A 60,948-nucleotide genomic window follows, 5' to 3' on the forward strand; every position below is an offset into this window, starting at 1 on the left:
CTCGTCGAGTCGTACTGCCTAGAGTTAAAAAATACCGATTATTACATGTATCACTGATGAACTCGGAACCCTCATTTTTGATGTCTAATAATTCCTTTTCCAGATGTTCAACATAACATGTTACACAATTGGAAATGGCCTTGGGTCTGGGTGTGACACAGTCTTTGCACAGGTAAGATAAAATGAATACAAACCAGGTTAGTAGCAATTTGGTCCTCAAGGGGACATCGCGCGCAGTGGCCGAAAGAGGACATTGGATTCTGCAGCTATGATCCTTGGCTATGATCGGATATTTAAGGTCTAAATATACATATCTAAAATCCTTCTGCCGTCGTAAAATGGAACGGTAAACGTTTGAATACCAGCTTGATTCGATCGAGCCATCTGTTGTACAAGAATCAAGCATCTCGTATTTCGCATTTGCTTCGCCCAGACAATTATCTGGCTAAGGCAACACGCTACATGTAGGTAACACTGTTAGTTTAGATTTAGGACATATTTTGATTGGTCTGCAACATACGTAGGACCGTAATCGTCGTAATCGTCGACCCGCCGCCATCTAAAGCGCCTCGAAAACGAGTGATTTTAATCGCTCATTCGCGGTGGTGCCAGCGGTCATCGTCGGTTACACAGTGTCACGCCTAAAGTCCAAGCCTAACGGTAGATTGTTGCATATATATATCTGAGGTAAACACTGTCAATGCCAGATCATAAGTATTTCTTTTTATTTACAGTCGTATGGCAGCACAAATAAAAAGATGGTCGGGATATACGTGCAGCGAAGTAAGTATTTACCGAGCTACGGCATTGGTCCATTGCATGTGTTGTTGTTGCCCAAGTCAGTCGCTATCAGTCCTCAACCTCCTCCTCGGGGCAATACCAAAGATATAATACTATTTGAGTTACTGTAAGGAGCGTCGATCTCACTGAACAACAGCGAGAAGGGTAGCGAGTACCGCCCCGCCCCCCCCCCCCCCCGTGCGGAGACTAATCAGTCCTTGTTACTATTGAGAGGATTTTTAGTGTATCTCATACAAAGGTGTGTCTATGCTCTGTTTTTTTCCTGCCAAATATTGAGGCGAATTTTCATGGCGATAGTTTATAATTCGGTTCGTACCAATATGATAACAAAAACGGATCTCTTTCGAACCCCTAAAATGGATATGATAACACGAAGAGATATCTTTCGGGACCCTCGTACGGAAATAACACAAACAGATCTCTTTGGAGACCCTCGTACGGATATAATAACAGAAACCGATCTCTTTCGGAACCCTCGTACGGATATAATAACAGAAACCAATCTATTTCGGAACCCTCGTACGGATATAATAACAGAAACAGATCTCTTTGGGGACCCTCGTACGGATATGATAACACAAACATATCTCTTTGGAGACCCTCGTACGGATATGATAACAGAAACCAATCTATTTCGGAACCCTCGTACGGATATAATAACACGAACAGATCTCTTTGGGGACCCTCGTACGGATATAATAACAGAAACCGATCTCTTTCGGAACCCTCGTACGGATATAATAACAGAAACAGATCCCTTTGGGGACCCTCGTACGGATATGATAACAGAAACCAATCTATTTCGGAACCCTCGTACGGATATAATAACACAAACAGATCTCTTTGGTGACCCTCGTACGGATATAATAACAGAAACCGATCTCTTTCGGAACCCTCGTACGGATATAATAACAGAAACCAATCTATTTCGGAACCCTCGTACGGATATAATAACACAAACAGATCTCTTTGGGGACCCTCTTACGGATATAATAACAGAAACCGATCTCTTTCGGAACCCTCGTACGGATATAATAACACAAACAGATCTCTTTGGGGACCCTCTTACGGATATAATAACAGAAACCAATCTATTTCGGAACCCTCGTACGGATATAATAACACAAACAGATCTCTTTGGGGACCCTCTTACGGATATAATAACAGAAACCGATCTCTTTCGGAACCCTCGTACGGATATAATAACAGAAACCGATCTCTTTCGGAACCCTAGCTCGTACGGATATAATAACAGAAACCGATCTCTTTCGGAACCCTCGTACGGATATAATAACAGAAACCGATCTCTTTTGGAACCCTCGTACGGATATAATAACAGAAACCGATCTCTTTCGGAACCCTCGTACGGATATGATAACACGAACAGATCTCTTCCATGACCCTCGTACGGATATAATAACACGAATAGATCTCTTTCATGACCCTCGTACGGATATAATAACAAAAACAGATCTCTTTCATGACCCTCGTACGGATATAATAACAGAAACAGATCTCTTTCATGACCATCGTACGGATATGATAACAAAAACCGATAACTTTCATGACCCTCTTACGGATATAATAACACGAATAGATCTCTTTCATGACCCTCGTACGGATATAATAACAAAAACAGATCTCTTTCATGACCCTCGTACGGATAAAATATCACAAACATACCTCTTTCATGACCCTCGTACGGATATAATAACACGAACATACCTCTTTCATGACCATCGTACGGATATGATAACAAAAACAGATCTCTTTCATGACCCTCGTACGGATATAATAACACGAACAGATCTCTTTCATGACCCTCGTACGGATATAATAACACGAATATATCTCTTTCATGACCATCGTACAGATATGATAACAAAAACAGATCTCTTTCATGACCCTCGTACGGATATGATAACAAAAACATACCTCTTTCATGACCCTCGTACGGATAAAATAACACGAACATACCTCTTTCATGACCCTGGTACGGATATAATAACACGAACAGATCTCTTTCATGACCCTCGTACGGATATAATAACACCAACAGATCTCTTTCATGACCCTCGTACGGATATAATCACAAAAACAGATATCTTTCATGACCCTCGTACGGATATGATAACAAAAACAGATCTCTTTCATGACCCTCGTACGAATATAATAACACAAACAGATCTCTTTCATGACCCTCGTACGGATATAATAACACGAATAGATCTCTTTCATGACCATCGTACGGATATGATAACAAAAACAGATCTCTTTCATGACCCTCGTCGGGATATAATATCAAAAACAGATCTCTTTCATGACCCTCGTACGGATATAATAACAGAAACAGATTTCTTTCATGACCCCCGTACGGATATAATAACACGAATAGATCTCTTTCATGACCCTCGTACGGATATAAGAACACGAACAGATCTCTTTCATGACCCTCGTACGGATATAATAACACGAATAGATCTCTTTCATGACCATCGTACGGATATGATAACAAAAACAGATCTCTTTCATGACCCTCGTACGGATATAATAACACGAACAGATCTCTTTCATGACCCTCGTACGGATATAATTACACGAATAGATCTCTTTCATGACCATCGTACGGATATGATCACAAAAACAGATCTCTTTCATGACCCTCGTACGGATATGATAACAAAAACATACCTCTTTCATGACCCTCGTACGGATAAAATAACACGAACATACCTCTTTCATGACCCTCGTACGGATATAATAACACGAACAGATCTCTTTCATGACCCTCGTACGGATATAATAACACGAACAGATCTCTTTCATGACCCTCGTAGGGATAAATTAACACGAATAGATCTCTTTCATGACCATCGTACGGATATGATAACAGAAACGGATATCTTTCATGACCCTCGTACGGATATAATAATAAAAACAGATCTCTTTCATGACCCTCGTACGGATATAATAGCAGAAACAGATCTCTTTCATGACCATCGTACGGATATGATAACAAAAACAATTTCTTTCATGACCCCCGTACGGATATAATAACACAAATAGATCTCTTTCATGACCCTCGTACGGATATAATAACAAAAACAGATCTCTTTCATGACCCTCGTACGGATAAAATAACACGAACATACCTCTTTCATGACCCTCGTATGGATATAATAACACGAACAGATCTCTTTCATGACCCTCGTACGGATATAAGAACACGAACAGATCTCTTTCATGACCCTCGTACGGATATAATAACACAAATAGATCTCTTTCATGACCATCGTACGGATATGATAACAAAAACAGATCTCTTTCATGACCCTCGTACGGATATAATAACACGAACAGATCTCTTTCATGACCCTCGTACGGATATAATAACACGAATAGATCTCTTTCATGACCATCGTACGGATATGATAACAAAAACGGATCTCTTTCATGACCCTCGTACGGATATAATAACACGAATAGATCTCTTTCATGACCCTCGTACGGATATAATAACAGAAACAGATCTCTTCCGGGTCCCTCGTATAGATAATTTCAGAAACAAATCTTTTTCGGGCCCCTCGTCTGGATTATTGTACGATATCTCTTCCGGGTCACCCGTAACAGAAGCACGTATCTTTCTGATAATGTGGAGGAAGTGATTTCATGTAACTCATTTTCACTTTTTAGGTTTTTATGTACTCATGCTGTTTAGTATACCGTGCATGGCTGTTCAGCTCAATATGGAGGGAATTTTGAGACTCATGGGACAAGATGAGGAAATAGCCAAGTAAGTACATGTAAGAGAAAGGTTAAATTTTCGCAAGCACGAGGCACTACTTTGGATTGAATAGCTTGTCAGACCTGTCAAAGTGATTGCAAAAAAGACGCGCTATCGTCGTCGTCGTCGTCGTCGTCGTCGTCGTCGTCGTCGTCGTCGTCGTCGTCGTCGTCGTCGTCGTCGTCGTCGTCGTCGTCGTCGTCGTCATCATCATCGTCGTCATCATCATCATCATCATCATCATCATCATCATCATCATCATCATCATCATCATCATCATCATCATCATCATCTTGATTGTATCGGCTCGATTGTCGAGTGACGTTTTATCATTATCAGTGTACACTTTACCTTCCTTCTGCAGGCTAACAGGAGATTACGTCACTATGCTAATCCCAGCTGTACCGGTAAGCATACCACAATACTATTTTATTTTACTCCGTTAGACGTTTTCTAGTAAAATGGAAACAAATCTTTATTGTGTTTGCGAAAACACGCTAAGGGTTTGTCATTTCGCTGAAAAACGTCGACGGAGTGCAGCATATTGTGTTGGCAAACAACCCATCATTTCTAGGAATGTATATATATCAGTTCTTTCATTACGCATAATTATTTTTCATGATTATCGCTAAAAGGTAAGCCAGTGTATGGCAGTCTATAACGTCGCGTCCACTACATAAAACGCCGGTGTTGGTCCGGAGTTTTTGCGCTTACACCTGTTAATTTTCCCCTTTTTCTGGTTCGGAGTATCCCCGGGGTTTAAAAACGCCGGAGTTTTCCATGTAGCGGACGTATAACAGCACTGGCTTTCTACTTCACGGGCTTACTTCATCCATGTGATTATCGGACGATACCTTCGAAACGACTATAACAGATGCTGCTTCATTTTCTTAGTTTCTTTCACTCTGTTAAGTTTTTTGTTTCACAGGCGTTCTTCGTTTACGTTGTAATGGGGAGATATCTTCGGAATCAGGTAGGATGACTGAGCTAAAATGAACCCAATATTTTTAAAAGCCTTTTTTCTCAACGGATTTTCTCTTCGATTTGTCACGGCTTGGTCAGGTCAGGGTCACGTCTCCCATATGAGCGGAAGTACTGTGGAGAATACGTCAGCAGCCAGATAGATATCCGTGCAGCGTCTTCGGCAATGGTGACAACCCTCACTACGAAGGAATTGATATTTCGGCGCAGTCTGACGCTTCTGTTGGTGTTACTTATAATGGGGATTGGCATTTTCTGTAAATTTCATTTCGTTTTCACCCAAGCCGTGAACAGGTATAATGGATATCCGAGAGTTGCTACTAATTTAAAGCTTAGCAATTTGCGTGTCACAGCTTATTCATATTTTGCAAATTGTGGGTTAGCATTTCCCCTGGTCATGGTGAAGATTGAGATAGAGGCCGGGCTGATAAAAATCATTCTCAGGACCAGTTTTGTAACACTTTTTCTTCTTCCCCGTATTTCAGTGTGTGTCCATACAATAGATAACTGGAGAGGGCGCGACTTCTTCTACTGTTTAAAGGCCATATATCAAGGTTTTGAAAACATGCTTGATACTCATGAAATATGTTGAGGGTTAAAGAAACAAGATCCCAGACATTAAAAAAATTCTAACAATAAAGTCATTATTTAGTTATTTCAATTTTCAATTTTAAACTATTTGAATTTCCCACCACACACAACTTTAGATTAGTTCCACATGTGGCCGCTAGGGATTTTTTGATGACGTAGATCAGGTCAGTCAGAACAAAGCAAGATGGCTTCCGCATACAGTTCAGAGAGTGAGAGCAGTGAATTTGAGGATGTTTTGGTCGATAAAGAAGGATATTTAAACGTTGAGCCGTACATGTTCGAGCCATTAATATCACTAGATCATAATGAGAGTGATCATTCGGACGAAAGTGATTAGAATTTGTGGTTAATCAATTTGCATGGCAGACCTGCCGATATAGCAAAGAAGACATTGATAGACGGTTGCAGATGCATAACATGTATGATTTTTGAACAGACTAATGTTGCACAATATTGTTTCGCCTCGTCAGTGTTGTATCGCCAGTTATGTCATGACGCTGAACTACTATTGAAAAGTGACGGTATTATGCACAATCATCTTGACGTGACGATATAATGCCGTGCAACGTTTAGATAGGCCTAGATGTCAGATGACAATAATCTGTCATTGACAGTGGCTGTCACTGACACTGACCTGTGTCGCTGTCACCTTGCTATGGCTGGAACACAAGAAGACACTATGCGGTATCACAGGCCCCAATAGGGCCTACACATTATGTATAACAACCGACCTCAGCAGCCTCGGGCATTAAATGCAATTGACATGGTTGGAACAGCTGTTTTTAACAAGTGGCATTTAATATTCAGTTGGATGCAGATATCCGGCTTCATGTGATAATCCGTATCGATAAAGTGATCACTGCAAAGTTTGGCCGAAGGCCCAGGCTTCCAACACTCCAAACGTTTGCACTTCCGAATCCACAGCTTCCTCCTCTCTCGTTCAACTGGCTTTGGAAATTCATGAAAATGGGTCCCATCCGTCATTCGATTGTTCTTTGTGCTATCCTTGACACAATTCGGAGCCACACAATACACCATAGTGAATGAAACACATTACTTCCAGGTGTGCATAATTAATTAAGGCCCTCCTGCTTTTATGATTGCATGACATGTACAGATAACCTGATCTACATCACAACTTTTGCTGAACCCGCCGCCTGGCTCTAACAAGCCAGTTGCTAGCCTGATTAGGTAATCAAGTTGTCAAACACATAATTGGCTATATCTTCAAAATGGATGGAGCTAATTGCATTTGGTTTTCTGTATTGTATAAAGTGTTAGGTACACTTTTAAAATCGTCTTACAGCAGAAAATGGCAAAAAACCTTGATATATGGCCTTTAAGGGGGGGGGGGGACAGGAAAACACGTATTCGTCTGACCTTTAATTAGGGGGGGGGGGCAGTCAGTATGAAAACCCTCAGAAATTTGAAATCCCGTAATTTGACATCCTGTGGAAATCAGGGGTTAATGTTCGCTTCTCCGCCCTGATTTCCTCAGGATAGTATTTTGAATAAAATTATAACTTACTTAACTGAGGCAGTTGAATCGAGCACCGATACTGGAATCGTACATACACACCAATCTATTATAACTTGTCACATACAAGATACATCCTATTTATAGTCTAGCGCAGCCCAGTTATTCATAGCTTGCAACCGTTTCAGAATATCTTGCTTCCTGTTGCCTTGGCAGGGCTGAGTGGTGTCGGGGCCAGTGCGCTCTTCCATTATATATTCGTCACCAACATGGACCTGGGGATACTGTAAGTCGAAAAAGAACGCTTAAGCTAAGGATCAACACGGTTACCTGAGCGGTCACAATTTCTCCTATTCAGAGATTTCAAATACATGCAGTTTGTCAGCTTGGTATATTCAATAGTTCTTTAGAAACAAGAGTGGAAATACCTTTAACAATATGATCAATTGACAGACTGGACTTTTATTGAATATTGTAAATGATATTATGATGATTTTATACCCCTATACTGGTGTTATTCAATGGTTTGATTGATATCGTTCGAATTGCTGACAAAAAGTCGGAAAAAGCCTAGGTTTTTATCAGACAAAAATGAAGGGGTTAGCACACAGGATGTACGTGCAATTTTGCGAGAAGAAAGCAGCTGAAATAGCAGATAGACAGTGTTGCCATCATCTGTCAAATAAAGAAACATGCATTATGAGTGTAGTTAATATGTCCTTGTGCTTTAAGTCATTCAGATGCACTATCAGTACGCTTTTCTCATAAGCGATGGTGACATTGTCTCTCTGCTCTTGTCCGCAGACGTAAAAATCATTATTTTTTAAATGCGTTTTTTGTACTAACCCTGTTTAGAAAACAGAAGAAGCGTATCTCTATCGTATAAATAGTGTTTATTAGTCGATATTGTAATATTCACTTGGACTACTAATTAAACAGATCACGAACGATATAAAAATCGTTGCTTCATCTTGGCAGTAAACCATGGCTAGCTTTTTCGACTCCGGTCCTCTTGTTGTCTTATTTCCCCCTGCTTCTTTCCAGTGGCTCAGCCTACGCCCAATGTATCGGGTTCTACCTCCAGCCGACGATACTTATAGTGTATACTTTGACAACCAAGGTGTACCGAACGACTTGGAACGGTAAGCAGCAAAATTTTTTCCTTCAAACTTCTGACACCAAAAACTCTGATGATAGGCATTTCCACTTTTAACAAACAAGACCGTATTTACCTTTTTGGTCGGGGAGGTGGGCACATTACGTTTACAGCTCCTTGAAGATAAAATCATTCGTACAGCTCTAAAACGCCTTTCTGAGCGGTACGAATTATCAAGATTTTGTCTTATAATCCTGATCAGATAAGCGAATCAGTTGTGTGATCGTCCAGTCACGAAAGAAAAAAAGGGTACAACGTTTTGCTGCGATGCATCTGGAAACTAGACAGTTCGCTTACAAGTGTATTTTTCTAACAAAAGAGTTTTTTTTAAATCTGAAATTGACTGAAAAATAACGAGTTTATAACTATTTAGTTTGACCAGTGTTGGTCATATCGCGCGCTGTCCATCGTTTGATCTTACCCTCCCATTGTCCGAGAGCACATACCTCATTGTAATGCTCGACTATCTGTGGTTAAGGGATTAGGCTCACGGTACAATAAGCCCAATCTTGGGAGGACCTGAATCGTTCGAAATGTAATGCAACTGATGGGGCAGAGCACCACTTTTCGTTCAAAAACTGCACGGAAAATGGCAAAGTTTAACTGGATGTTCTTTTTTCAATATAGGTTTGAGCAAGGAAGGTTTCCAAGGTTGGGGAATGTTCACCGGAATTGCAGTTGCCGGACTCCTCAACGTCTGTTTCCAGTGGTGGGCATTTGAGTTAGGCACCATCTTGAGTGGGCTGATCAGCGACGTACAGCTGGGGGCTCAGGCGATATTGTTCCAAGTCGAAGCTTTTGCCTTCATGGTGAGTATGTGCATTGCGACGAACCCAGATTTTGCGCTGAGGGTCTCAGTGGCGATGCTGTTTCTATGATATCAAGTATAAGACGGGAAATACACTTGTTTCGCATTATCATAAACCTTTGCATGTGTATATGCTAATCAATCTGGTTGGTTGGCGCTGTTTGACTGGTTTATACTGGCATAGCTCGCTAGGTTGTCCCTTCGAGATTTTGAACGAAGAGACGAACAAATGTCATACATGACCCGGCCCGGCAACTCTTCGCCAGAATTGCAATCAAAGATTCGTTGGTGTCGTCTACGTTACGTGTTTCGATGTGTCTCTGTCGATCGTGACTTCTGACGAGCGAAGGCTTTGCTGGAATCCGAAATCGTTTTTAAGGACTAACAGACTTGGCAAGATAGTGCAGGTTGCCAACATTACGTCGCCTATGATCTATTCCAATTTGATTGCAGGCGCCTATTGCTGTTGGAATCTCTGGTAACATCAGGGTCGGACAACACCTTGGTGCAATGAGAACAGATTTAGCCAAACGAGCTACATATGTGACCTTTTGTTTTGTGTGTAAGTAAAATCGGGTCACACTGGGATCAGTACGATTGTATCAAATAAGATTGTGCAAGAATTTCCCCTCAAATTATTCCCTACTAGATTTTTCGTGCTGAATTTGTCAGATCTGAAAATGTTACTCCTTTTCACTGGGTTTCATGCAAAACCACATAGGTAATGTAAACTATTTGCACGGAACTGTATGTCAAACATGCTACACGTATTCCTACGACTTTAAGTTCTTACAGGCCACCAAAGACTTGTACATGTCAGTCAAATGTCTAAAAGAAAATACATTGAAAATTCTTTTGAGGGATTGATTTCTCCTGATTTCTATTCAGTAATGTGCCTCATATTTTCTTTAGGGTGTATTGGTGTCGTCACGATAATATTGATGCTGTCTTTGAAAGACTATATTCCGTTTGCCTTCTCAAATGATCCGTAAGTATGCATGTACATGTTGTTTCAAATACCATTACTGGTAGCTTGATTACTCGTACGAAGGCATTCGACGTTCAAATTCCTCCTTCTCCACACAGATAGTGCCCTTCTTTGTGCTTAACTGATAAACCGTCATCACTTTGTCAGTTGGCTATGATGTTGAGTCCGTTCATGAGGAGCTTTCCCTGTTCGACGGCCGTGTTACATGTTATTTACAATCATTCAGAGTACTATACAGCACAATAAGAAGTAAAAGATAAAGTGACAACCTTTTGTATATTAGCAAGCAATCATCATTTAGTGAGGTTGACATTTTGTTATTTTATCTTTTTAGCGAGGTGGTAAATGCAGTGGCAAATGTCATTCCCATCCTTGCTCTTTATCATATTTTTGATGGGACATGCGTAAGTAGACTACTACTTTCAGTGGTTCTATTATTGGTGAAAAGCAGCTCGAATAGCATTCCGCGAAGTTACTATTTATAGCTCACAAGGTCATTTGAATAAGATATTGATGACGTTTTAGTCACGTGACAGTCGGACATCGACACTTATTTCTACGCATTTGAGCTTATTTCAAAGTCAATTATCTTTGACCCTGCATTGTTTTTAGCATGAATGATACCATAGAGTCAGAGAGAGATATATTCAGAACAATTATGTAGTATTTCCAACACTCGGACATGTGCCAGATTGAATCTAAAGCCTGAATCCATTACGAAACCGCATGTTTGTCCGACATTGCCTGTAATTCAGCGATGGGGAAATAGAGGGCAGCAGCTGCAGTGACGTCATTATCGCGGAATGCTATTGGTCCATTTGAGTTCGTCTCATGACGACACCACGATGACCAGGCCACCACCTTGAAAAATACATATCGAATGTATAGACATGTACGATGTACATGGCATGTAACTATGTAACTGGTAACTTTAAAAGGTTTCCATTCATATCTCGTCGGTCCTCATAACTAATCAAAGCTTCATTGTATTGTTGAGGTGGACTGCTGCATTAGATTCCAGACCTCATGTTACAAATTAGCTGGTCTACAAGTATTGACAACTGAAGAAAACGTGTTATCGCAGTTAGCTTCATACCGTTAGACTCCTCGGGCAGTTCATTTCGCCAACCTATCATACTGTCTCATAGGGTGAGGAACGAAGCCGGTCCACTGCCTCTGCGGTGTATATACCGGAGGCATATTTATAACTTAATCAATCATTTAGCAATTGAGTACCAATTTGAAAACATCTTTTCAGGCGGCAGCTGGAGGCATATTGAGAGGTTATGGGAAGCAGAGAGTTGCCGCTATTATCGTGTTCGTGGGTGTGTATCTTGTCGGCCTACCAGTCGGCATTCCACTGATGTTCATGACAGATCTATTGTCGGCAGGTAAGTCATATGTTTTGATTAGGTTTGAAAACCTATTTAGTATTTCAGAAGAATTCTGAAATTTGGCTGGGGCATAATGAACCTGCATTTGGAAATCTGAAATTACTAGGAAATCTTAAACTGCTGGTACCTTTTTCAAAAGTTAGAATTTTAGAAAATTAAGAATGATTTTGTGTACTGTTTGCTATGTCTGATAAACATGTCCCTAAACCAGCTCCACCCAAAATATCGCTATGTCCATACCTTTCGTCGCACACGAATTTAATTCACTCTTAAAAATGAGGGTTAAGACAGTGTTGATTGAGGTTTTACAAAAAAATATATGCATATTTGAGTTGGCCAAAAAAAATGTTTAAAAGGTTGTCGAAAGCTCGAAAGGTCTTCTTCTAAAAGTGTATGGGGATGGTTCAAAATAATTCAAGAAGTCTTTGAAGACTTTTCATCATTTAAAGCCATCAATTTTTAAATTGAGTGTGCATGTTTCTATTCTATCCACAGGGTACTGGTGGGGTCTTACCATAGCTTTAGTTGTTGAAACCCTTCCATATATGATCTACATCTATCGGACAGACTTTGACAAAGAAGCACAACTAGTAAGTGATACATAACGTGCGTGTTGATAGCAAAGGTCCTCGTGAGGCCTTCCCCAGAGAATCAAAGATCTACACTAAGAGTACTAAGAGATTCCGAGCATCTAGTTTGTTCCGAGTTCCGAGTCCCTAGATCCCGTGTCTAGAAAACCGGCTTCCTTATTTAGCTTGGGCATTTGGACATGGGGATCTTTGGGAAAACAAGGTAGACGTTTGTCATCTTGTGCTGCGTCCTTAGTATTTTTCGTCATCAGTTGATTTTGATATCATATTATCTACAGCCTGAACACTTAACTTAAGGCACTTAACTTCGTCATGCCGTGAGGAAAGTCTTACGTATATTTTTTGCTCATTCATACTCAATTCTAGGCGCAGATACGAGCTGGTGTAAAAGTCGAACACTCCAAGCTGCGCACAGACAAACACGAGAACGTGGGTGAAGAAGAGAGCATCTTGGGTCTGGGAAGTCTTGAGGAGGAAAAGCGAAGTAAGTCGTTCCTGCTGCTCATTTCGCGAAGAGTTTGTTCTTTTTCTGACACATAACCATCGCCTCTCATCGGCTCGTTGTATCGCGGGTGAGCGGTATCAAATTATCTTTGGACACAGTCATCTAACATATCAACATGTCGAAAGCAGTGACTCGGATCAACAGGTCGAAGGCAGTTATTGGATACGGGTGACGTCATTTCATCGGCCTAAATTGGGAAAAACTACTCTTGTGGAGAAAAAGTGTGGGATTACAGTTCAGAGAAGCTAAGATTTAATTCTTGCATCAGCGAACGGCAAAAGTATACTTCAGTAGTGTTGTTTTGTTACAAATAATTACGCACAACAACAGGTTTTGATTTTATCTTAGTAGGTCCTTAATTTTCTTGTATTTTTCAGAGCTGATCGACTCCGAACCTAAGACAAGGTCAAGGTTAGGGGCAAGGTCAAGGTCAGGGTCACGTCTCCCATATGAGCGGAAGTACTGTGGAGAATACGTCAGCAGCCAGATAGATATCCGTGCAGCGTCTTCGGCAATGGTGACAACCCTCACTACGAAGGAATTGATATTTCGGCGCAGTCTGACGCTTCTGTTGGTGTTGCTTATAATGGGGATTGGCATTTTCTGTAAATTTCATTTCGTTTTCGAGCTAACACCCAAGCCGTGGACAGAACTTTGTGTGTTCTACAATGGGACTATAAATAATTCGACAGTGACGAATTTGCCCGATATTGTGACTGCAAACGTGAGTCTCCCTCTGTGTAACTCAACTGCGTTGACTTGAAAAAAGATGAAGTTTTCTAACACAGAAAGTACTCGGCGGCCACTGGAGGTGACCAGTGGTTTTGCAAATGATGTTATCTTTCGCAGCTACCATAAATCTGGGGAAATTCCGGACTACACAGAAGAAGACAGCAGACAGTCATACTGAGAGGGCATTTTTTTGTTGCCAGACTTCACCTTGTTTGCTTAATCACTCGTACAAAGGCATACGACGTTCAAATTCCTCCATCTCCACACAGGTGCCCTGCTTTGTGCTCAGCTGACAAACCGTTCTTACTTCGACAGATTAACTTCTACCTTTAATGTAGGAGTCAGTGCATAAGGAGCTTTACCTGTTCGATGAGCCCTTTTACATCGTTACGAGTACTATACAGCACAATGCTGTACCACCGACCCTTTGTCATGTTGAGTCAACAAACAGTTGTGATTCCGATGAGTATCAAAATTTGTGTTCAAGAGATATGTTAGAGTACAGACGTATCATGCGATATCATTTGATTTTTTGAAAGAAATGTCCGATTGAGAACGCTTTTGAAAAAAGGCAATGTTTAAAAAAGATTAATGTTGTGAAATAAATTTTTACACATGATGTATTTTAAACATGGCGTTATTTCTTGCTATACTCCAAAATTCACTGACAAAGCCCGATTTCCGACGAGGAAAACTCACACTTCGAGCATCACACGCGGCAATGCAAAATCACGGGCCTAGGCCTATATGCCTATAAAGGAACTGGGTCCGGTTTGACCGAGTCTGTTGAAAGGTTCCTACGGTACCGTATGCATATTACCAAGCAGATTAATTTATGCTTGATGTTATCCATTGCTCTTCTTCATCATCTTCTTCGAATCTTCTGGCCTCGGAATTTTTGAGATGCACGCTAGACACTCAGTAACGAAGTCGGCTGTCCACCACAGCGCCACAAAGCTTTGAGGTCAGGTTGGTGGTGTCCTTTTGCCAGTACTCTATTCTTCACAAAGAGCATGTCTGAGACCTATTGTCTTCTGGCTAACAATAATCTAAACTACCTGCTGTCTTCTGCTCATATTTCGATCGCTTTTAACATGAAAAGAATGTATGAATGGGGTGCAGTTTAGTAGTCCCACACCACCTATCGTTCAAAGAGAAAACCAGACAAATCCGTTGGGTGTGACGTCACGGGCAGTTACAAGAAGTGTCAACAAAGCCAGATTTTGGTCGGCTCTCTGTTTAGGAAAGGAGAGGCAGCTTGGGATGCTACATCACGTGACCTCGAGACCCTACACCAACACCTGCGCCTGGTGAGTACATCTTCAGATCCGTGACAAAAAATCGTTGTTAAGGACTCTCTTTTAAAAACGCCATGCTGTCTGCAGTAGGTTAAGCATTTTGCACAATCGTCATGGCCGTTTAGTACAGTAGGGTATGGAATATTTAATCAATATGTACCTTATCGGCACGAATGCACAATGAATGAATAAGCTCAATGATAATCGCCTAATACTTTTCAACGTATTGAAATGCTTTTAAATGTACACATATCTGATTATCCTTTCAGGCCTATATAGATTAATTGTCGAGAAGCTCGTCTGCTTAATGGTTTTGACACCCACCATTCTATTATTTCAGTCAAAATACAGTTCCGTACGAGATCTAAAGCATTTTTCCAACAGACGATGTAGACACAGTACATGTTTATGTACAGTACATGTAGACACAGTACATTGACGAAATCAATTTGTACACATGGTCATGCTACGCCGTTACGTACTTCGTAACAAATCAGACTGATCTACATTGCAACTACAGTACATGTAGAATTTTGGTAAAATATGTACACGTTTATACCGTACATAATGTACTTTTTTCTAGGGAATGGCCCAGGCCAGGAGAGGACCATGTGCACGATTCAAGCGCATTTAGGGTAAGTCAGATACCAGGGACTAATCAATCTGAACTTTATAGTATCCTTTAAATTATGAAGGTTTTTAATCTTGATAAGATGCAAAAACATCGGTGGTCAGGATAGGGACTGACAGATGACGAGCTTGGGTTGTCGGTCACGTATATTGCACCGCTGTGACGGATGACTACATTGTAGCTCAATCAATAAAAAGAAACACAGTTTGACAGATGTCATCTACTCTACATAGCAAAATCTGTCAAAAAGAAACAGGATTTTCTTATGTTCCACGAGCAAAAAATCTGGTGTGTTATTTTACTCATTATGCGCCTCGTGGTGTAACTGGAAGCCCATAGCACAGGAGTATCAACAACGACCACTTCGCAGAAATTGGAAAAATACTGCCAATATCCAGTCAGCCAACCATTTGTTTTGTGAATTATTTATCACACTATAAAAGTCGATCGCGGTGGTGGACACGCGACAACTGTTATGTTTCGCCACCTAAATTGTGTATTGTAAACCACCACTTTTTATTTTTGCGATAAGCGAATCCATTTAAAAAAATAAGATTTTGCAATTTTTAATTTGATGTATTTACTCAATTTCGGTTTTCTGACCAAAAAATTTTTTTTCGCCAATTTCAATTTCGTCGGACACAAGCTGAAATATTTCTCCGAAGTATCGCGGCGTGTCTTAAGCATACACCACCAGTCCTCCGCCCCCCACTGACACCACCAAGCTGTTTATCCTACACAGGCCCCTCAATGCATCAGTGGTGTTTGACTCGTGTGTAAAAATATGATATTCATTGCCCTATACCGCATTCAAAACACGGTGTTGAGGCTTAGTTTATAAATCCTAGTCGTGCATTGGCAATATTGAAAGGTATAACTTTCGAATTAAGTCGATTCAAATCCCTAATAATCTTCAGAGGATTTCTCCATAAATCTTGAACAGGGGGCTAAGCACGCGACTGAGAGCATATCATCGACGTGGGCATGTATATCATGGTAATGCAATGAGGATTATTCACTATTGCAAAAAATAAGATGGTTATAATACCAGAACTTAAACAAATGTGTTGGCTTCCGAAATAATCAAAATATTTTCATGTATTGACGGAGTTCAATTGACATCTCTGACAACCATTTCTTGTTATGACAAAGTTGAGACTGATCAATTTGAATACATACAAAAATCGACGTACTCAATTCATATCTAAATGCGTATGTCTGGTTGTCCTGCCGTGAAAAATGTATAGTGCCAACAACATCATGCCAACCACACGCTACTGGTGCAGTGTCACAAGCTAGGCCTACTCCAATTTCCGTCAGTTAGGCTGAAGGGGTGGGGATCTTCATGGCGCTAAAGCCAAAAAAAACAAAACAAATCATTCGATTGACACTTCTACAGTATACAGTAGTGGAATACGAAGCTTTTACGTGGTGCATTCTGGTTGGTTATCGGAATAAACCAGTCCGCCATACTGCGCCCTGATTGGCTATTATATCTTTTCAGCCATCCTCAACCCCTGATTGGCTACAATATATTTTTGTCCTTTTCAGAGAACCACTGGCATGCGAAGTTTCTACGTGGTGCATCCTGATTGGGTATCGGAAGAGACCAATCCACCGAAACCAAAAGGCCGTACCAACCTCCCGTGGCCTTGGGAGCTACCCGGGGCCCGGTCACTGTATGAGCTCCCGGACGATGTTCTGCGGGGCCGGATCCTTACAGACATGAAAAAGGTCAGTGAATAGAAAAAAAGCAAAACCTGAAACTTTGAACTGAGTGCTTGTTGTATAATATACCCCTGTTCTGTACCGCAATGTCATGAATCTACGTATTTCCTTACAGGAGGATAGCCACCCTCGGCTGAGGGACGACCCACACCGACAATGGAAGCACGACTCCCCTTGGTACGTCAACGATCCCAGTAAAGTTCCCGACTCGAACGTATTGGAAAAACGACCATTTCATCTGCCACATGTCTGGCCCGAGAACAACCAAAGACGAATTCTTCAGACGGAGCTATCGCAGCGACCCCTAGAGGAGAGATTAGAAAACGGAGACTTGTCGAAATACCTCGACAGGAATGAGTTGCCCCGGAATTATCACCAGCGTACCGTGGCACCTAATCCGACACGTGACGAGGCAAGTGCCTTCAGACTCAAACACAACAACTACATGACCTACTGCGACTGGAGGACCGACGAAAAGTAGTCAAGATAAAACATTTACGATATTTCTTTTGATTCAAGCTTCTGTGATAAAACTGCATCCACGTTGATCTATGTGGGACATTTTGCAATTGACTGATCATTATGCCTCACTATGAGATCTTTCGATACGAAGGTGTCCATACACGCATTAGGCACAAAACGCCATTGAAATATGCAGGACCACTTTTTTCCTTTGGTTTATTATTTACGATGATGCAGCATAAACCCAAAGTCAGTTAAATGAACAAGGGACTGGGCGGTTGTTGTGTGTTTTTGAGTCATCTGTGATATACATGTTCCGTGCACGTGTTTTTTGTGCAGTGTAGTGTTTCGTCTTGATCTTAAATGTATTCATGTCTTAAAATATACCACGACTCTCAAAGAGTTGATGTTCATGTTGCATTATCATTAAATTGAAATTGCTTTTCCACAAAAAACGCTGTTAGTTTTTCTATGTTTATTGTTAAAGGAGAAACGTATCGAGATACAATGCCGTATGAGAAGGCTATTTCAGATAAGGCACTTAATAACACCTCACCTATGATGACCACATGGTTGCAGCAACAAAAGTCGCTTTTGCGGGGCGCTTTATATAGATCCCATTGAACAATGTTGAATGGTGCAGAGGTCGTTGATGACATGCATCAAAAGTATGGACATACGGTCTATAGAACGTCTGTGTGCATATTTTCCAATCCCAAGAGAACGCGTACTATAATCAATCCGATAAGGCGACTGATGACTGCTGTCATGTCTCTAAACAATGGCAAGAATAAATTTGACCATAACTACTTCTGGTTCCGCTTTTCAACGGCTCAGATGCTGTATATACCGTCCCTCCATGTACAGCGTATAGCGGATCGGAGTCGTATTTCAATTGGCTATTGCAGCACGGATCTACATCACCGTGGTTGTAGGTAGACATGCGCAATGCGGGCAAGGAAGAGCAGAACCGGTGCAAATCCGGCTGGTCCAGAGGTCCAGGCTAACACCATGGCGGTTATTCCAAGTGCCCACGTGTTTAGCCCGCCTGTCGCATGGAGCTCGTTTTTCAAATACTTCCGATGCGTAGATCAACAAAGCAAAAGACATCGCATTTAAACAAATTACGTTTGTATTAACAGTAAGTATTGATTTCCATATACTTTAAATATTATACTATACATCACCAATTATGATCCAGGCAAAGCCGCCAAGTAAATATTGGCTTATAAGGGTGTGCTGAGAGTATTTGCAAGAACAGTATGCTATCAATGCCATATTCCATGCCACGAAAGAGGAATCGTGTCCCACATGGGCAGATGCTATTAACAGAACATTTCCTGTTTAACAGCATATTAAACTCAATCGAAATCAATGCGCAACGAGACGAGAACATGTTGTAATAAATTCTCCACTAAATGAGCAACAAAACGAGAGCGTGTATGGAGTGTCAACGTGCACATCTCTCGCACCTTTTTGGAGACGGAATCGGCTCAAGCCTGCCGGATTCCGATCCAATCATTAAGAAAATACAAAGACAAATGCATGATGGAAAGGTGATTTCATGGAAGTATTTATGACTCGTACGTGTAGCTGCTAGTAACGATATTTACGTTGAAAACTGTCCACTCACCAGCAGCATCCAATGGAACCCAACGGTGTCCACCTGAACAATAGCCTAGCATTAGGTTTCTGCAAAAGGCTGACACTAGCAAGAGACTGGTCACAATTCCAATTCTAAAACACTCAACGATCGCGACCCTAACTACTGGTAGATTCAATTTTTTTCCTTTGCATATTTTCTTTTACCATACCTATTAACCATCGATTAATACTGGCACAGTCCCTTGACATTTTTGACAGATGGCGCTGCCTCGTTCCGAGCTGACTGTCCGCCATATTGAATGATTTCGTTGTTGCGTCAAAATGACCCGAACACGACACGGACAAGGTCATTTTTGCTTTCTCATCTGAAGTGTTGTTAACATTGTCTAGTGAATTTTCAAGCGCTGGCTCACATTGTTCATTTCTGTTTATGCTATGGTTAGCTTCCTCCATGATTGCAGAGTCTCTTGGGTCTGTTCTTATAAAATTGGCAGTTATAATTTCGTTTCCAAGATGGCGGCCATCTTTTCTTCTTGCCGACTGTTTTCCGCGTTGCTTCTCTCTCCGCTCTGCGCATCGTCTACATGCACCGTGGGGTAGATAAGTCCGAGGCGAGGCCCCTTTAATTCTACGATCTAACCCTTTTTGTTCGTCACTGGAGGATAAGCCCAACCTGTAAAGATTGAAAATAAACGCAATGAAATACATGATCTGCAAGGTGCGAAAAGTAGTGTCGACGGCAGCACGCCGGTGTAAAAGTAAAAAGTGTCCCCACTGGAAAAAGTGTCCGGCCCTATTGTATTCTGTAATATGGTTCTATAGAGACCCTGACCGTCAATAGCTCAGAGATTGAAGCGCATAATAGAATCCTTTGTTCCAGGACATTTTATCCTAGGACATTTTAAACTTCTACACCGGGACAAGCAACGTTTTCTTAATCTATTCGGCCAGGTAACCTGGATAGGTGAATAGGCAGGTTTCGAAAGCCTTACGAGGAGCTACACGTACGAACGTCGAAGTAGGAAGTATGTTCTTGAATATATTTTACCGTTTGTTTGATTTGCGATTGTCGCGAAAATGACCGAGCTTACGACAATTAGGCCCACGTGGTGGCACTACATGTGCATGTATGTCGGACACGAGAGTGGTTGAATAACTCTCATACATTGACAATAAATGTACTTACATTCGTGTGAAAACTCCGGGTATAGGAAGATAGCTGAAGCTCTGTGAAATGGCGTTACCTACATGGTCCCAATGCTGAAAAGACAGAAGAGAAGAAAGTTCTTGAAGTGTGATATGATGCTAGTGCTTGAAGTCATGGATCGACAGTGTCGATTCAATTTACTGGAGAAGGGGTGTGTCTTTGGCGACTGCAGCAAACGTTAAAGGCCTACGCCGTTCGTTAAAAATTTGGATTTGTAATTGAATTTTAAAATGTCCAATTGCAAGAATACATACTGAATATAAATGTCAACATTGCCGTTGTGTAGACTGATATACCAATACTATGAATACCAAGTTTAAACAAATTGTGTATTGGTGGATTTCTATCTAATTGGACCACAAGTAATTACAAACGGCGTACCCCTTTAAGTGTCTAGTTCATAGCCATGCGGATCTACCGGCATTGCGTGTATTATCCATCCTTCAACAAGGAGACGTGAGGACATGATGTTCACCGCTGGTTAGTCGGCATGTTTCACAGCCGGATTCTGTCGGACTACTGTTAGTAGGGAAAATAGGTCTGCGTTGTTCAACTATGTGAACTGTGCTTTTAATAAATATGACACAACCGACGGATAGAGGCTATTTTTTACCGGTTCAGAATCTGCTTGAACATAATTATCATCCTGTCGACCGTCCTGATCGACAGGTCTGGGTCATCTATTTTCAATATAGGCCTATTTCAAGCATGGAATTGAAACAAACAATTTTTCAAGGTTGGGACTGAACAGTTAACCTCTTGACATCTGACTCTTTAGACAGAGTCAACTGTTAAATCATCAAAACTTCAATCTAACTGTCAACTAACTCGTAAATAACAATGATTAATGCGTCTAAAGATCACTTCAAAAACCCCGATTCATTTAAAAACCTAATTCCGATATGTAATATTTCCGTCATGAGTAACAATATCCCATCTGCTATGTCCTCCAACTTTGGTAAACAAAGCAATTGAAAACATATATCAAGTATTTTTTGGCGCATTTTATCAGTGATAGCGCAATTTATGTCTTTTCTAGAAGTTGTTTGCCGAACAAATAGAAACGCCAGACATGCTTTGAAGATGAAGAACTCAAGTGTCACATGCGAGAAACCGACCAGCCCTGTTTTTACATCTTGCCCGCAATGTTTTGAGATCGCTAAATCACTCATGCCGATAGTGGTTAGGCAAACGCATAGGTTAGGATGTGTTTTTAAATTTTTAGTTGCTGTTTCCGTCTGGGACATAAAAAAAACGCAAAAAATTGAACTACATGTTATTCATTGCCTTTATGTTTTTGGCAAAACAGGCGGCTCAGATTAGAAATAATTTGTACCATTTTAATGAAAAACATAACTGTCGACGATACCGACCTGACAAAATGTTAACTGCAAGTAGGCAGCGTACGGTTTGATGTATAGATTTTTGTCATAATTACCAGAATTATGTCTGATCTCATTCTATAAAGTGATTTGTTTTCTGACCTGACTAAGACACCAACATGCTCGTTATTTAACTTGTAAATTTGAAATGAATAGCAGCGCAAAAACACATTATTTTTGAGAAAAAGTGACAGTGACATACATTTACTATTTTTGTCAAGATAATCATTGTTTTCGCAATAGAGCGCTTCAGTTTTAGTAGGAATCGTATCATTTACAGGCTGACCGGTCTTCGTTTGTTTTTTAAACTTACCGTTTTTAGGTGGTTGTAATTCTGTTGAAGTTCAACCATTTTTTCAATCAGATTCAATACGGTGCTATCATTGGCGTCATCATCCACTCGCGGTTCAGCCTCAGCGGCTGGTATTTCCGTTTCCGTTTCCGTTTCTTCTTCCTCTCCAACAGTTTGAGTGACATCATCTTCTTCATTGTTGACATTATCAACAAGAGCCGTGACTCTGTCACTCGTATCTGAAGTTTTGCTTTCAAAGTCATCACAGCTTCTGGTCTTGTGTTTGATGGCGTCATCAACGTGTCTTGTGACCTTGACCTCAACAGTCTTCTGCCGAGTTTCAGTTTTTTCCGTCTGCTTTATTCCGACATCTACCGAAGAGCTTCGAGTGATATCAGAAATGGCCGAAGGGTTCTGGGAAGTGTCCTTCACAAGTTGATCCCAAGCTGACCGAAATTGAACGTTCTGATTCGGAAAAATGAGATCGTTGAAAGAGTTCATGTTCAAGTCGAAGATGTGCTGTCGGCTACCACTGAGGGATTTGGGTGGCACGATGAATGCCGAGCCATCCATGAGATCTAGAGTGTTGGGTTTGGAAAGAGGGTTTCCCCTTGGCGGCTCCGTCAACGCAAACAATGACATTTCTCCGGTCAGTTGACTCGGGTCGTCACCGGTTTCGATGTGTTGCTGGCCGTCGTCAGTCCCAGGCAGGTATTCTGAATGTAGAAAAAAGAGGCGGAGTTGAGACATCCGAAAGCCTTTAGTATAAAAATAAGGTAGGCCCTAATGTAATGTTCTATAACGACGTATTCCTTGTGCTATTTACGAGTTATTCTCGTGAAGACGAAATATCAGTACTTTGAAATGTCCTAGGATAGACAGAGAGAGGGAGATATAGGTAGAAACGTTTTGTTCGACTTGGTCGTAAACACTTGAGGGATTTGATTGAACCTTCTTATCTAGATCGTCAACTACTCAAAGTTCAATTACTTTTAAGAATGAAATTCGCATTACATTGGAACTTTGTACAATGACGTCATTATTTGTCATCGAATTACGGCATTCTACCAATGTTGGTAAAGGGAACTGTACATGTAATGCTTTCCATAAGGTGTGGAATCGTATGTTGTTTTTGAGAGAAGAGACACGGCACGGGGACGGAGTTGTCTACATGACTGCATGTATACAAGTACGGAGTGTCTCAAAATCACGGCAGCCAGGCAGAAATACCCGATGGAACAATCGTAGCTCGATCAAGCTATAATTGCCTACTGAACAGCCATGCTTCATTCCGGCATGCCCAGCGCCGCTTGATCAATATTGCGTACCGTATATACAAAGGCCTACATCGACATAGATCAAGTTGCAGTCGTGAGAAGTAATTACACAGGCCAATCGACCGGCGATTTTGGCGGAAAGTAGCTCGATTGGCCGACCACCCGTCCATCCAAGAGTCCATCTTGACTGGTGAATGACCAACAGGATTATGCACTCCTGATTACAGAAAGGATTTCGCGAAAAAAAACCGAAAGATATTTTTCAGATTCCCGAAAACCTCCAGCAAGAATTAGGCTTTCATTTCGCTGCCGAGAAATACCTCTATGTCTTGGCCGAAAAAAACTTTTCATACGTCATGTATGTTTTTATAAGTTTTCTCAAAACCCCTAATTTCTACGAGCGTGGAAGGGCGACACAATTTCAAAACGGTCATTGTTGCTTCTTGTCCAGTTTCCGCTCTCATCGATAATAAGGACGGAAGGAGTCAAAAGTTCGGAAACACTGGGTGATATGAATAAAGACTAGCAAATGCTTTTACTTCAATTTTGTACAGAAAGGCCTAGTGTAAATGTACATGGAGTTTTAGATAAAAGCATTTGCTAGTCTTTATTCATATCACCCACTGAAAGAAAAATCGAAAAAGAGCACTGCTTACCAGATATAATACGCATGGAATACGTCGGGTGAGAAATTTATTTGATCCAAGTACCCCAACGAAGGACGATATCAATAATCGACTTCAAGATTGAATTTATGGCAGGCTGTCACTCCAGCAAAATCAAAAACAAGAATGATTCACTTCTATCCGACTGAGTAAATAATATACATCCTGATTGCCAACAGCTATGAGATCACAGAATTTTTCGCGATTTTTGGACTTCAATCGACCGCGAGTGGGAGAGGCATGCTATCAGGTGTGGACACCAGACCTGTCTCGACTTCAGGTCAGCATTCAACTTGTTGACTCGCCTGCACGACCCGAGGACATGTTCGACCAAAGTCCATTTGGCACTCGTGTTGAGTTATAGGACTTTAGATGTCTGTGACATATTCTCCAGTGCGGAGTGATCTATTTCTCTATATGATTTAATGTAATCAATGGTAAAGTCTCCAGTATTGGAGAGTAGCAGACGAAATTTGCTGGTATGATATCAGAGGTTGTCGTCAATATTTCACACGAACTCCGATGTGATCAAATATCGTCAGGGCGGAAAGAGCCAGATTATGGTTAAAGGCCAGATTCGTTTTCCATTCCTACAAATTTGAAATTTGTTATTCAATTTGAGACTTACGCATGCATGATTTCAACATTTAAAACAGAAGGTCCGAGGTTGTGGCGCTCAATGATGAAACACCAGCAGGTTTTATCACCCTGACGTGTTAGCTACCGGACAGTATGGCCGGGCACGCTTATTTCAAATACCAGCAGGACACGTAACAATGTTTACGAATGCATCTTGCCTTTCAACTTGAAAGCTAAATCGAAGAGACCGGCACAGTTACCAGATCGTGCCCTTCGACCACACGACTTTGCCCCAGACGCACGGAACTGGCACAGCAACAAATCTCTCGGGTTTTCACCTGACCTGACCCCCAGATGAAAATATTTGCTTAGTAAACCTAAATCACTCCAGGGTGGCACATCAAATGAATTTGTTTCAGTGAAGTTTTGGTAGGGTGCCATCTTAAAGGAAACGCCTTTCGAAATTACTGGTGGTCGAGGAAAATGCAGTTATGCACAATGCCGCAGTGCAGTTACTACGCATACGAATTAGATGAAACTTGTATTTGCATATCTGTCTACATAACGGCAATGCCGAAATTGCAATTAAATGTAGTAGGTATTCATACGCAATTGGAAATTTCGAAATTCAATTACTAATTTCAAATTGTGTTTACGAACATCAAACGCCTTTAAGTTGAACTTACGACGTTTGCCAATCACAATTGGCAATACCTTACGATCCAGAGTCCAGTTTATGAGGGTGGTCACCTCAAAACATAAACCAAAAATTTGGGGAGAATGCCATCTATTCGAGTGGACTTTCAACGTCTGCCAGAAATTTTGGCAAACGCGAGGCCTTTGGTGTGGGTACGCAATAGGGTTCACCATATGCGGGGCGGTTTTTCTTTGCCCACGTGATGAATGGGCATTGTCCATTTGCTCCGTGAATAAAGCCCAAACACGATTCAATCCATTTAAAATCCCATCGACCAATGGTAGTGGACTGCAAGTACCGGTAGTAGTTGTCTCTGGTCATAGGTCTGTGCCACGATCTGAGCCAATCAGTCGAATCCACTAGGCCTAATCTCTGTATCGGGTTTGTGAGGTATTCATCCCTTCGGGCCTCTTAAATATGGCGCCCAAAGACTGTATACGTGAGGAAACAGAGTATATAACTGAAACAGATTTCCAATAAATGTACAACGAAGGGAAACAAAGAGAAACAACCAGATACGGAAACACTCAAAAACGTTACACTGGTGCTACTTTTTTTGAATTTTTTGCCCCCCCCCCCCCCCCACCCCCGTTGTTTGGGAACTCTATAAAATAGAGTGGTTCGTTTCTCTGGATACCCATTGTCACGTCGGTCACCAAAAACACGGCCTATTCCACCCATCTGAGCACAGGCTAGTGGAAATAAGAGCTCAATAGAATATGGGGGATGCACAGGAGCCAAAAATGTTAGACCGTTGTAACAGTTTTAAACATCATCCGGACGGAGTGTCCCAGTGACAAAGAATCATTTTTCGGGGGGGGGGCATTTTCTAAAGTTGACTTACCGGCCCCGCGATTATGAACAGCCAGCTTGAATCTTTTATCAACGACAGTGGTTTTACTGGTATTCACTGATGATCCATCCCCCCGTCGCAGGCAGGAGGATGCCGATGATATCTTAGTTGGTGTTTTCGTTACAGCGCGCATGCGAGTGCGCATCCGTCTGCTAAAATGTTCCATGTCGTCGGCAGTCGACGTACAGAGACGCGTCAGAAACCTGGCCAAGGCGGCGCCGGTAAATGTAAGACTCAGAAACTCAGATTTTGCCGAGTTTATCATGGTGATTATATCAAACGCCGATATCAATACGATAGGATGATTGTTAATGGTTCATTCAGTCATTGAAGAAAAAATGTGTCGGGTGAAAAGTTGAAGGCTATTTCCTACGTGTAATTGGTCGGCAAAACAAGATCTGCAACAGTATTGATACAGGTCGTAGACATGTCGATGTTTAAAATAATTTGATATCAATTTGATGATAATTTGATTTGATGTCTTATCTGGCGATCATATCTCATCTTTTACCCATGTTTTTCAGAAAAGAAATGTTCGTAATTTTGGTGATGACAAAAAGGAGGTTTCCTTCGCTCTTTTTTCTTCGTTATCCCTATACAATAAAGAAGGTCTCATAATTCCTTTTTTCGCTATGTCTATTATGTTGTGGTGCTGAAAGTGAAAAGAAGGAGGTTTCTGTAATCCTTTTTCTCTAAGTCTATAATGTTGTGGTGCTGACAAGGATGAGGTTTCCTTAGTTCCTTTTCTCTAAGTCGATAATGCTGTGGTGCTGAAAAGGAGTTTTTCTTCACTCCTCTTTCTCTGAGTCTATAATGATGTGGTGATCGCAAGAAGGAGGTTTCCTTAATTTCTTTTTCTCTATGTGTAAATCTTATGAAACTGAAAAGAAGGTTGATTTTTTCGATCGGATTTTTCTCCAGGCAGCGTTAAAAGTCAGAAGGTTATGAACTGCAGACTTGAGTCTAGTAAAAACGATCGGGCGTGCCAAGTCGTTTTGGCTTTGTCTTTTTTTACTTTATGTATACATGTATTACATGTATTACATGTATTACATGTATTACATGTATTCCATATTCTTTTTCACCATTGTCTATTTTTTCGTTTTCCTTTTACCGTGTCTTCTATCCGTTATGTAACAGCAAGCCAGGAAAATGCAGTATTACACCTTTCCAGAAATGGGGCGCTGAGTGTCCGAAATAGTGATGTCATAAGGGGAAACTAGGCCTAATGGTGGAGGGACAAAGGAGATAGTCATGGTTGACCAACACACTTGAATGCCTTTAATGACGGACAAGGGGAAAAAAGTTAGTTCCAATGCAAGCCACCAATTTCGCGAAGCATGTATAGTCTGTCCCTGATTTAACATTGAAAAAAACTGAACCATAAGTCGATTACATACACTCGTCGATGAACAGTGATTGGTTGAACTATGGAGACAACCTTCAAAGGCAATCTGGGTATGTTATAACACAACAGACGAATTACCTAATTCACCAATTCACAGACCAATAGATTATGTCATTTCAGTGCTTTGATAAGTAAGCAAATGAAAAAGAAGGAAAAAACGATGCCACCTTTTTTGTGGTAAACAGCTCAAAAAATTGACAAATGAAAACAATTACTGGAATAACATCGTTTGCCACTACCGTTACTGTAGTGTAAACTACCTAATTTTCGCGCGGGTTTTTATTCGCGGATTTCGCGAATAACCTCGATTTGCGAAAATGAAATTCGCGACAAAAGGTTTTACGATTGGAAAAGCAGAAAAAAATCTGCAATCCGTTAAAATTATAATCGCGAGTGAACATTGGATTTATATTCTTTATATTTTCATTTTCGCGAAGGGAAGATATAAACTGGCATGAAAATCCAGTGGTCCGATCACTAGTAGCCTACATTGTTCATGTATGACCATAAAATCAAAAACTGAATTTCAGAATTTCCAATTGTCTTATAACGAATGTATAGAGTACTACTAAATATGTGTATGAATTTCAATATGCTGTTGTGAAGACTGATATCAAAAGCTACATGTAAACATACATGTCAAGTTTCATGGAATTGGCGTGCATTAAAACTGCATCGCGGTAATACTATAGTGCGTACCCAATTGTCTACCAATCTGGATCAACAGCGCGGGCCTTTGAACCGCTGTGTTAAATTTAATGATTAATGGATCTAGACCAGACAAACATGACAAGATAGTCCCAACAAACATACCTATCAATTTGTGAATTTGTGGATTGGTGACCCGTCAATGAAACCCAGGCAGCTATCGCATTTAGACGTTGGACGGACTGAATTCCTGGTAGCTGTTTCGAGATAAGCAATTTGGTATCAAAGGGCGAGCAGGTGTATACATTTGTAGGTAGAAACCAGGCGGACTAAAATAATTACTACACTGCTGTTGGTGTCGCTCTCCCCTATGGGCCGTGAAAACCGCAAAAAATCTGTACATGTTTTTGTAAGCGGTCGTCGCTCGCGCAAACTTGTCTTTCATGTTTTTGTGAAAGAGGACGTCGGCGAACGCGGTCGTATATCAAAACAGACGTTGGGTGGCGCTCGCGCAAACTTCCCTCACATGTTTTTGTGAAAGAGGACGTCGGCGAACGCGGTCGTATAAAAAAACAGACGTTGGGTGGCGCTCGAGACGGGTCATCCTATTTAGCGTCCAGTGGCGACCAGTGGCGTCCAACGCGAAATAATAGGGTGTATATGGTTAAAAATGTTTTCAAGCTCCTAAAACACTTTCAATAAACAAGATTTAGAAGTTTGGTGGAGTTTGCAAACTTAGTTTTTGAATAATCATCACCAGAAAACGATCTTAGTATGCCAACCTGATGCCAGAGCCCGATTCCGCTTTTTCTATAAACCCAAGGAACGGCAGCTAAAACAAACATGGCGTCCAGTACTTTTGCTGGACGCACACTAAGATCGTTTTCTGGTGATAATTATTCAAAAACTAGGTTTGCAAACTCCACCAAACTTCTAAATCTTGTTTATTGAAAGTGTTTTAGGAGCTTGAAAACATTTTTAACCATATACACCCTATTATTTCGCGTTGGACGCCACTGGTCGCCACTGGACGCTAAATAGGATGACCCGTCTCGAGCGCCACCCAACGTCTGTTTTTTTATACGACCGCGTTCGCCGACGTCCTCTTTCACAAAAACATGTGAGGGAAGTTTGCGCGAGCGCCACCCAACGTCTGTTTTGATATACGACCGCGTTCTCCGACGTCCTCTTTCACAAAAACATGTGAGGGAAGTTTGCGCGAGCGCCACCCAACGTCTGTTTTGATATACGACCGCGTTCTCCGACGTCCTCTTTCACAAAAACATGCAAGACAAGTTTGCGCGAGCGACGACCGCTTACAAAAAACATGTACAGATTTTTTGCGGTTTTCACGGCCCATACTCCCCGCTTCTGCAGGAATATTTGTACCGATTTGGGCTTCCATAGCTTCGGCCTATCGTATTCCAGCTAAATTGCCCGTCAAATGCTTAATCACCACATGAAACATGACCAGGATTTCCTAAAGCAGGCTCTAAACCGCGCATTGGCGAGCTATACCCCCCCCCCCCTCCTTCTGACAGCATGTCTGCGACGATAAGGCATGTAAGACTCACATCTAAATGTATTCCGCCATCCAAAATTGAGAGAATAAAAAAATTGCTTACTCTTCTCGATGTTTTCCGCCATCTCATGAGCGTGCATGGTCGGTCGTGATAGTAGTATAAAGGCCGGAAAATTGTGAAAATAATGTGCTCTGATCCTGAGCTAAGAATAACCGGGCCGGTTTGTTATGCTATTTTGGTCCGAATTGCATTCAAGCAGCTGTTGTTTCTCACCTCGGTTTCTAGATGAATGTGTACATAGTATTACTTTCAAAGGCGTACCATCTGACCATTGTTGATATCAATATATATTTCCGGGAGTAATTTTTTCTTTGTTGAGTATTGGGACCACGTGCTTCTAACGGTCTGTGCATGCACAGGTCAATAAGACTTCACGTGATCTGATTGTTATGCTGGGCCTAAATCCGAGAAAAGGTTTCAAAGTGACCAACGCGACGGTCGCCGCGGTGTGGAAAAGCCCCCAGTTCCGGTTCGAGATCCGCTGCGCTTTTCATCCGGGCTTTTTACAGCAACCTACCATTTGTTAATTATAAAGAAGTAAGTAGCCCCATTCTGACCCGGAGATCACGAATAGTTTCTACAAATCAGAGATAATTGAAATAGATGTAAAGCTGTGTCATCATTATTTTAGCGTCCTTCGATCGCATGTACATGTATCTGTATACAACAAGCTAAATTCCCCTTATAGCCGGGGTGCCGCAGCCGGGGTTGACAAGACGTAAAATGTTGGCGGGCAAGATGGGCCATCGGCGTCCGACACGCGCGCGCCACCGCAGTCACGCGACCAAAGGAGCTCTCGTCTGCGAGTAAAACCGGTAATCGCTTTAAATCGCATGCGACGGAAATCGCTTGTTTGCGGTGGTTAGTTGTCAATGGTCGCAGCGACCGCGATTCAATATTAAATCCACCGATTACCAATTTTACCTGTGCAGACGAGATATCCTTTTGTGGCACAAAACAGCGATTATAATTACAGGAAGCTGTGATTAAAATAACTCATTTATTTCAGGCGCTTTCCGTAGGCCTAGATGACGTGCGATCATAAGTCCATAGCCAGCGGATTTCCCACTGGACATGACCAGTCATTGGAATTGATGATCAGCAGGAAGAGGCAAATTGCCGGTAATGATAACCAGCTAGATGAGTCAAACGCTCAATGGTTACTGTGGCACACCTGGCACTCGAGTTTGACAATTGTGGCGAGAACGTATTTTTCTTGTCAACACCAACTCAACAAAACAAAAATATCTATAAAACTTTGATTTATTTATCATTAGAACCATAATAATTATTTCATATTTCATTAACAATACAATATTTCCTATGATTATTAACAAGGTGATCTGGACAGAAATAAAAATTCATAAAGAGGATCTGACAGTGATCTCTCTTAAAGGGGGATGCTGTTTGTGTTCAATGTTTTTACCAGTGGCAAAGGAAACTAGCAATAAACAATGGCGCAGATGCAGTTATTATGCAAGCAAATTTGCTGAAACTTGGCAATTCTTATTGCAATTGTATATCTGTCGACATAACGGCATTGTTGATACAGTAGAACCTCTCTATTAAGGACACCCTCAGGACTGACAAGTTCTGTCCTGATTAGAGGTGTCCGGATTATAGAGGTCAAATTGAATGGAAACAACCAATTTGGGACCAAAACTAGTGTCCGTAATAGAGAGGCTGTCCTTATTAGAGAGGTGTCCGCTGAGGGAGGTTCCACTATATTTATATTCAGTGCCTCTAGAAATTTTCAAATTCGAGTTAAATTTTCAAATTTTTTTGGTGAACAAAGTTGGCCGTTAAGCCTCTTTGCTGCGGCGGCCATTTTACCGCTGGCGCTGCTGTCTTGTGCCGAAAGTGGACACCAACACTGAATAACAGAGAGCTCACTTTTATCTGAGCGGTCGAAACTATTCATAAGTGTCGCCATCTATACTGTTAGGATCAAACTAACATTCCCTGAGTGTGTTTCGCATGGGGTGCAATAGCATTCCGCGATGATGAGGTCACTGCAGCTGCTGCCCTCTATTTCCCCATCACTGAATTACAGGCAATGTCGGACAAACATGCGGTTTCGTAATGGATTCAGGCTTTCTAACTGGGGCAGTTAGATTCAATCTGGCACATGTCCGAGTGTTGGAAATACTACATAATTGTTCTGAATATTTCTCTCTCTGACTCTATGGTATCATTCATGCTAAAAACAATGCAGGGTCAAAGATAATTGACTTTGAAATAAGCTCAGATGCGTAGAAATAAGTGTCGATGTCCGACTGTCACGTGACTAAAACGTCATCAATATCTTATGCAAATGACCTTGTGAGCTATAAATAGTAACTTCGCGGAATGCTATTTAAAGTGATGGTGACTGAATTGAAGTGGGGTATGACCTGTCACGCACATCACCAGCGTGTCATGGTGCCACGCAAATGACGTGTTGTGTACGTCACTCGCAGGAAAAGGGTTAAACCACAATGGTTATCCACGCTTGATATGGCAAGAAAGGCCAGATGAAAAAATTATTCGTTGCTAGTCTTATTATAGCATTTATAAATTCGGTCAAATTCTAATATTAGTTTTTGAAATTTCTATAAAGAAAGAATTCAATCATTGAAATCTATCTTATTCCCTATTCTATATTCCACAGCCAAGCATCAAAAAGAAATTTAAATGCAACAGGAACATTAGAAGAGATCATGATAGGTTACATACTGTAAACTGCCAAATTTCCGTTGAACCAATTATCGGGAAAAAGGCAAGAAATTTTGTTAGCCACTAAAATAAAAAAAATGTGAAATTTCTTTTTCAGAGGTTTTTGCAGGTGCAAAATTTTGGCAGTTTAGAGGATTGAGTTTACATACACCAGTCTTAGGACAAACTAACAGCAAGCATTCATTAATTACTAATGTAGTCACAATTACCCCCCTTCCCCCTATCCCCTCCCCCCTCCCCGACATCACTTGTACACTGTTGCACTGAATATACAATTCCATTATAAGCTCGCTTATTATTCGATAAGTACATTTTATATCACCATACTATACAAAATTCAAGCTGTACTAGCTATCGGCCAATTATATAAAACAGTTGACTAGCTAAGCCATAAACAATATACAAATGATACAATGAATGTACACAGTACACTCGAGTTTATAAGACCAACAGTCGTCTTGAACAACCAAGCTTACTTGAATGTAAACGCATTGTGGGAAGACTTCCCAAAAACTTTGGCGGCGCCACATAATTTTTTGGCAAATGTGCTCATATGAACCAGCATCATGAACTCAAACAGCTAATCATCACACTGGGGAATCGCAACAACCGCTCTGAGGACTGTCCACCTCTCCGAGTTGAGGCTAACAAACTCTCCCATTGAAAGCAGCCTCAGACTGTCTCAACTTGGCTCTTGTATAGACTGTATATAGACTTGTACATGTACATGTACTTTGTAGTTTCAATACTGTCATGAAGATAGAGTATGGAACAGTCCATACAAGAGCCTAAATCATACAATCCATACAAGAGCCCAATCTTAACAGTCCATACAAGGGCCCAGTTTTTCAAAGGCTGGTTCACTCGGAGTGGTGGTCAGCCTTATCTCAGAGATGTTGCAGCTAATTCCCCTGGGCAAACATTGAATATAAAGATTGGTGTAGGGTTTGTCCATTGCTAAATTGCTCAATCATTCAGTTCAGATAAACTTAAATTAGACTTACAAATTAGAATTGATAGCAACAGGTTCTTCAAGGTTACACAACAGGACCCAAGGACTCTGTTCAATAGCCAAAAGCAGGGTCAAATTTTATATTCTTAAAGGGAGTCTACAAGTCGGCCTAAGAGCCGGTTATGTAGGTCAAATTAAGTTACACAAAGTTGCCGATAGGGGTGTCTCCTATCACACAGAATATTGAAACTATTTATGCTTTATGAAGAATACTTTTTTCACTGAGTCAAACATGACCTATTTTCTTATATATATGTGACCCGCCATGACAAAATGAGTCGCATGTCGCTCTGAGCTTGACAGGTTGAGACAGACTGGTTGTTCATTTCACCATTGTCTGCCTTTTGTAAAATCGGAGCATATCAATTTCTTCTATTATGTCCTGGTGTTATTTTAGGCTCATCTTCTGTGCGACATGCGACTCATTTTGTCGTGGTGGGTCACATATTAGTCACCAGAACACTACTAATTTGACCCCCTAGCTCTGGCTTAGCTATATGTCACCTTAGACATTTAAGAACGATGTGAATTGAACAGCAACTTCACTTCATACATTGTACTTCTGTACAATTTTGTATAATTATTATATCATCCGTGTTTTTTTGGCTATTACATGTATAAATAAGCAAAATCAGCACAATTATACAACCAATATTTTTTCAGCGGAGTAGTAAAATGACTTGTCATAGTCTCACAGTCTTAATATTATGCGAAGATTCATCCCTAGTCTAGGCGTTCGAATCACAAATCCATTAGCAGTCATCTATCAGTCAATTCTTTTGATTACATTGGAAATTATATCAGTTTTGTAATACACACACACAGGTGAACTAAAAGTTCTATGCCACTTGCCAGAGTTTGAGATTTCCTCTGTTGACTCTTTTTGGCATTGTACATTTCAGTAATACTGTTAACAAGTTACCTTTCATGGTCATTTTTGTTTGGTCTATAGGTGAAAATGATTGCCCCTGAAATGGAAAGTCCAACTGAAATTGCAGTTACAGGTTTGTTAAAATGCTTAATATAGTTACACTAAAGTTGCGATAGCATTCCACACTCAGGCTACAAAGGGCTCAGAAAGTACTTTGTTATGGTCAAAATAAAGTCAAATGACTCAGAAGGTACTTTTTATGGCCAAAATGACGTCAAATGGCTCATTAGGTACTTTGTTATGGTCAAAATGATGTCAAATGGCTCAGAAAGTACTTTGTTATGGTCAAAATGATGTCAAATTGCGCAGGAAGTACTTTGTTATGGTCAAAATGATGTCAAATCGCTCAGAAAGTTCTTTGTTATGGCCAAAATGACGTCAAATTGCTCAGAACAACTTTGTTATGGTCAAAATAACGTCAAATGACTCAGAAAGTTCTTTTTATGGTCAAAATGACGTCAAATGACTCAGAGAATACTTTTTTATTGTCAAAATGACGCCAAATGGCTCATTAGGTGCTTTGTTATGGTCAAAATGATGTCAAAACTCTGACATTATTGATCCAAACTCTCTGTCGCACAATCCAAAATTTTTCTGAGATGCGGAAAACCTGCGACTGTTTTAATACCGGTAGTTAGCGAGTGCAGAACACTGTTACACAAAATCACAAACTACAGATATTTCCAAGCTTAAAGTACTGCAAATTTAATGATGTTCATCTCAGCTTCATCTGCTGTGTCAGTGTGATTCTGATTATTGCCATGAACTATAATTTGTCTCAATCAGCACTGTTTTATACCATACATCAGACTTGGTCTTGATATCCAGGTGTAAGACCTAATAGCATCTGGAAAGTGATTATCAACATATATGGGTTCATTGCATGGGCTTGAGCCTTTGTCATGGATCAAGTTTATACCATACCCACAACAGAAGGCCGATGTGAGGAAAAGGGATTTTTACGTTAGATCAGAACTCGTCTCAGATGAACAATGCATGGATGTCCCAGCGAAATCAGATGTGTCGTAAATGATCCTCTTCCCAACTCTTGAAAGTGAAGCTCTTTTAAACTAACTGATTGTTCTTTGAACAAGTTGAAGTCTTCCTATCACAAGATCTCATCCAAAATCAGATTCTGCCTCCAAGAACATTCCTCTAGTCCAACTGAACACTTTGGACCAGACTTTTTCGGACTTTTTCGATGGCTATCACAAGTTCTCGTCCGATTCAAGTTCTGTCGAGTCGTCATAACTCTGAGATTTCACCCTCGTCATCAGATCCGATAGCTGTGTCTGACTACTCGCCCGGCGTAACCTAAAAGATAAGATGAGAACGTCACCCACACAATCTGAGGCTGCACCTCGTACAGTTGTAATCACAACTGACATCTGTCCAGTTTCGCGTCAGTGACGCGCAACGTACACGCGAGTTACGCGCCAATGACGCACCTATCTCTCTACGTTTCTCATGAATTCAAGCGACCTACGCGCTGGGTATGACAGGCCAATGACGCGATGTACGGGACGTCAATTGTGATTTGGACTGTAGGAATTATTAGTAGGGCCTCCTTGTTTAGAACATACGTACAATTTTCTGATTTTTAGTACTCCCTCGCCCTTGTACGACTTGAGTCTGGACCACCACCAGTGTAGATACACAAAAAGATCAGCAATCGATACTGGTGAATGGAACACTTGATTTTGTCATGTTCCATGACAAAACATACCAAAACATGTTTTTTGTGATGTAATTTCATAACATTTGAAACCAATAACCTGTTAGGATTTCGAAGTTACATGTTATGGCATTAGAAACGTTCAAATCATATTTTCAAGTTCCCAGAATATGTCCCCAGAAACATTTTCAACACAGTCACTTCTTGTGTATTTACACAAAGTAGCCTGTTCCAACGCATTATCTCAGAATAAAGAAATTCAAATGCAGAACAGGGCCATGCAATTGTCATGAAAAAACACAAAAAGAGAACACATATTACGATGCAGTTCACCTTGAGTAATCAGAAAACAAATATGCATGCCATACAGCAATAACTGCAAAAACCATGCAAATATCAATAGGACAAACGAAGGGGGTATGATTCTTTAATTTCACATGAAAATAGAGCAGACAAGCCTTAGGGCACCATGCCCATCTAATCAACTGGACAAAGTCAAAAGTTATGACTGAGGAATATAGTGAGTATCATGAAAGGACCTGTAAAAAGCTGCATCATGTTGACTCTGAAACTGGACAGACTAAAAAAGAAGAGAGTTCTAATGAATACATATAAGATGTATAAATAAGATGTATAAATACATAAATACATATAAGATGTATAAATACATCTAAGATGTATAAAGTACACTAGGATATGTACAGGGATTCAAATTTTGAAAACACTCTAGCCCGAAAGTAAAGACGAACCATTTTATTGCCTGCATTCCCCATATGACAAGAAAAACGAATGTAAACACTGTGAACTCTTTTGCCACTGCTCCCGGTAATATATACCGGGTAATATATACCGGGTAATATATACCGGGTAATATATACCGGGTAATATATACCGTGTAATATATACCGGGTAATATATACCGGGTAATATATACCGGGTAATATATACCGGGTAATATATACCGGGTAATATATACCGGGTAATATATACCGGGTAATATATACCGGGTAATATATACCGGGTAATATATACCGGGTAATATATACCGGGTAATATATACCGGGTAATATATACCGGGTAATATATACCGGGTAATATATACCGGGTAATATATACCGGGTAATATATACCGGGTAAGATATACCGGGTCTGTAATCCGTAATGCTAAATTTTCCCTAAAATCTATCATTCAACAACAGTCCCTGTCGGTTGGTTAAACCTGAAACACAAGATGGCAGCACTGCACTCAATTCAATGAAGACCTTGGGTGATATGAATAAAGACTAGCAAATGCTTTTATCTAAAACTCCATGTACATTTACACTTGGCCTTTCTGTACAAAATTGAAGTAAAAGCGTTTGCTAGTCTTTATTCATATCACCCCTTGTCTCTAAGATTTGGTCATGCTAGCTTTTTTACAATGAAACTTTTCCAAAGCAAAGTTGAGATCCAGGCTGCCTGGTCTATGTATGTATATCGGGTGCGGGCCAAGGGTACGGCACACTCCCGAAATCCTGCGGTAGTGAAAGGAATAAATGAACAAGGAGAATGGTTCAAGCATGGAAGTGGGTAAACTGGTGATGAATTTGATGAAAATTCATCCCCTGGGGTATGGAAATGGACAGGAGCCAACGGGAAGCGCAAGCAGACAACACAGCCATGAAGCAGAAAAACCCTCAGAGGACGCATGAATGGAGAGTGAATGGAAAATTGGACCAGCCAGGCATGGATTCTTGATGGACGATTGACAGGTCGATCAAGCTATTTCATTGCATTTTGCCAAAATCACAGGTCGATAGGCCATTGTCATTTCTGTCCAAGGTATGGTGTATTTCAGATCGAACTGGCCTAAGTAACTCGGGTGACCTTTCGTCCCTTAACTGTAATTAGTGTGATCCCAAATAGTAATGTTACACAGCCCTGAGCAGCTGGTGACATAGTTGACCAGCTTCAGTTGACACAATGAAAGAGCATTGGTCAAGGCTAATTTAGCTGTGTACAACACCACTCTCTTTTAGTAAATGTGATCTGGTCACATTCCTGAGTTCAACTAGTAAGTACCTTTGGCGAGAATGATTCGAAAAACTCTATGGACACGTGCAATTCTCTGGTCAACTTCTGCTGTATCTAAAAGAGTTTTGCGCAAGAAAGGACGAGGTGAATGCAATGAAATGGCTTGACTGACCTACACAGTTGATACCTTCTTGCCTGGTGACAACCTCCCAATGCTACACGACAGAGACGGCCACCTGTTGTCAACTACACAAACTTCACATTGCACTGTTTGTACTGGTAAACCATTAATTTTTTGCACCAATTCATTTTAGCAATCCGCAAAATTTCTCCAAAAAATTAAAAATTCACAATTTGCAGAGTGCTAAAGTTCTTTAGGGTTTACAAATTGAACATTTTTTTCTCCAAGATTCATATTTTCGGAATTTATGGAATTATTCATGAAATCCACGAAAATTTGTCGCTTCACAGAATCAGCAAGAAACTTCTTTTCACCGGTCCTATAAGGGTTAAAACATTTCGCATTCAGCATGACTTACACCATTTAGGCTAGCGTCTTCAAGCGCAGAGAGTGGGTCCGAATCATCTGAGTCTGTACTGCGTGTACGACTCACAGCCAGAGCCCTAGCAAGACAGAGACTACATATCAACCATGGTCGCATTGGCTAACTACATGTACAGTGGAACCTCCCTTAGCGGACACCTCAGGACAACTTTCCGGAGCAACTGCAGAATATCCGGGATACTCTGTGCTAAATGATAGGAATGTGTACATAATGTACAAAGGGACAGAGTGTACATAATGTACAGAGCTACTACTGTCCTGGCTATTCTGCAGTAAGGCCCAACTTCTTTATCAAGGCAGGTAAGGGCACTAGTTTTGGTCCCAAATTGGCAGCTTCCATTAAATTTGACCTCTCTAATCAGGACACCTCTCCAATATGGCCAGCACTTGCCGGTCCCGAGGGTGCCCTTAATGAGAGATTCTACTGTACTTTCTACACGCACAGCAAAAAGCTGTCTTAAGAGATCCAAGAAAGGTGCAAAGAGGGGCGAAAGCACTTCAACTAACCGATACACAACATCACAAGATTGCCAACGCTATGCTCACAAGGTGAATAAGAAAATATATGTATCCTAGGCAATCAAAGTTCTCCACTATACCTTTTGTCTAGGACCCGGTTGTTCAAAAGCACAAAAGTCACGTTATCCCTAATGGTTACGTAAAGTATCCTAAGGATGTTATCTCTTTCACTATCCCATCAAAATGTTCACGTTGAGACTTCACGGCACCGTTCAAGCTGACGCGGTTTTGAACAACTCGGCCCTGGTGCAGCACCCTGACAGAATAATTTTTCCCACTTTAGCACCCGGACAAATAAGTTAGCACCCGGACAGATTCATAGGGAATTGGTAATGGTTTTACTGTTAGAGCACCCAGACAGATTTTGCTGCCAACCCGGACAGAACTGAAGTGAATTCTAAATTATCTCAAAATATGGCTGCAGCACCCGGCCCCAAAAAATTGTTTTGGAGAACACTGGCATGCATGTCATGATGAACAACTACTAATGGTCATAATGAGACAGGCAGTACACAAGAACTTGATGAGGGCTTACCAACAGTTCTCTAACTGTTTGTATGACGGACAGGTCATAGATGTAAATATCGCTGATGAGACTCAACTTGAACTTCAAGACATGCAAGCTGATTTTATTGGGAATCAGGATAAGACGAACACTGCGTCAGGATTCAGCCAAAATCTATCATCAGAAATCATAAAAGGGATTTTTTACGACAGAACTTGTTTGAGGTACGCCCTTTTACAGTATTTTTCTCCACAGCGATACAAATGGGTTGCTCCTTTATAGCTCACGTGACGAAGTCAAAGGGGACCGAGGGCCCCAACCCACTATGCTTGAATTGCAGGTTTGACGTCCTATTCCATGTCACGATTATGCTCAATACTCCTTTTAAGATTCTCCAGTGTAAATGCCAAATTTTATCAAAGATAACACCAGATCACATTTGTGACCCACCACGACAAAATGAGTCGCATGTCGCACAGAAGATGAACCTAAAATGACACCAGGACATAATAGAAGAAATTGATATGCTCCGATTTTACAAAAGGCAGACAATGGTGAAATGAACAACCAGTCTGTCTCAACCTGTCAAGCTCAGAGCGACATGCGACTCATTTTGTCATGGCGGGTCACATTTAAATAAACATTACTGGATGACTTCTACAGGTACGTTCAAGGTATGAAAACTAGTAAACAAAGTCAAGACTCCATGCTGTACAAATTCATATATGATTGAAACAACATACATGAGTGATTTCCGATTGAAACTAGTTTCACTGGAAAGAAGAGGCCAACTCATCAGGAATTAATGAAAAAGAAATGGTACATTTTATGGACTATATCATAGTCCAGTGAAAATTGAAGAGATTTGAAGAGATTTAAAACACACAGGGTTTGAAAAATGGTGCCTTCAAAAATTTGTCAGTTTCAGTTTCTCATTCAAAGCATCTTATGTTTACAAATTCAATCTTTACAAGTTCCCTTGACATTTTGAAGAGGACTGCATTTTTACCAAGGGGACATAGAAGCTGGATTCTAGATTAGAGGCAGTGCAGAGGGTGTAAGAGTAGGGAAGAATGACAATTTTTGACTAAGTAAAAGGATACCAGATGATATTGAAATGAAATAATCAGGATGAAAATTCCACTTAGCCAACCTTACCTGTGTAAGAGAAGGCTGACTGTAATCTTGTGAACTTTCCAATCCCCCCCCTCAAAGTTTGTTGTAACTGAAATCTTCTAATGTGTATATATATATACAGGTCGTCCTCGTGAATACCGGTATAGGGTGCCATTTTGAAGAGGCCTCTTGGGGTGCCACATATTGCATGTATTATAATTGGCTATTTATACTCCATGAACAGTGTTATTTAAATGTTATTGTATGCACAGGTCGTCGCAGTCATTGGCTAAAGATCTGTAAGCCACACCAGCGGGTATTTCTAATATTTTGTTAGTCAATGTTCAAGGGCGATATGGGAAGCGGCACTTTGCAGATTGTGCATGACAAGTCACAATAAAGGCGGGAACAGGGCCTACTTAGTCCTACTGGTACCCTTTTGTGGACCTCCGAAATGTATGGTCCTACTTTTATAGAACAGAAAGGATAGGCTACCGGTATTCACGTGGAAATCCAGTATATTGCTAGCATCTGTACCATTAGCACCAACCACAGAATCACCTCGAGTAGCATAAGATTCAACACCAAGCCAAAAAACCTATTTTAGCCCCTACATGTACATGTAAAAACAACATTGCATAGCAGTAGCACAACCAACTAGCTGTGCTATGAATAAAAGTAGATGACGCACGCTAACATCTCTTTTACAGTGAGTGCACCACAACACAAAATAAGCCTAAGTCATTTTATTTCACGCCAGACGTTTTGTCATCTTGTCGAACACCATACCTGGATTGTGAATGCTGCAACTGCGTCCTCAGGTTCTCAACCTCTTCTTGGAGTTCGTCCGTGGTCCGCACTAACCGTCGCGAATTATTTGTCTGTGTGTCAACCTGAAAGTAACCAATCAGATACGTCAATTCCTGGTGTTTTTCATTACGTATACAGGCCGCTTAGAAACAAATTCGAACAATCCAGGTCCTCCCAAGATCGGGCCTATTGTTCCGTGAGCCTAATCTCTGAACAGATACATGCAGTCGAGGATTACAATGGGGTATCAGCTCTTGGACAATGGGAGGGTAAGATCAAACGATGGATAGCGTGTGATATGACAAACACCGGTCAAACATAATCAGTAGTGCAATGGAGAACTGACAAAGATGAGAATTCAACAACAAGGAACATGGTGATCAACCAATGAGAGGCTGCCTGCAAGAACCCAGTAAGCACACATTCAGCATGTTCCTTGGTGCAGACTTCTCTCTTTCAGCTTAAACCAAATACCAGGATTGAAATTGCCCTCAAAAGTACAAAGCCAAAAATAGTAGGGTCACTTAATAGTCTATGTAGAGATCGCACTCTGTGTGGTCCTTTGCTCCTTTTCCTCCTTTTCCCAATTTCTGGATCTATATTCTGGTGATACACTATAAAGTACAAGAATAAACTTTTTGTTTTTGGCAAACACCGTTAACCTATATTACCTCATCTTCGGCCGTAGCAAGGTCACGTTTCAGATCTTCAATTCGTGCGCGTAACTTTTTCACCTCCAATTCGTACTGTTCTGCCCGACGCTTGGCATGGTCTAACTCTGTTGATTTCTCTTGGTGGATCTTTTTCAACTTGCTATGGGAATGCTTCAGATCGGAAAGCTCCTACAAAAGAAGGACGATTAGAATCTGATCTTGGCATAAAAATTGCATATATCTGAGGTGGTGACTAACCATCAGTTGCCAAGGTATAAGTTCTTCAAGGTAATTAGGAGACTGGTAATGTAAATAAAAATAATGTGATGTGATGCGATGTGATGCGATGTGATGTGGTGTGGTGTGATGTAATGTGATGTGGTGTGATGTGATGTGATGTGATGTGATGTGATGTGATGTGATGTGATGTGATGTGATGTGATGTGATGTGATGTGATGTGATCATTAGAAAGCTACAGTCCTCTAAGAAAAAAACATACTGTTGTGAGAGGTGTCTCCTCTATCTCTTGAAGAATCAACAGCCTGACTGGGATTCGACATGCTTGAACAGAGGACTTCAGACTGGCAGAGGTGATGCAAATTTAACATCCATGCGACATCCATGCAGTGTTCTAATGAATAATGCAATGACTAGGCCTGAATAGCCAGTGTTAAAAACAGTTCTGTAGCAAATTCACCAGCTACCATTTTAGGTTAGGTTCATGTGATAGGCAGGAGCCAGGTCAGGGTTTCCGCCAGGATTAAATTTGAGGGGGAACAAAAAAAAAATTTTTCTAAAATTTTTTTTTCTTAAAAAGGGTATTATGACCCCTCCTGAGAAGTTTTTTGGCCCTAAAACCGCTACAATTGGCTCCCAAATGCTCTTATTTTACACATCAAATCATGAAAATTACTCATTTGACAGTAAAACAAACTTTCGTGCTCAAAATTAAGGGGGGGGATATCCCCCTTGAAATATTTTAGGGGGGATGAATCCCCCCAGCCCCCCTCTGGCGGAAACCCTGCAGGTTGGCCAGATTTAAAAGTATACAATCGCTAGTTTGACAGTGTCTGCTATCCTACAGTAAATCTGCAATATGCACTTGAACAAGGTATATGTTTTACATGCAGGTTGAAGTACACTGTCGTCCCAGGTTGCTAACACCAGTAAACAGTGCACATTACATGTACTAAGTAGTCATCTGAAACCCTACAGCCTACATGTACACTAGCAGTCCCACATTAATTTATCCAATAGTTGTACAGTCAGAACCATGTACAGTGGAACCTCCCTTAGTGGACACCTCTCCATTGAGAACAACCTCTCTATTGAGGACACTAGCTTTGGTCCCAAAGTTATTTCCATTTGATCTGACCTCTCTAATCAGGACACCTCTCTATTAAAGACGACACTTGTCAGCACCGAGTGTGTTCTTAATTGAGAGGTTCTACATTACGTGCTTCATTTCTCGAGGTGAGAAATATTGAAAAATGACCTCACCTTATTCTTCTCATACATTTCCAGCTCCAGTACCTTCATATCAGACTCAATCACAGATAATCTTTGCCTCTTCTCCAAATTGCCCTCCAACTCTTCAATTTGATTGCGAAGTTTTTTATTCTCTCGTTCGGTTGCCAACTTCTCAGTCTCAATTCGCTCACGTTTACCCCATTCAGCAGCATTTTCGGCCTGAAGTCTTTCAAGCTGTAATGAAGAGACAGTACTTTTAAAGGGGCAACTTCAAGGAGCCTCATGGCCTAGTGGTTTACACTGCTGGCCACCACGCAATAGGGCCCGGGTTCGATCCCGGGGAGAACCCATGATCGTATGTCCGGATGAACCGGCGTGGCTTTCAAGGAACTAAAAAATTCCTGGCTCTTCACAGTCCTTCGAATGAGACTCAAAACCGAGATTCCTTGTACCTGGTGTCTATGCCAGGGCAAGCTAAGACCCCACCAAGTGAGAAACATGAGTAGCTTGCGTGGACTTTATCTCTCTCGCCAAAGTCGGACCACTAGGCCAATAAACCCAATTGGCGCCTAACTGTAGTGGCACACAGGATACGCTCATCCCGCCTTGGAGGAGGATTACTCCTAGGAGAATGACCCCTCCAAGCGCAGAGCGAACGCTGAAGAAGAAAAAGAAGAAGGGGCAACTTGGGCTTGGGATATGTTTGTTTTTCGTAAAAAATGGCCTCCAGCAAGACCGCGATTCTCAAGACAGGATAATGGAAAAATCTCTGAACTGCAATAAAGAATGCACTAGAATAGGGTGTAACTATCAAAGGCCGGTCTGAATTCAAATGTCTTGCCACAACCTGCCTCGCAACGCTGACGAAAATCATTATCATAGTTCAGCATTTAAGGTGATGCTACAATACAAGTGGTGACATATGGTGGCAAGAAGAGGCACTATCCGCCTGGCCAGCTAAAAATCCCATGCCAGAGTTGTCCCTTTAAGGGTTGACCATAGATACGACCATTTTGGCTAGACCTCCAAATCCTAAAGCAATTCATCCTCTTGCAAACAGGGCCTACAACACGACTTCTCCTTACACATGTTTCTGAGGGAGTAAGTATGTATCGAGTGAAATGGCCTGATATTGTCAGGATGAAAGCAATTAGAACTTTTTCAAAACATAGTGAATGGTCATTTCAAGGGCTGGAGTCTGTTCTTTGTTTTCCAGAGAACACCCTCCAGGGTTTTTAAGTGAGCATTCAATTCATTTGGGGAGAGTTTTAATAGCTTTAGGATTATGAGGTCTAGCCAAAATGGCAGTACCTATTTATTATGGTCAACCCTTATAGTGTAACTCGTGTCAAATTTCACCATATAATGTTTTAGCTGTTTTTGACAAATGACTACGTCACTTTCTCATAAATCGGTAAGGTTTTCGAATCGAAATGCACATTTTTAGAAATTGATGGTTTAATCCCGCCCGGATGGCTCGCTTCGATGCCGTTTTCGTTGATGACGTCGCAACATGAACATTTTCGCAATCGTGGTGGTTTACATTCAGCGATTTTATAATAATCTAATCAAAAATGGAAAATTTGAGCTTTACATTTGTGATCAACAATTAAAAACGGACGTATTTCCGCAAAGTTGTAAATCCCATCATAGTATCACTTTAAACTTTACATGTACAGTAAACACATTTATTTCTATCGCCAGAAATTTAGCAAAAATATCCTTTTCCGATTTCATACCTCTTAAATTTTGTGAACGGATGGGTTTGCAAATGATCATGTCTGCATTTAGCAGCATGAGTACACACTCACCTCGGACCTGAGATCAGCCAACGTTTTATCCATTGAATACCTGGAACAGCTTTCATCCTCTAGATCTTGATTTACCCGTGATAACTCGTCATTGTGTTCGTCCTTCAACTTAGCCAACTGCATGAAAAAATGAAATTTATTGCTTTTGATTCCCATTCGATCACACATGCTTATTAAAAAAAAAATTTAAAGGAATTACTTTGCCTTTCCAGCATGCCACAAAACATTGCACAATCATGCATTAAAGACCTAAGCCGTTAGTTAAAAAATTTGAATTTGTAATTGAATTTAAAAATGTCCAATTGCAGAAATACGCACAAAATATAAATGTCAACATTGCCGTTGTGTAGTCTGATATACAAATACCATGAATGCCAAGTTTCAACAAATTTGTATTCATAATAACTGCACTACAACATTTTTATTAGTGGATTTCTATAACTGGACCACCAGCAGTTACGAATGATGTAGCCCTTTAAGAGATGTTTTTGTCAATGTTAAACTTTTTCTAGGTGAATTTAGAAGTTGTTCAACAAAAGACTTTTAAAATTGCTTTATCACTCTGACAAGTGCTGTGGGGTATCGTCAACATCTGCATTATTCAAACTTTAGAGCCTAAAATGTAGTCATACACGAAAGCAAGCATAGATTAATCTATAGAGGTTCTTCACTGACGTCACATGATGACGTTGCCTATTGTTTTGCACGGCCATATTGGCCGTCACACGTGGTCACGACGTAAAGGAAATGCATTGGCAGGTGGCCGTCAAAACATCACGTCGTGACGTCATGTGAAGAACCTCTATACTTGATGAAAGTAATCTAATAGAGAAAACTGGCAAGGCCTTTGAAAACACTCGTAAACATTGTAACGAAATGAACCAAGATTTTTGAGTGATTTCACAGGTTAGACTTGCTGCACCTGGTCATCAAGATAAAGAATATCACCTAATCACCTGATACAATGTACCTTTCAGTTTTAGCAAGTATCTAGACATAAGATAGCACACTTGCAGGTAAACAATGCACAAAGTAGGCCTGCACAAGAAAAACCTCAATTTTTAAAGAATATTATGTACAGAATGAATTATGTTTGTACACATCCTTGGTTGATTGCACAGCTACACAAGACATAGCGCTCTATTTACGACTACATGTAGACGTCGGATCAACCAAGCGAACGGCTGGCTTGAAATACGATCCTTAGAGCATGACAAAAAGCGTCATGAGCTGAGGCTTTGGCCTCTTACCTGAAAATAGTCTCAACTAAGGTTTGATACTGTGCAAAGTACACATTCACTTCACACTACAATATAGTACACTCACATTTAAACCGAAGTCATAAACTGACAAAGTCTTAAACACTACATGAGCATGTACATGCGGTAACAACGCCCGTGTCAACATTGGCCCGTGTAAACATTGGCCCGTGCAAACATTGGCCCGTGTAAACATTGGCCAGTGCAAACATTGGCCCGTGTAAACATTGGCCCGTGTAAACATTTGCCCGTGTAAACATTGGCCCGTGTAAACATTGGCCCGTGTAAACATTGGCCCGTGTAAACATTGGCCTGTGTAAACATTGGCCCGTGTAAACATTGGCCCGTGTAAACATTGCAAGGACAACACCAACAACTGATGTAGATGTCAAAGATGACACACAGCGAGCTCACAGAGTCAGCAAAAGAGGGAGACGCGGTGGCGCGGTGGTAGAGAGTCGGACTCATGATCCGGAGGTCGTGGGTTTGATTCCCGGCTTAATTGTCACTTTGCTCTCCTACTGGTCGAGTTCAAGAATGAGCGCTTTGTAGCTGCTCCTTGAAACCCCAGATTGACTTCTGTGGAGACCGGGATGATGATAGTCCCAAAGCGCTTGAGAATACCCAGCTATTGAGTAATTCGAGCACTATATAAGTGCCGACTATTATCATTATATATTATATAACGATGGAACAGATCTCCAAACTCCAGAGACGTGATTGGCTTCATTGTGTCATTTTGCATTGTTTTGCACTGGTATAAAAATCGACCTCCTAACATGCCTAATTAAGAAAAAGGTATGAGTGACTGCGTCCCCTGGCTCAGGCAACTTTTCCACTGTCTTACCTCAGCCATAACATCTTGCTTTGATTTCTTCAAGTCGTCATATTTCTCTTTGAGTACGATCATGTTGTACTCTAGTTGATCTGCGGAGTCCCTCAGTTTATGCTTGGACCTAAAGAGAGCAAAGACAATCACATACGATTTTTAGAAACTAATAGGAAAATCTCATAGTTTAAATCTTGGGTTTATGACCGTACTCTTCAAATGATTCCTCGCTCTGTCAGTAAATGTAAACTTAGACAACATTGTAGTTGTACATTCAGGGTTCTCCACGATGCCTTTTGTCCAGGCACAGCACCAGGCAAGAATCATTTTTCCCACTTTAGCACCCAGACAAATAAGTCAGCACCCGGACAGATTCATAGAATTGGTAATGGTTTAACTGTTAGAGCACCCGGACAGATTTTGCTGCCGACTTGGACAGAACTGAAGTGAATTCTAAATTGTGTCAATGGCTACAGCACCCGGCCCCAAAAAATTGTTGTGGAGAACACTGACATTGTATGTACCAAAAACTAAAGCCCTATGATATCTCACTTGAAAAATGTGACACATTTTTACTCTGCTTTCAATCATAAAATAGAATCTCTCTAAATGTCTAACACTGTCACCCTTACTACTGACAAATGCTGTCATACGTGTCAAATTCAATGGAAACAACCAATTGTGGCCAAATGAGTTATTCCTATTATATTACAGGAGGTTGTCCTCATTGGAAAATGTCTACCAAGGGAGGTTTCACTGTATTTTTACTTACTCTCTTTCAGCCTGTATGGTTTTCTGAGCCTCCTCAAGCTTCATTTCCACGGCCGCTATCTTCTGGTCCATGAGCTCAGAAGTCTCCTGACTGGGACTCAAGCTGGCGTCACGATCATGTTTCGGTACTTCCATGCTCCTCCTCTTTTTCATCTTCTCGTCTTTATCAGTTTTCGACGACAAACGCAATGAAACCAGGGAGCTTGCGCTGGCAGTATCTAAAACAGGGTCACCTTGAAATAATCGATCTAAAACATCCAAATCATTCGGACGATCGTTACGGATATTCGTAATATCCGGTTCAGGTAAACAATCCGTGTCTCGTTCTGCAAAAGATTTTCTATCACCTGCACCGTTGGTTAAACCTGGTTGTCCATCAGCAGAACCGGTTTGAACTAACTGCACCTCCTTTTTCAATTTATCATTCTGAGATTTCAATTCGTGTTTGTCCCTCTGTAGGGAATTCAATTCTTTAACTAAGTTTTCTAACTTGTTCCTGAGCTGCCGACACTCTTCGCGCGACTTGTTCCGTTCGTTGCGGACCTTACTCCATTTCTCCCGCCAGTTGGCCGTACAATCTGACCACCACCTCATCGTTTTTTCCATCTGGGAAGCTCGTGTCTTTGCCTCTTCCAACTCCCTCTGCCTCAGCTCATCCTTTGCTTCGAATTCGTTATCCAACGGAGGCAGCTGCATCTGTAACCTCTGCAGTTCTGTGCGCACCTTCTCCATCTGCTGCGGAGTGGGGGCCCCGCCTGTAGGTGTAAAGGCCCCACCCTGACCCTTACCAAATGGGACAGGGGTGCTAGCGAGAGACGACGCCAGCGACCCCTTGGAAGAATGAGGATGAAAAGCATGATGTTTGCTTGGAACAGGAGTTGGTGCCTGGCTATGTGACGGCGTTGTGAAGTTCGAAGGTGGGTCGTACGTCAATGGCGTTGGCATATGAAGTGGCGTCTGGGACCCAGTGGGAGTCTGCGCCCCGTGGCTCGATCCTCCTTCTGCACCCTGAGAATGAGGTTTAGTCGTCACTCCCACATACGACACATCAGACTTCTGATTCGAAGTCGACCTCTGTTTCTGACTCATTTTGAATTTCTCCTTTAGCAGCAGCATCAACAGTTTATAACAACAGTCAAACAATTGAAAAATTATCCAACTATCAGTTGTATAACTTAGTGGAACTCAAGATCCATCTTCACTTTGACAATTTGTTTCAACCTTTATGTTTGCAGCAACTCACATTTTTACAAGAATTTCTCTCGCTGAAAAAAAGGAAAAGTTATCACAGACTTTAATTCTATAGTATAATTACAACAATTACAATATTTTAGTGTTCATGGAGTTCTGGTCACAATATCTTCAGGCATTTCCCAAACATTTGATGAATGAATGCTGACCAGGTATCACGTCCAAAATCATGCAGGGAAGAAGACCTTATTTGACTACCTCTACCTCTAGCCGGCCAGTGAATGTGTGGTCTATAAAACAGTTCAGAACGCCTAGGATTTTTTTTCCCCTAGGCCCGGGGAGGTGTTCTCTGCCAAGCCCGGACCCGCTCATATTAACCCATATTTTGGGTCAAGTCCCTGTGGACCAATCAGCTAACGCAGAGCCAGCAAATAACGTAAAATCATCTGATTCATTAGGCCTAGATTGGATATGTAGCCTCTATTGTAGGCCTATACCTGGACACAAGAATTTGTCTGAACAACTGAACAAAGGGTATGGCCTAAACGCTAAATTGGGGATCACTTTCGACACTGACAGTGACATTCCAACTCCATTTCGCCGGTTTCGGAGTGACTTGACAATACACAATACAATGCCAATACCATTTCCCCAAAAAATATCATCAGCCTCGGTTTGAGTGACGAAGGGCATCTCTAATTAGTAGTGGAAGAAGTGGCAGTAAATTCTTCAGTCAAGCCATAAATTTAAACACTAACAAAAAGGTACACACACCACCACTGGTTGCCGACTGGTAGTACACGGTTAAATGTACAGTGAAGTATACGTCTACAGGCCTACGAAGATTTTGGCTTTTTTGCCGTTTCAGGAATCGTCAAACTTTCCCCGCTTATGAGACAGTTATACATAATTACCCGTGGAACCGTACATTTTTAGTGTCGACTATACTCGCTCTATCGTTTTATTGCACTTGAATCTTCTTTTCATATATAATTTTAGCACAAAACTTGATTAAATGAGTGCAAAATCGGGAACACTGTCAAAAAATGAAATCTCGGTTCAATCCCGCTCGAGCCGAGACTTCCCGTGATCGCGGCAGCCATTCTCAGCGACCTCACGACTGCCTAATTTAGGAATTTTATAGTATCGTGAAACGGCTTTAATATCATCCGATGATTAACGAAACATCACAAGTGTAACTCAAGTATACCTCAGTATATTTTGATGTGCATCTTATGTGTGAAAAACATCAGATAGAGGAATAAATGAAGAGGTAACTTGGGTGTGAAAAAGGGTTCGCATTTCGTGCATTGCTTCGCGTGAGTTGGTCTGCAGTTGACCTTCAAATTCACATGGCATTGTTTTGGTTTCTTGTTGACATCATCCATTCATCAATGCATGCAATGCAAGACCATAAAGGAAACTGAGAGTGTGTGTGTGTGTTGCCAGATACGGGTGCTAGTAATAAGTAGGACTCTGAATGAGACTAGTTAGTGAGACTATGATGAAGTCGATGACACTGGTCACTGGACTGGTCTGACAGGACAGTCGACAGGTCAGGTGTCGAGGTGACTGACAGTATGAGTATCGGTCACAGTGTCAGTAGGCCTAGCGCCTAGCAGCAGAGAGCAACACGCCACACCCAAGGAAGCGTCGGACGATTTTAATTATTTATCACATCTCACGCCCAAAATGCCGGCCTGGAAATCATCTAGGCCTACATGATAAGTGGTGGTGGCCCCACTGCATTGGCTCAAGATTGACCAAATAAGAGGTGACCCATGAAGAAGTCAAGGATAGATAGGACTTCCAACAATGACCCTGTTTATTTAGTAGATGAAGGCGAGAAGCATTAGGCCTCACCCCATTACTGACTCTCCGGTACTCGGGTGATTGATGTTATCATCCTCTCATATTGCAGACAAAATGGAGAAAAATCCAGCAGAAGACTCCGCCTTCCAAAGGTTGCAACAAAGTGGCCTCCTGGGTTCGGCAGGGACATCAACTGGTATCTCGCCATCCCTCCAGGTCCCCACTGATGAACGGGAACCGAACCCAGATGCTGTGAAGGATGAAGGCCAGCAACCAGTCAGTCAGGAAGACGCCCAAATCCTTGTTGATGCACAGTCGCTGTTGGCGAAAAATGCGGATGGCAGTTGTAGTTTCGTCATTATTCAGATGGACGAAAACGGAGATGGAAGTGAACAGAGTTATGCCGTTAAGGTTGAGGCAAATGAGGATGGGCAGGCGTTGATGACAGAGGCAGACGTCACCCAAGCACTCCTTGCATTACCAACCGGACATGCCGGAGGTGTTCAATTTGATACAGGTAAAAAGATGACTTGATGTATTGTTGAGAATGAAGTTGCTCGACTTGCCTCCTGAATGTAATGTATACATGATAAAGCTAAAGGCTTGAAATGTACATGAAAATCCCCCTGCTGTAGCTTACAGTCGTGTACCAATCTGTTGATTAAAGTACAGTCGAACCTCCCTTAGCGGACAATTCTTTATTAAGGACAACCTCTCTATTAAAGACACTAGTTTCAGTCTCAAACTGGTTGTTTCCATTCGATTTGACCTCTTTAATCAGGACACCTCTCTAATAAGGACAGCACTTGTCAGTCCTGAGGGTGTCCTTAATAGAGAGGTTCTACTGTGCATGTACATGACCACCAGTATGTTGATTACAATACATATGCAATGAAGAAAAGAAGATTGGACTCGTTATGGAAACTACCAAAATTTACTGCATGTGTTAGCCTCATACGGTGTATATGCGTTCTTGTGATTTCCTAAGCAATTTTAAAAATAGTTTCAATCTTTCTTAACAAGGTAACAGTGAAGTCACAGAGGCAAATGCCAGATATGCCCGCCTAGTGGAAGCTACGTCAAGTAAACAACAGCCATTTGAAATCCTCCAGTCGGCTGCCCAGGCTATAGCTGATGGAATGGTCTTCGATCTTGAAGTTGAACCGGCTGATGCGGCTGAGAAGGAGCCTGAAAGTGCAGCAGAGGGCCGGTTAGCGCAAGTCGACAACCTCGATGACGGAGATGTGTTGGTGTTGGATGATCCCTTTGAGAAGGAAGCTAAACTTGCTGCTCAGTTTGTAAGTGAAAACGAAAGAAGCTAAATTGTAGACAACTAACTTGAAGATAGGAGTGTTGAGGCTGTTTATACTCACTGATGTGAGTGTTGTTGGAGACGGGCTCTGAATCCAACCAGAGGGTGTATGAGCACTAGCGTGAGAGTCAATGGGGGAGTGTTGTTGGAGACAGGCTCTGAATCCAACCAGAGGGTGTATGAGCACTAGCGTGAGAGTCAATGGGGGAGTGTTGTTGGAGACAGGCTCTGAATCCAACCAGAGGGTGTATGAGCACTAGCGTGAGAGTCAATGGGGAAGTGTTGTTGGAGACAGGCTCTGAATCCAACCAGAGGGTGTATGAGCACTAGCGTGAGAGTCAATGGGGGAGTGTTGTTGGAGACAGGCTCTGAATCCAACCAGAGGGTGTATGAGGTCTAGCGTGAGAGTCAATGGGGGCAAGTGTCCAACCTGATGATTTGGTACTGGGAGTGGACAGCGACTTTTGATCTATTAGCTTCTCCAAGCCACCAGGAGGTGACTGCGTTTAGATCAACAAAATGGAAGGCATAATGTTGATCATAGTAGGGCTTTCAAACTACCTACTGCAAGCTTGTTTGGTTGTTTTTGCAGCGTTGGCAGAGGATGGAAAGTGAATATCCGTCCCATCCCAATATCCTGTTATAAAATTTCTTCAAAACCCAGCGCAATTTTTTGCTGATCTGAATCCCACTAATATATGTGTGTCTTCCCTGAAAATCTTTCGGTCTCTCCTGGTGTCCTTAAATAGACCATTCTCTCCTCAGTTATCACACTCTAATAGGTCTCAATACCACCAAGATCCAGTGAGAAAAAGTTCATAGTTTGAAAGCCCTGCTGACAATAGGAAAGAAGGAAAATGAAAAAATCGGTGTGATGTTTCCTCAATGTTTTTTTTCAATTAGTGTTATTGTTTATTTAGACATTTGTCTTTTGGTTTTACAGAGAGCATTGACACAGATTCAAGATATCAATTCATTTTTGTCGGCAGTTCAGAAGTGCACAGACCCTGCCTGTGGTTGTCGTCAGTATCATTGCCCAATATGTCCAAAAGATGTCTACAAGCCAGCAGTGCAGTCCAAATTGAAGCGACATCTGTATGCTCATTGGAAAATTAGAATAGACTACAGAGGTGAGGAACTGGTTTTCTCTAATTTGTATCGGATCAAACTTGTGTGTTGTTGGTCGTTTGAGGAGTAACGGATGGGCAGTCGGTGACAATCTGTTACAGCAGAGCTTTTTGACTTTACTGACTCTGTCACAGCCTCAAAACCCTTCTGTACATTCTAACATACAGACTTTCTTCTCGGTGCATTAAAACCCTTTCTTCTGGAGACAGAGGCATGACATTTTCAAAGATGAATAAATGAAAAAAACACACTAAATAAATGATTTCCGAAAAAAACCTCCTCTAGTCTTCAAAAATGAGCGGCCTTGTGACACATTGCTTACATTCAAGGTTTGTCGTTTGCAGGCAATAATAATAATGATAATATTATATTATATTATATCATTATATCTTATATAGCGCTTTTCCATGTTTGCTGATCAAAGCGCTTTTGGGATATCATATCATTACCTCGGTCTCCACAGAATTCAATCGGGTTTCAAGTAGCAACCAGAAGGCGCTCACTTGAACTCATCCAGTAGGGGAACCAAGCAGTGACTCGGCCGGGAGTCGAACCCACGACCTCTTGATCATAAGGCTGACTCTCTTCCACTGCATCACCGTAGCCCACTTACATGTAGGGATAATGGAATAAAGTTGACAAAGCCTATGGTCGCTATCGGTCCAATCTTCTGTTGTTCCAAATGTCTCTGTAGTATGGTTCACAGTGCATTACCAAAAGGCCTGCAGTGTTACATGCCGATCCACTGGCGTTGTGTGTGTATCCATCCTTCAATGAAAGGAGAAAACTTTAAGGGTAACTCGTGTGAAATTTCACCATATAATGTTTTAGCTGTTTTTGACAAATGACTACGTCACTTTCTCATAAATCGGTAAGGTTTTCGAATCAATTTCTAGAAAATGCACATTTTCTGGAAATTGATGGTTTAATCCCGCCCGGACGGCTCGCTTCGATGCCGTTTTCGTTGATGACGTCTCAACATGAACATTTTCGCGGTCGTGTTGGTTTACATTCAGCGATTTTATAATAAATCTAATCAAAAAATGGAAAATTTGAGCTTTACATTTGTGATCAACAATTAAAAACGGACGTATTTCCGCAAAGTTGTAAATCACATCATTATCACTTTAAAGAGGGACTTCATAGTGTGTAGAAGTAGTGATTATTCTTTAACACTGTCGTTGTGCGTGTATCCATCCTTCAATGAAAGGAGAAGACTTAAAGAGCGACTTCATAGGGTGTAGAAGTAGTGGTTATTCTGTAAAAAGGACTGATATTCACCGCTGATCCACTGGCGTTGTGTGTGTATCCATCCTTCAATGAAAGGAGAAGACTTAAAGAGCGACTTCATAGGGTGTAGAAGTAGTGATTATTCTTTAAAAAGGACTGATATTCACCGCTGATCCACTGGCGTTGTGTCTGTATCCATCCTTCAATGAAAGGAGAAGACTTAAAGAGCGACTTCATAGGGTGTAGAAGTAGTGATTATTCTTTAAAAAGGACTGATATTCACCGCTGATCCACTGGCGTTGCGCGTGTATCCATCCTTCAATGAAAGGAGAAGACTTAAAGAGCGACTTCATAGGGTGTAGAAGTAGTGATTATTCTTTAAAAAGGACTGATATTCACCGCTGATCCACTGGCGTTGCGCGTGTATCCATCCTTCAATGAAAGGAGAAGACATAAAGAGCGACTTCATAGGGTGTAGAAGTAGTGATTATTCTTTAAAAAGGACTGATATTCACCGCTGATCCACTGGCGTTGCGCGTGTATCCATCCTTCAATGAAAGGAGTTAAAGAGCGACTTCATAGTTGTAGAAGTAGTGATTATTCTTTAAAAAGGACTGATATTAACCGCCGATAAGTCTGTGTGGCATTGTTATTTTCATTGCACTGTCTTTCAGATATTGGTATTGTTCGCTGCTACAGAAGTTGTCACCCCCACGAGAGCCATTTCCACTGTCCAGAGTGTTCACGTCTCTTCACCAAGAGGAATACGTTTATTCTGCATCTGAATACCAAGCACGACGCCGGCGTGGTGGATTCCAGAGCTGCTGAGAATGAAAAGCAAGCGGTGACGAGGCAAGAACCGAAAAGAAAAACGCCAAAGGTACAGCTGTGGCACGTTTTCTGCCTTTGTTCTTCTGTAGTAGTCACAGTATCATATTATTGCAGTTTTTAGTACTGATGCACACTATGCCACTATAACTCCTTCGCTACAGTATATACCGGGTCTGTTCACTACGTACTACTGGCCAGCAGTAATCCGTACTGCTAAATTTTTCCCAAGTTCTAAAGTTCAACCACAGTCCCTATAAGTCTTTGCTTGGTTACACCTGAAAAAATTAGATGGCAGCACTTCTCTATTCAATGCAGACCCTAAGATATGGTACATCATAATGCTAGCTATTTTACAATGTCACGGCCCTAAGATCTGGTACACTGTTATGCTAGCTTTTTTACAATGAAACTTTTCCTTAAGCCTAGTTGGGATCTAGGCCACCTGGTCTATTGCGGGTGCAGGCCAGGGGTACAATACACCGCCAAAACCCAGCAGTAGCAAACGGATTAGACCTCAAATGACACAGAAGTTTACAACTGCACTGAATCTTACCCATTCCTATTTTAGGTCTACCATATGGTGATGGCGGTGATCGGCCCAGAAACGTTGGATTACCTCGGAACCCACGTGCGGAGCGTTTTGGAGGAGTGCCAAGCGACCACGGGTGTCTCGTACAACATGTCTGAACACAACTACTGCGTCCTAAAAGGTGACTTGGAGGCAATAACAAACTCAAATGCGATGATAGACGAATTTATGGATAACATTCGCAAAAATCCACACTTTTATGATAATATTTCTTTGGGAATTACCACAGGAACTTTAGCAGAGTCTGTGACTGAGACTGAAAAGCCAGTTTTTGTGGGTGGAAAAAGTCTAGGACTGGAATGTGTTGAACAAGGTGATGATGTGAAACTGACTTGCGAGAGTACGGGAGAAATTGTGGCATGTGATGAGAATTCGGACATTCCAAGTCGAGGTGATGTGACTTCAGACATTCCTGAGCAGGATCCAGTGTTGGTGGGACAGAGTCTTGATAATGATACAAATATTGAACCGTTGCGAGATGCCAGCGTTGAACAGGCCTCCGATCCCGACATTGAACTGGTAATTAGCACTGGCAGTGGTCGTAAGTTGTTGGGTTCAGATGAGGAGGTGAAAAGTGTTGAAGAACTGTGTGAACAAGTTAAGGCCAATGTGCAGCTAATGCCAGCCGAGGCCGAATCATTTGTTGGAAAGGGTGAGGGTGGAGAGACTGACAAGCTTCAAGAAACGGGGACTGTTGACAGTTCATGTTCTAAAACTGTTTGCATTCCTCGACCAGATGTTGCTGCATCTCTTGATTCTGAGAGAATTGAGTGTGTCATTTCCGTGATAGAGGCGTCGTCTATGAGCGACCGTGAAAATATCTTGAAATCTTCTCGTGTGCCAACGGCAGTTGAAAGTGTAGTTGAGGACAGTGACTGCTCTGTCACACCGAAGAAACGAGGGCGCAAACCAAAGACTAGCAAAGCCTGTGTGGACACGACAACTGCTGACAAGTGTAGCAAAACTAAAGACCAGACACAAGTTACTCCATCCTCCACTAGGAGTCTGCGCCGCAAGCGAAGTACTTACAGGGACTATCAATCAAGAATGGACGCGTTAGTTAAACCGTGGACGAAAAAGACGAATTGGGACGAAGATGGCTACGTCAGTGAAAACGATATGGTTATCAAAGAGGAGATAAGTGATGAGGAGTTTGGAACAAGGTCCAGGAAGAGAGGTTTAGAGGATGCTTTGTATGAGCCCGATGCTAAGTTAGCAAAGTTGGACATCGGTGCAAAAGATGGCGCTGCTGTTATAAAACGTAAAAGGGGACGACCACGAAAGACACTGCTGAAAAGTTATGTTGTTGAATTCATGCCTGGAGCTGATGAAAATCGCCTGGATGAAGAGAGTGGAAAGGCAGAGGTTGTTTTTGATGTGAAAAATCCCGCTGTTCCTACTGGAGAAGGTGCTGTTTCCGACTCTGTTACAAAGCAGCGGAGAGGTGATGTACATGTTGGAGATGTGCAAACAGGGGCTATGTTTGATACACAGACTCCTGTTGGGGATCCGGTTGTTACTGGTGAGGAGTCTCTGGAGGTGCCAGTCACCACTGTTCGGGAATCTGAGGAGCCTGATGATATGAAGGCTAGTGACTCTAATACGTCTGCTTTGGCTGCAGCTCTGCTTGGTAAAAAGATGAGTGAATCCATCTCTCCAATCAAAGCCAACAAGGTCAGTAACTTGGAGGAAAAATCAAATGTTGAACTCGATGTTATAAAAGATGACAAAACAGGTGATATCAAACTTTCTTTGTCTGTGTCGTTTCCCAAACCCAACGTCAAGCCTATCAGGAGAATCAACCGTCGTCAGTTAGTCAAAGGTCTGAAAAGATACCAGTGCGAAGTCTGTGACTTAGTTTTTCAGCGGTGTGGCCAACTGACCAGGCATCGACTGGTGACGCATGGCTTGACTCGAGCGCCCCGTCCAAAAGCTGTCTGCGACATCTGTGGCAAAGAGATGCGTCGTAAGCATCTCAAAGCGCACATCGCAGCAGTCCACAAGAGCGAAAAGCCGTGGGAATGCGACATATGTCAGAAATCATTTTCTACGCACTCGTACTTGAAGTATCACATGTCTACGCATAAAGATGCCGAGGACCGTGCGCGACCTCATTTGTGTAGTGTATGTGGCCGTGGTTTCTACAAGATAAGCCAGTTGCAAGATCACCTAAACGCTCACACTGGTTCTCGACCTTACAAATGTGGAATTTGTAATAAGACTTTCCCGTATCGCTCGGCGATCGGCAAACACATGACTGTCCACAGCCAGGACAAACCTTTCGAGTGTCACATCTGCCATAAGACTTTCAAGAGTAAGGACTATTTACGCAATCACCAGATTACCCACGAGCCTCAGAGCCACCCGTGCCCGAATTGTAAACGCGTTTACTCGTACCGTCACTCTCTCTTAATGCATTGCCGTCGTTGTCCCGGCACCGAGGGCAACCAGGAGGAAGAATTGGATCTTGAGATGCCGGTCAACCAGTGCTACATGTGCGGATACTGCCAGGAGATTTTCTACGATTTAGAAACGGTCCAAGAACACTTAACGCAGCATGTCCAACAGGAAGCAACTACTGCTGAAGAATTGATGCTCAGCTTAGCGAGCGCGGAGGCAGTGACTGAAGAACAAGCGGCAGCTATCCAACTGGAGGCGGGGATTCATCACAATGACGCCAAAGTCATTGAAGACGGATTGGTGCCACAGTCCACTGTGATTGTTCAGGACGGCTTGGGCAATGAATCGACTGTTTACGTTCAGGAGGATGGCACGCCGGTGCTGTTACAAGGGGAGGCGGTCTTTGGCGATAGTGACCAGGGGGAGTGTGTCCTCGTCTCCGACCAAGACCAGGTGGCGCTGGCCGAGTCTAATATCCCTCTCACTGTCACAGCCGAGGTGCAGACATCTGAAGGTACCGTCCTGGGGGTGCCAATCATTCTTCAAAGTTCACAAGCTTAAAATAGCAACCTGTTGGCTTGGACGGGTATTTTTGGTCCTTTAAAAGTGAAAATGCTTGTACAAAAATTTGGTTGAGTGCTATTTAGGCTTCTTGACCATAGGTGGGACTTGACTATGGACAGAGTTAGAATACTCCTCTCACAGTGCATGTGTTTCGGCACCTACCCAAATTCGGTGACCATTGGCTTGAATAATGCATAGTTCCTGTACAGTTCCTGCAGTAATCCTCCAACACTATCACTGAGTAATCTTTCAATTTAAACACTTTCGAAGCAGTGTGCATGGGTCTAAGTATAAATCTGGCATGGTTGTATTAGATTTGGTATTCATAAGACTCTGTTGGCATGAGTGACGACTGCAGCAGGAGTGTAGTAGATTTCCGAACAATGACATTCCTTTTGCAAATTTAATTATGTAGTATTGTATACTATAAACAGGATATGCCGCTAGGTGGTGCTGGCTCTCACTGGGGTGTGATGGTTTTGTCAAGAAAAACCCTGCATACCCTGGTGACAGTCATCAGTAGCTGTGCTGGTAGCCCATAGAAACTACATGTATTAAGAATACAGTGGAACCTCCCTTAGCAGACACCTTTCTATTAAGGACAACCTCTCTATCAAGGACACCAGTTTTGGTCCCAAAGTGGTTGTTTCCATTCAATTTGACCTCTCTAATCAGGACACCTCTCTATTAAGGAAAGCACTTGTCAGTCCCGAGGGTATCCGTAATAGAGGGGTTCCACTGTGTATGAAAGAAGAAGAAGACTTAATTTATTCTTGACACCACATGTGTGTACATGTACGATATTGTTGTTTTGTTCAACTTTGCTACTTCTGTAAAAGATCTAAAATTCTAAAGGAAATTAAACTATTTGTTATTTGTGTACTTGTTCATTTCACCTCGCCATATCAGTGTCTTTGAACCTTTTCATGTGTCTGATGGAGAGCACACCCCTGTCATTCATACAGAGACGTGGCTTCCTGGATTATGAGAGTTGACACTGTCTGCTGAGTTCACAAAGACAGTCTGCAACAACCAGGATGAGTGCAGCTGGAGACCTAGCAACTGGCTGTTGAGTGCTGCTATTGGGCACACTGAAACTCAATCGAGGTTACAA

At 41.6% G+C, this 60,948-nt stretch overlaps 5 protein-coding genes across 8 annotated transcripts in view; 3 read left to right on the forward strand and 2 right to left on the reverse strand.

Annotated features, from left to right (window-relative positions):
• The window catches only part of LOC135495696 (multidrug and toxin extrusion protein 1-like), a 16,309-nt gene extending 1,900 nt beyond the window's left edge, over positions 1-14,409 (forward strand). For both annotated transcript variants that reach the window (XM_064784551.1, XM_064784552.1), the window contains 15 exons: positions 104-172; positions 735-783; positions 4,495-4,594; positions 4,950-4,992; positions 5,514-5,558; positions 7,823-7,920; positions 8,679-8,776; positions 9,418-9,599; positions 10,052-10,160; positions 10,511-10,586; positions 10,921-10,990; positions 11,845-11,977; positions 12,476-12,570; positions 12,937-13,054; positions 13,453-14,409. In XM_064784551.1, the coding sequence (XP_064640621.1) occupies positions 104-172; positions 735-783; positions 4,495-4,594; positions 4,950-4,992; positions 5,514-5,558; positions 7,823-7,920; positions 8,679-8,776; positions 9,418-9,599; positions 10,052-10,160; positions 10,511-10,586; positions 10,921-10,990; positions 11,845-11,977; positions 12,476-12,570; positions 12,937-13,054; positions 13,453-13,838 (1,671 nt within the window). In that variant the 3' untranslated portion in view covers positions 13,839-14,409. The remainder of the gene's footprint in view (positions 1-103; positions 173-734; positions 784-4,494; positions 4,595-4,949; positions 4,993-5,513; positions 5,559-7,822; positions 7,921-8,678; positions 8,777-9,417; positions 9,600-10,051; positions 10,161-10,510; positions 10,587-10,920; positions 10,991-11,844; positions 11,978-12,475; positions 12,571-12,936; positions 13,055-13,452) is intronic.
• A 585-nt stretch (positions 14,410-14,994) lies between these two features.
• On the forward strand, positions 14,995-18,371 carry LOC135495914 (uncharacterized). Its single transcript, XM_064784939.1, has 4 exons — positions 14,995-15,117; positions 15,689-15,740; positions 17,288-17,470; positions 17,580-18,371. Exons 1-4 carry the CDS (start codon positions 15,071-15,073, stop codon positions 17,943-17,945), a joined length of 648 nt encoding a protein of 215 aa, XP_064641009.1. The 5' UTR covers positions 14,995-15,070; the 3' UTR covers positions 17,946-18,371.
• A 1,125-nt stretch (positions 18,372-19,496) lies between these two features.
• Positions 19,497-30,201, reverse strand: LOC135496298 (uncharacterized). Its single transcript, XM_064785554.1, has 4 exons — positions 30,165-30,201; positions 22,434-23,128; positions 20,718-20,791; positions 19,497-20,204 (listed from the first exon to the last, which is right to left on the reverse strand). Exons 1-4 carry the CDS (start codon positions 30,199-30,201, stop codon positions 19,688-19,690), a joined length of 1,323 nt encoding a protein of 440 aa, XP_064641624.1. The 3' UTR covers positions 19,497-19,687.
• A 1,168-nt stretch (positions 30,202-31,369) lies between these two features.
• Positions 31,370-51,026, reverse strand: LOC135495389 (coiled-coil domain-containing protein 102A-like). 3 transcript variants are annotated; one of them, XM_064783944.1, is made up of 9 exons: positions 50,897-51,026; positions 48,779-50,042; positions 48,025-48,133; positions 45,919-46,035; positions 44,138-44,341; positions 42,655-42,825; positions 41,963-42,066; positions 39,008-39,092; positions 31,370-36,094 (listed from the first exon to the last, which is right to left on the reverse strand). In XM_064783944.1, the coding sequence occupies exons 2-9, from the start codon at positions 49,891-49,893 to the stop codon at positions 36,077-36,079; spliced, it is 1,923 nt and encodes a 640-aa protein (XP_064640014.1). In that variant the 5' UTR covers positions 49,894-50,042; positions 50,897-51,026; the 3' UTR covers positions 31,370-36,076. The 3 variants fall into 3 exon arrangements, with proteins under 3 accessions (XP_064640014.1, XP_064640012.1, XP_064640013.1); XM_064783942.1 differs by lacking the exon at positions 39,008-39,092; XM_064783943.1 differs by lacking the exon at positions 39,008-39,092 and having other exon boundaries at positions 50,883-51,026.
• Positions 51,027-51,412: 386 nt separating this feature from the next.
• Positions 51,413-60,678, forward strand: LOC135496177 (uncharacterized). The gene is made up of 6 exons (XM_064785337.1): positions 51,413-51,436; positions 51,890-52,297; positions 52,804-53,078; positions 54,036-54,222; positions 56,125-56,330; positions 56,850-60,678. Exons 2-6 carry the CDS (start codon positions 51,895-51,897, stop codon positions 59,829-59,831), a joined length of 4,053 nt encoding a protein of 1,350 aa, XP_064641407.1. The 5' UTR covers positions 51,413-51,436; positions 51,890-51,894; the 3' UTR covers positions 59,832-60,678.
• The last annotated feature ends 270 nt before the right edge of the window (positions 60,679-60,948 follow it).

Source organism: Lineus longissimus, chromosome 11, assembly GCF_910592395.1.
Source record: "Lineus longissimus chromosome 11, tnLinLong1.2, whole genome shotgun sequence".
In the NCBI taxonomy this organism is placed as follows: domain Eukaryota; kingdom Metazoa; phylum Nemertea; class Pilidiophora; order Heteronemertea; family Lineidae; genus Lineus; species Lineus longissimus.

Bases quoted from the DNA above. Each gene is read 5' to 3' on its own strand.
- LOC135496298 (XM_064785554.1), bottom strand. From the start codon at position 30,201: ATGCACGCTCATGAGATGGCGGAAAACATCGAGAAGA. The intron at 23,129-30,164 runs GTAAGCAATTTT...TTCTACATTCAG, and splicing joins GGCGGAAAACATCGAGAAGA to AATACCTGCCTGGGACTGAC. The intron at 20,792-22,433 runs GTAAGTTTAAAA...CTGTCTTTTCAG, and splicing joins ATTACAACCACCTAAAAACG to CATTGGGACCATGTAGGTAA.
- LOC135495914 (XM_064784939.1), top strand. From the start codon at position 15,071: ATGCTACATCACGTGACCTCGAGACCCTACACCAACACCTGCGCCTG. The intron at 15,118-15,688 runs GTGAGTACATCT...ACTTTTTTCTAG, and splicing joins TACACCAACACCTGCGCCTG to GGAATGGCCCAGGCCAGGAG. The intron at 17,471-17,579 runs GTCAGTGAATAG...ATTTCCTTACAG, and splicing joins TCCTTACAGACATGAAAAAG to GAGGATAGCCACCCTCGGCT.
- LOC135495389 (XM_064783942.1), bottom strand. From the start codon at position 49,893: ATGCTGCTGCTAAAGGAGAAATTCAAAATGAGTCAGAAACAGAGGTCG. The intron at 44,342-45,918 runs GTGAGTGTGTAC...TCTTCATTACAG, and splicing joins TGGCTGATCTCAGGTCCGAG to CTTGAAAGACTTCAGGCCGA. The intron at 42,826-44,137 runs GTGAGGTCATTT...CTTCTTTTGTAG, and splicing joins AAATGTATGAGAAGAATAAG to GAGCTTTCCGATCTGAAGCA.
- LOC135496177 (XM_064785337.1), top strand. From the start codon at position 51,895: ATGGAGAAAAATCCAGCAGAAGACTCCGCCTTCCAAAGGTTGCAACAA. The intron at 52,298-52,803 runs GTAAAAAGATGA...TTTCTTAACAAG, and splicing joins AGGTGTTCAATTTGATACAG to GTAACAGTGAAGTCACAGAG. The intron at 56,331-56,849 runs GTACAGCTGTGG...TTCCTATTTTAG, and splicing joins CGAAAAGAAAAACGCCAAAG to GTCTACCATATGGTGATGGC.